The sequence below is a fragment of the Cydia fagiglandana genome, chromosome 12 (assembly GCF_963556715.1).
Source record: "Cydia fagiglandana chromosome 12, ilCydFagi1.1, whole genome shotgun sequence".
NCBI lineage: Eukaryota > Metazoa > Arthropoda > Insecta > Lepidoptera > Tortricidae > Cydia > Cydia fagiglandana.
Window position 1 is genome coordinate 4004931 of NC_085943.1, and position 72089 is coordinate 4077019.

General features: G+C 39.4%; 1 protein-coding gene and 1 pseudogene across 2 annotated transcripts; both read left to right on the forward strand.

The window, feature by feature from the left end:
• The first annotated feature begins 34915 nt into the window (after window positions 1-34915).
• Window positions 34916-42809, forward strand: LOC134669403 (uncharacterized). Of its 2 annotated transcripts, none has more exons than XM_063526929.1 (2): window positions 34916-36625; window positions 36743-42809. In XM_063526929.1, the coding sequence occupies exon 2, from the start codon at window positions 36753-36755 to the stop codon at window positions 42228-42230; it is 5478 nt and encodes a 1825-aa protein (XP_063382999.1). In that variant the 5' UTR covers window positions 34916-36625; window positions 36743-36752; the 3' UTR covers window positions 42231-42809. The 2 variants fall into 2 exon arrangements, with proteins under 2 accessions (XP_063382999.1, XP_063383000.1); XM_063526930.1 differs by lacking the exon at window positions 34916-36625 and having other exon boundaries at window positions 37665-37929; window positions 38028-42805.
• Window positions 42810-45733: 2924 nt separating this feature from the next.
• On the forward strand, window positions 45734-53415 carry LOC134669322 (uncharacterized; annotated as a pseudogene).
• The last annotated feature ends 18674 nt before the right edge of the window (window positions 53416-72089 follow it).

A 72089-nucleotide genomic window follows, 5' to 3' on the forward strand; every position in this document is an offset into this window, starting at 1 on the left:
ACATTATTATATTGAGAGTGAATTGATGGAAATGATGGAATCAGAAATGACAGAAAGAATGACGGAAGATAAAGAAGTTATTAAACTAGTTTAGTTTTGAAGTAATGACAATGACAAAATAATTGGATTATACTGACAGTGAGTGGAGTGCATAAAGCAATTTAATATCGCTACATGTAGAGAGTTGTATAGGTATTGAATGATAATCAGCGAAAGCGATGTTATTCAAAGTGGCATTTGATTGATTACAAAATATCGTTTTTTATTTCTTTTTGTTTGGGAAAGAAATTTTCGTATGATATTGTAGTGCAAGTAACAATCATGAGATGAGAAGCAAAGTACTGCTAGCTATTAAATATCAGAGGAATTAGAGTAGGATTGTTAATGTCAAGTTGGGGTAATGTTATTTTTATACATTACGGATTCAGAGACATACATGGTAGATGTGTAAATTTGAAACTGAACGTAATAGTTTTGAGCTGAACACAAAACTGGTGGTCTTGAAAATTATAACGTAGACGTCTAATTTCAGGGGTGAAATATTATCTTCTAACTATAATGATTAATACGTGAATGTAGTAAAAGGAAGTCTACATTAATTCAATATACCTAGTATAATATTGGGTCAAACAAGAAGTGAATATTAACATATGTAGAACTGGAAAACGTAGTAGTCGAACAATTTTAGAGTATAAAAAAAAAGAGTACTGAATTAAATAAAAGACACGTATACTTTAACGGACATAAGTAATGTTAAAGTTATGAGAAAACGAAACACAATATGCATAATAAAAACTGAGCTTTGTTATTTATATATATTCCATAGTTATTATACGAAAATTAACAACAGGTATTATGAAATTACATTGTCTAGTATAGATTCAATGTTACGTACACAAAAAAGAAACGAGTGTTACACCTAAGTGAAAATTTTGGACTCACAGTATATAATAGTAATGAAAAACAGATTTGGAAATTAATTAGTTATGAATAAAGATAAACAGAGCAGAGGACCGAATGTCATGATATTAATTTCAAATGGATATACATCATAATTTTATTTAATCAATTGTGATACGTTACGTTTAAAACTTTGAAATAGAAACTAATTTTTTTTTTATGATTGGCGGAACATATAAAACGGACCTACCTTTTGGTGATAAAGTTCGTGCGCCGGAGTCATGCACGAAGTTGGATGGCCGAATGTCATGATTTATTTATATTTACATTAAAGATAGCGTTGAATAATAATTTTAATGTGGCAACATTAGCATTACCCTGATTAATACAGGGGTGGTTGGGAAAATAACATTATACTACTGGCAACACGGTAGGTAGTGGGGACACGGAACGGAGCCAGTTGGAAAGGCTCGGGCAGTTCGTTCACTTGGGTTCAGGCGGTCAAGGAGAACAGACCGTGAAGGATTGCTCAGATCTGAGTAAACGCAAGTACCTCCATTCTTATATTATTAATAGCAGAGTAACCTTACTAGAAGAACCACCACAATCTTTATATTGTTTTGTCTGAAGATCTACGTATTCATTAAACTGCAATATCTTTCTGGCAAAAAACTGTACAGTGACTTAGTAGGTTTTGCATGTAACTTCATTTTAATGTTAACATGTAGTTGTACAGGCAGACCCTACCAAGTGCGCTTAATACTAGCTTGCATAGAAGCTAACTGAAAATCGACCAAAGTATAAGTGGTTTTACATGTAAAAAATATAGGAATTTCTTATTGTAAGCTCCTTGATTTTACTGAATGTTACTGATTACAGTGTTTTCACTAAAGAAAGTGGGTAGTTGTTAGCACGTAGTAATAATTTGTTGGTATTTGAAATGAATAAACTGAAATGTTATCAACAGACATAGAAGTTTTTGTGGCAAAAACGAGTGTTTGAGAAAATGTAAATCGATAAGTCATAGGTAGATTAATATTTTAAATATGTAACTTCTACATGCTAGCTGTAGGTAAGTTACCGAGAAATTCCATGCAAATTAATCACAAAGCGGTACATAATTTCTTTATAACATATATTTATGTAGTACTTTACAATTAAGACGTAAACTGTAGTACACAGTGCGAAAAGAATTCTTATTATAAAATGTAATAAATTTCTAAGATTAACGATAAGGTAACATCGATAACGGACATGTCGATATTTCATTTTTTCAATCACTTTATACTGCCACAAAAACTTCTATGTCTGTTTATCAATGTATCTTGGTTATTTAATCATAAAATAATATGCTACAAAAAAGTTAACAATCGTCTTCATCACTGCTGGATTCTGAGGCTGCAACATCCGGAACTCGGTTAATAACATCATTTTTACAGTTAAGCGAGCGAAATCAACTATGATATTCTTCAGGAATGACACCTTTATCGCAAAAACTTAGTATATCCTTTTTATTTGCTGCAGAGATCGCCGAGGGTTAATCGTACATTTTTTTCTAAATCCTGACTAAGAAATGCTTCAGAAGTCGGAGGTGGCTCCACAGAGTTGGAATTCGTTGCGTTGGGGTACCTTGTCCTGTACCGAGAGCCAGATTAGGAGGTCGCCGTCTTGGCGAGATGTTGCCGCAGCCCTGGTATCAAAGTTCCAATAATCTGCAGATGTGTCTTAGTTAAAGTACATATATGTGGGTCGGGCGAACTCAAACAACTCAAAATTACTATAAAACTTATATTTTTGGAAAAAAACACAGGAAAATCACACCGTCACATTATGCGTCCGAAATCAGTCTCTCCCCGAATGCCCGGTAACAATTCAAAAACTGCCCACGGCGTTTTGCTATCCCTTTCGCACAAATTGACACTCGGCATCATACTCTCTCATTCACACATCGTTCATTCAACAGTTCGTTCTATTACTCACTCGTTCACTCCTTACGTTCCAATCCATGCATCCTACAGATCGGCCGTCCTACTCTTTAGTCTGGCCTCAGACTATACAAACACTGTCTTTACTCTATACTCTAGTTACAACTTAATTTGAAACAATAGGAACTGTCATGATACTAATCTAGATACAACCGTGAGATCACATAGCATATCACATAGGTTTTAAGCATTAAAGTAACTGAGTAATAAAATCTTTTACTACTAAGCAGTAAGCACATCTTTAAATTTAACATATTATGGCACAAAGTCGTAGCATACACATACTAGGTACGTTATCGACATCAGTATACAGTAATAAACTAAAAGTTATAAGCTTTCTCTTAACATGATTAATCTTTCACATAACTTTGTGCGATACAGCTACACATTAGATATTTAAGTTTAAGGAACATGTTACACGTTAAACATTTAAATATAAGGTACATATTACACCTTAGATATTCAAAATCTTGGGCACATCATCAAATTATTGAAACATGGTAAGAAAACATAGTGACAGCGCCCTGCATAGGTGTGGAGTGTAGACTGTAACTTTTCGTGATGAGGGGTTCGTTGGGTGAAGCGTAGAAACTCGCCGCTGGAACGCGCTGGCCGTCGTGCTGTCTCGAAGTCCGCTATACCTCCATTTACCGGAATATGTGTTGTGTGAAATAAAAACACATATATCTGAGTTTATTTACTGGAGAGTGTTCAGGCAAGTGATAGAGTTAAGCTCTCTGAGTTCTCTGAATATGCTACAAATGGCGCGGGTTTATATAGGAATGGCCGGGCGATTTGTATCTCTGAACTAGTGGGCATTATATGCAGAGTGAGTTTTATTTATTTCTGTCAATCTCGTTAATTATAAGCACGTATGAAAGGAGCACGAATCCTAGACTTATAAATAGATACAATATTAAGCACGTATAAAAGGAGCATGAATCCTAGACTTATAACTAGATATAAAACATTCCACGCAATTCATTTGACATAATATACGAGCACAAAGTAAAACATAATATACAAAAGTAAAAATAGCAACCTAAACGTAAAGACTAATTTAACACATGCATGAACCCTAATAGCTATTTACGACAGTCTCCCCCACGTGTGTTAACGCCGTCTTCATGCGCGGAGTAAATGGGGATGAGTTTAGAAACTGGGCGGCGGACGTCACCTGCGCGTGTGCGAACAATGGCCATCCAGGCCAGGATATAGCTGGGCGATTACGCCTCTGGGCCACGTTCCTCGTTACTACGTCACCTTCATGCAGTTTCTTTACGTTTTCTTAGCGAGCAATACGGCTTTGAAAACCTCGGCGGCAACCAGACTAGCAGCGGTGACGCGAACTAACCGTACATTATCAATGAACGATCGCCACGCGGGTGCGAGTGAGACGGATATAGGCCTATCCCAATCGATCCCTGTCCGCCAAACGAAACGCAACATATCGCGATCTTGCTCTATTATTTCGATCTGTAAAAACATCTGTTTGACGTCGGCTAACACCGCGATTTTACTTTCGCGGAAGCGCATTAATACGCCAAAAAGTGACTTTAACAGGTCGGGGCCAGCCAACAGCGCGCTGTTAAGCGAACGTTCGCAAGCTGTGGCGGCCGTGTCCCAAACTAATCGCATTTTGCCGCGTTGCGGGTGAAAAGTTGGGAAATGCGCCAGAGGCCACGTCCGGGGTGCCTCGGGGGGCGGTGGCGAGTCTATTTTCTTCGCGTAACCTTTGTCAAGCAACATACACTTTGCATATTCGGCTTTAAGTTTCGCATCGTGGTCTAGCTTTCGTTCTAGACTGTACGGCCGTTGCAATGCTTGCGCTTGGTTATTGGGGAGTTTCTCGTCATTTGACCGCCAAAGTAAGCCCGAGCGATACCTTTGCTCCCCCGGTATCTTTTCGCAGGTGGCTTCTAGTAAATCTAGCGCACGTTGGTGGGGGTCGGCCCTAGGTAACTTCTGCGAAACGCCTAATGATTCTACCTCAGAATGCCGTTTCACAAGTTGTAAGGCCTCGTCGTCCGCGGTATTAGGCTTTGCGTGCCCAACCAATTGTACCGCGGGCGCGATTCTGTCCGCAGTTTCGTGTAGCGTCAAAGTCATTGTCGCGCCTTCGTCAAGTGGCGCGAGGGTTTGGACGGTACCTAACGGTTCCGACACCTCTACAGGCATGACTTTGTGACACGTCTGCGACAGTCTAACATTGAGTACTGCAGGTGCTGCCGGGACTCTATTACCGCTCGCGGACGCGGCCGCGTTTCGACCGTGTAATAGTTTATTATGTCCGGCTTCGCACTGATTTATGCCACACGCGACATATTGGCACCCATAAGGCTTAGGGTGACTCGCGCCTAAACATCTACAGCACAATTTAGCACCCTTTGCCAAGTCCCATCGCTTAGATGTAGTCGCGGCTAGAAATTTCAAACACTCACTAACTTTGTGTTCTTTGCCGTTCTTACATATGGCGCACGCATCGCGCGAGACAGAGACAGACGATGTCTGCTGCCTGGGCTGAGCTCTGGTTGACGCTGGCTTTTTCTTTAAATTACCATCGCGGTGCTTTACTTGAGCTATAGTCGATTTACTAGTACGCGATCTATTTCTCGTATCACGTGTGTATGATTCGTGGGAATCTGACTCCGAATCCGAACTATAGTCGCGAGAGGACGACGCGGGGGTGCGGGACCCAGTGAGAGCGTTGCTCGATCGACTGGGCCCGCGCACAGAGGAAACCGCGCTTCGCTCACTTCGCGATCCACTAGACGCATCACGGTAGAATGCGGGGGCGCGAGACCCAGAGAGAGCTTGGCTCGATCTTCTAGGTTCGCGCACAGAGGAAACCGCACTCCCTGAATTCCGTGATTCATCAGACGTGTCACGGTAGAACGCGGGGGCGCGAGACCCAGAGAGAGCTTGGCTCGATCTTCTCGGTTCGCGCACAGAGGAAACCGCGTTCACTGCATTCCGTGACCTGTTAGACGGCTTATGTCGGTTTATGCGCTTGGCCGCAGTGCTAATTTCGTTAAGAAACTCGGAAATCGCAACTAACCCGGGTGATTCTACGTTAGACTGCCGGTATTTGGCCCATTCAAAGCGCACTATCAGATTCAACTTATCCACGATTTTATTCACGAGCTCAGGCGCGTGCAAGTATTTCTCTTGACGCAATGATCTAATGGTGGCGACGGCATTCGCTACATGCGCGGCGAATGAGGTTATATTAGAATTGTCTTCGGATAAACGCGGCATGCGTTTAACGTTATGAATTTCCGTAAGAACAATCTCCTCAGGGTCGCCGAACTGCCGTTCCAGCGCTTCCATTATCTCGTACGGATCCTGAACCGTGTACATTATTGATTTTACGGCCGTCCGAGCTTCGCCCTTAAGTGCGCGCCTAATCCGACTGACGTTATTGACGGCACTAAACATGGGCGACGTATCTTCGAACTCTGCCCTAAATGATATCCACTCGGTGATATCTCCGCCGAATGTAGGCAATTCCGGCGGTTTATGGTACATTGGCGCGTAGGTACCGTGCGGTACCTCTACAATGCGCGGGGGTGGTCTGCTAGCCCGATCGACGGCTGCACGCGGCGGCGGTTGCGTTTGCGCGGTCTCTTTCGGCGGCGGGATTTTAACGTTTTCCTTTGCGATCTCGTGCTGTAACCTAGCTTGTCGTTCTACCCAACTTCTAGTCCGTTCTTCGACGATCGCGTCACTGCTGCCGACAGACTGCGCCTTCAGTTGCGCAACCTGCAGCCGTAAATTTGCAGTGTCGGACTTTGTCTTAGTAGCTTCGACGGTCGCGTCACTGCTGCCGACAGACTGCGCCTTCAGTTGCGCAATCTGCAGCCGTACATTTGCAGTGTCGGACTCTGTCTTAGCAACGGCTAGACGGGCTTTACGAACCTCGAGCTCGGCCATTAGCACGGCCAATTTATTATCGCGTTCCCTAACCGATTTGCGACTCCTATGCGAATCGCGATTAGACGGCGCCCGCGACGGCGATGGTGGCGCATCGATGTCTTTATTCACTAGCGTACCTAATCTACTACGATTTACTACCGTGGCATCTAACGTTTCCGAGTGTACCGACTCGTTTCCACCGGTAGTATTCGGGTTGCCACTGGTGCCCTTGCTCCACGTATTTGTCTCGCCGGACGTAGTCTTACCGGACGAGGGGGTAGGGGTGTCCATGTTGGCTGCGGGCGCAGGCGGGCCCTTGGTGCGTGGTCGTAGGCTCCTTGCTTCCTTTTCGGACATCTTTCTGGCTGGAACCACTTCACTTCACTTAACACACGCGGGGGTCCCTAACTTGACCTGCCTATATCTATGACTGACCGTTACTGAGCGTAACGTCAGGCCCTAAGCGTAGCGTGGAGCGTGGATCCCTCGTGGCACTGAATCTCCCGCAATGGCAAAGTGCTATGCCTAGAACGTTCGAAAGCAGTGTGTGGGTATCAACCATGTGACACATGCAACGAAAGTTGCCAGGACACGTGAGCGGAGGACGACCTACGACGCTGCACGGTCCGACCGGCAAGCCGGTAAATGGGTACGGAAAGGTATTGGGGTTGGGTCTAAGCCGAAGCGAACCTCTAGGCCCAGCGCGTTCTTTATTCTGTCTTGCCGTCTGAGTCAAGCAATGTCGCTTAAAACTCAGCGCGTACTTGTTTCTTTCTTGCCGTCTGAGTTAAGCAATGTCGCTTGAAACTCAGCGCGTACGTGTTTCTTTCTTGATGTCTGAGTTAAGCTATGTCGCTTGAAACTCAGCGCGTACGTTTTTCTATCTTGATTCTGAGTTAAGCTATGTCGCTTGAAACTCAGCGCGTACGTTTTTCTATCTTCATTCGGCTTCAGAAGGACCAAACTGTGGAGTGTAGACTGTAACTTTTCGTGATGAGGGGTTCGTTGGGTGAAGCGTAGAAACTCGCCGCTGGAACGCGCTGGCCGTCGTGCTGTCTCGAAGTCCGCTATACCTCCATTTACCGGAATATGTGTTGTGTGAAATAAAAACACATATATCTGAGTTTGTTTACTGGAGAGTGTTCAGGCAAGTGATAGAGTTAAGCTCTCTGAGTTCTCTGAATATGCTTTTTTTTTTTTAACATAGAATTTAGAGTCGGCCGGACTAGTCCGGCCCTATTTCTCAATACCCAAAGAGGAACAATTTTTACAGTTAGCAGCAACCTGAGAGCTAACTGTTTATACAATGTAATCTAGTCTGTATTCTAACTCTAATCTGTACATAAATTAGCTTAAAACTATATTTATAGAATTTACTAACAATTCAAAGTATATTTACAAACAAATAATCAATTAAGTTATATTTGTAGAATTTTACAAGCGTATTTACAAAACAAAGCACATATTTACATAATTAATTCAATAATTTTCAATAATTATTGAAGTTTTCTGAAGCTAATACATTTTTTGCGGTAGTAATTCATGCCTTGTTATCTTATTATTATTTAAGCAATGAATTTAGTTACTTAACGTGGTCATAACAGTCTATCTACACTTTGCTACACTTTGCGAGCGCATGGCACTGGCCACGCCCCCTACCTACTAACCACGGTGTAGGCCCCGCCTCGTGCCACGCCTCTAGCTACTTTACACAAAGAAAATATATTTACAGTATCATAACTCTCTCCTAAAGTACACAGTATATTTATCAAATATTTAAGTAGAATTGGGTAAATGCCCAATTATGGATGGAGGTCCGGTCTTGTGGGAAGCTTGGCTTCTAGTTACATTCCTACCACGTCTAGGCCTGTACCTAATGGCACAGGAGGATTGCGAAGCAGGAGTGGTCTGGACAGAGACAGGTGTGGAGTTTGGTAACTCTTCAGTAAGACTTGGCAGGTAAACCCTGCCCTCTTCGGTTTCAGAGTCAATACAAGCTGCAGATGTTGGCCCAAACTCAACATCACATTCTTTTTCCATAGTACTAGTTAGGGTGAAAATGTCGTCCTCGTCTAAAAGAACGTGTCTAGGCCTGCGTTTATCTTTCTTAACATGCGGGGCGGGCTCGTAGTCAGCAGCCTTTACTATGAGCGGGTTGGTACTGTGTACCGCCTTGTCGAAATACCTCCTGGAGATATCCTGGAAGTATTTCGACAAGGACGGCATATCTAAATCAGTATGTAGTCTAATATTCCTGATATAATAGGGGGCTCCTGCTGCGCTCCTGAGAAACTTGTTTTGCATCGTCTGTAGTGTTCTGATCTTTGCCTGTGAGGCGTGAGCAAAGGCCACACTGGCGTACGAGAACACTGGTCTGATGCAGGTTTTGTAGATGGTGAGCTTATTTCTCAGTGAAAGCTTGCTCCGGGCCCCCACTAGATATGTTAATCTTGATAAATAAAATTTGGCCTTATTTCTGACCCTTCTAATATGCTCACCGAAATTGAGCCTACGATCTAATGTCACTCCCAAGTACTTGGTGGAGTCGACCCATGGAATGTTTTGGCCAAAGAGAGTAATGTGGCCATGCCTTTGGAGTTGCTCACTGTATAGAGCTCTCCTACTGAAGAGCATGGCCGCACTCTTCTCAGGGTTAACCTCTATCCTCCACCTACGGCACCAATCCCCAAGGGAGTTTGTCGCTCGTCGAAGGAGGGAGGCCAACTTGTCTGGAATAATCGATGTGGCGAAAATCGCCGTATCATCAGCGAAAAGCGCATAATTAACTTCGGCTATCCTTGGCAGGTCATTTACGAAGATGGTAAAAAGGACCGGAGACAACACAGAACCCTGTGGGACTCCAGCACGGATGGGGTGGAGGGGAGACAAAGTCCCTTCCGCTCTATACCTAAAACCTCGGTTTGTTAGAAAGTCATTTATCAGAAGTACTAGGCGGTCCGGGAATTTGTACCTGAATAGTTTAAGGATCAACCCACTGTGCCATACCTTATCGAAGGCTTTCGCAACATCGAGAAAGACAGCACCAGTGGGGATCGACTTTTTCCATCCCGTAAGCCAGTAAGTGATATGTTCAACCATGCGATGGACCTGGTGGGTGCAGGAGTGCCCCGTCCTGAATCCAAATTGCTCCTTAATGATTAGATCTTTTTCATTAATAAAGTCCGCTATTCTTTGTTGTATTATCTTCTCATAGAGTTTACCTAAGGAGCTCAGAAGGCTTATTGGTCTATAGCTGGTCGGGTGGATCCTTGGCTTCCCTGATTTGTGTATACCTATTACGTGAGCTACTTTCCACTGATCAGGGAAGTGGGAATTTGCCAATGCCGCGTTGAATATATCAGCCAGGAAGTGGATCAGCTTCTCAGGGAAGGCACGTAGCAGCCGATTTGGCAGCTCGTCAGCCCCTGGAGCCTTTCTGATCTTTAACTTACTAATGAAAAACCCAACTTCAGTAAATGAGGTAACTCTTAACAAGGGGCTACTTGGTTGAAGCGCTAACTTAACCCTCACCTCCTCCTCCACCTCTGCCGTGTGGTCTGGGTCATGAGGCTCATTGCTCAAGGAGCATTGGGCCTCTAGGCTGGACGCCAGACATTCGGCTTTTTCAGCGTCGGAGAAGGCTGGTGGGTGATTGGGGGGGGCGTTCGGTATGATCAATGGGGGCATTTGGGTCACTGCGTCCATTTTGAAGGATCTAATTAGTTGCCAGTACGCCGTGTGGTGCGGGGTTATATCTTTGAGGAGATTATTCCATCTTTCATTCCTAAAGTCTTTTACACCTTTCTTGAAATCTTTTGTGAGCTTATTGACTACGGCCTTGTGTTGTGGTGAGGGGCATATATCATAAGCCCTTATAGCAGCGTTTTTCATTTTTTTCATTTCTTGTAGATGGAGCGGCAGCTTCCACCTGTTGTAATCCGCTTCATCTGTTACCTGCTTACTGTGACGGGTCATTAACTCTGTTAATCCTGTGGTCAGATAGGAAATTGCATTATCTGTGTCTTCTTTGGACGCAATTTTAGTCGGGAGGTTCCCAATCAGGTCTGAGTCCTCCCTCGCAAGCTCTTTGCTGACGCCATCCCAGTCCGTGACTAGTTTGGTATCAGGGGTGTCCGACGGGGTGGGACCCAGTTTAAGAATGACCGGTCTGTGATCTGAGGACATAACATGGACAACTTCTATTGAGCGAAATCTGAGGGCTATATTTTTAAGAAGGAATATATCTAAGATATCAGGAGAGTAGCTAACAACAGGCGGAAAGTGGGTGGGCTCTAATGGGGCTATAATATCTACTTTAAGGACGCTATTATCCTTTGCTTTGGATGTTATTTTGTATAACTCCCTACCATTATCATTTGTTACTCCGCAGTTCCACAGAACGTGTTTTGCGTTCAGATCACCAGCCACAATGACTGATTCACTCAACCCAAGGACACTTTCCAGGTCAGATTGTAGAACAGACTTGGTGGGGGGGAGGTATGTTGACACTAGTGTTATGGCTTGGTGGCCAGTCATAGCTAGCCGGCAAGCTGAGACTTCCAGATTTATAAGGTCGGGTACTTGAACAGGAGAGCAGTGTAGAGACTTTTTAAAATAAATTAAAGTCCCTCCACCTCTACCGTATGTGCGGTCATTTCTGATAATATTGTAGTTCGCCACTTTGGGGTCCCTGTGGGCTGGTTTTAAGAAGGTTTCCTGTATTAATAGAATATCTAAGTTTTGATCTTTAAGTAGACTGCTGATTTCGTCACGTCTATCTTTCATACTGTTGGCATTGAATATTCCTAAAGATAGGGAGCGCGGGGCTGTTCTAGCATTTGAAATGGGAAAGTTTCGAGAAGAGATGCTATCCATTATGGGTTTATAAAGCTCTCTGAATATGCTACAAATGGCGCGGGTTTATATAGGAATGGCCGGGCGATTTGTATCTCTGAACTAGTGGGCATTATATGCAGAGTGAGTTTTATTTATTTCTGTCAATCTCGTTAATTATAAGCACGTATGAAAGGAGCACGAATCCTAGACTTATAAATAGATACAATATTAAGCACGTATGAAAGGAGCATGAATCCTAGACTTATAACTAGATATAAAACATTCCACGCAATTCATTTGACATAATATACGAGCACAAAGTAAAACATAATATACAAAAGTAAAAATAGCAACCTAAACGTAAAGACTAATTTAACACATGCATGAACCCTAATAGCTATTTACGACAATAGGTATGCACACGTGTGGCGCCCTCTGTCATGGTAACATAAAACATAAAAATCTTACCTGACTTACTCCTCACCAGGCCATGGCTTCATGTTGTCGCAGGAAGTAGTGGTGTTCCCCGGACCTTCGGCTGCGCCGTCCAGTTTCTTCACCTTGTACCGATCACGTCCCATACATCCAACGACTTCATATGGACCTAGGAACTTAGGTTTGAGCTTCATGCCAACACCAAACTGGGTCCTCTTAATAGCGACTCTATCGCCCACTGTATACGGTGTACTAGGCTTCCTTCGCTTATTGTAGGTCCTTCTATTTTCGTCTTGTATTTGTAAAATTTGCTCCTTCGCCTTCTTTCTATTTTCTTCTCTAGCAGCCATAAAACTATCTCTATTCTCTTGCTCTATCAGTTCGTAGATATCGTAGTCTTCCTTTATTTTCATTTTCGTACCAATTAGCAACTCAAATGGAGTAGTGTTTATGCTGCGCTGATGGGTACTTTTGATGGCTCGCTGAACTCTACTTACATGGCGGTACCAGTGTGTCGGTTCTTCAATACACAGCTTGGTTAGAACGCTGGTCATCACTTTGTGGAGCCTTTCAAGTTGGCCATTGCTCCGAGGTACCCCAGTAGTTATCTTTACATGGTCAATACCTTCGTCTTTGCAGTATTCCTCGAACTGACAGCCAGTAAACGCGGTGCCTCTGTCAGTAATGATTCTCGTCGGATTTCCGAAACATTGCTGAAATATCATCATCTTGTCTACGGTTTCTTTGGCAGTTGTACTCTTAACTGGGAACAGCCACACAAACTTGGTAAATGCATCCACAATTGTCAAAATGTGGTTATACAGCTTCTTGCTTTCTGTCATTGGTCCAATATGGTCTATATGGAGTGTATCTAGTGGCAACTTCTTCTTATCGATCGGATGCAAGAACCCTTCTAGCTTTTCGCTCTTCTTTTCTGCCAACAGACATGGTATGCATGTGACTATAAACTCTTCTATTTTTCTTTCTAAATTCTTGATGTAATAATCCTTACTAATAAGCTCAATCATTTTCTTTTTTGAAAAATGGCCATTTTCATGTGCTCTCTTTATAATCTCGGATTCCATAGTCTTTGGTACCTACCACGAGATGCTTCTGTACGCCTTTGTAGAGCAAACCATTCTCCAAGTAATAGTCCTGATACTGTGTGTTCGTTTTGAGCACCTCTAGGATCGCTTTCAACCCATCATCATTCTCTTGTGAAGTCTTCAGCCGTTCATGAATCGGCCCGTTACATATTGCCACATATGGGTTTCGGCTGAGTGCATCTACATGCTGCATCTTACTTCCAGCTCTGTGCTCAATTTCAAAATCATACTCCTGCAGCAGTAGTATCCACCTTGCCACTCTCGTTGACATTACTAAGTCTTTCTTATTTAATGTCATTTGAAATGCTTTGCAGTCGGTGACAATCTTGAAGTGTTTTCCATACAGGTAACAGCGAAACTTCTTTACTCCTTCAATTATCGCCAAACCTTCAAGTTCATAGCTGGTATACTTGCTCTCAGCTGGTGTCGTCTTTCTGCTCATGTAATACACAGGATGCAGCTCTGCGTCTTCTCCTCTTTGTAACAGTATCGCAGAGATCGCTGCCATCGAGGCATCTGTGTGCATCTCAGTCTGCAGTCTAGGGTTAAATATGCGAAGCACTGGCTGACTCACCAGTTTCCTCTTCAGCTCTTCAAAAGCAGCTCGGCATTCATCATTAAACTCATAACTGTTTTCTCGTCTTAACAGATCCGTCAGTGGTTTCGAAATCATGGCAAAATTCTGTATATATTTTCGAAAGTAAGATGTTAGTCCTATAAAACTCTGTAATTGCTTAGTATTGGTGGGCACGGGGAATCTGGCAACAGCATCCGTTTTCTCTGGTGAAGGCCACACCTGTCCGTCTTTAATAACATGGCCCAGGTACTCAACTTGTCTTTGAACCAACTGTGACTTCTTCCAATTTATCTCCAGCCCGTACTCAGCCGCCACCTCCAATACTTCCGCCAGTCTGCTCACAGCGTCGTCTTCATTTTCTGCGGGAATGATAATATCATCAATAAAAATAAGTATAATACTCCTAGCAATCAGGTCCCTGAAAATCGCTGTGATAAATCTCGTGAACACTTTTGGACAGATCGAGAGCCCGAAAGGTGCTCGAAGGAACTCGAACTGGCCCGTCATGGTAACAAACGAAGTGTATTTGACAGATTCGTCATCCACAGGCAAATGAAAGTAGCCATTCTTTAAGTCTAAAGTGCTAAACACTTTAGCATTTGCCAGTCTGTCAATATGGTCTTCGATGACCGGGAGCGGATACTCGTCTTTAACAATCTTTTGGTTCAGTCGCCGATAGTCCACACACACCCTCGTACTACCATCTTTCTTTTTTACCAACACTAAAGGGCTTGCATAATCAGAATAACTCACCTGTACTATGCCGTCTTCAACCCACTTAGCTATCTGCTGATCTACCTCATGCTGCTCCCTTGGGGCCAACCTCCTTGGCCGCTGAGCCACAGGGATGTCGTCTTTGAGCACGATCTTGAGCTTGATCGGCGCCTCTTTCGTCTTCATAGGAACATACGACTGCACCATGTTGTTCACTTTTTCCCGTATCGTGGGGCTTACCTCGTTACCTATAACAGAAGGATCATCCACACGTATGGTATACACCCAGCGAATACGCGGTAAAATCAAAACAAACCCGTCTTCCAACACAGTCGTACAATGTTTCAGTAATTCTTGCCCGATAATCATTCTAAACAAGTGAACTGGTAGGTTATCTTTGTCAATAACAAAAAACTTCATGTCATTGTACCAAAATCCGTCAATTAACAACTTTAACTTAACTTGTCCATAACATTTTACACCACCGCCAAGTCCAGTGATATTATCATCGGGATCGCATTCAACAAGCTCCGGCGCACTTAATTCGCTGTAGCACTCGATCGTTAGAATGTTTATGTCACTACCGGAATCAATTAACGCGATTTCGTCCTTTCCGCACACGGAGATTTGCTTCAACGGCTTGTTATTAATCGTTTTCGGTCTCGTAGTCGTCATAACAGTTATTAAACACTGGTAATCATTCGTCGTTGTAGTATTTTCAGCGTCGGCGCAGCTGTCATTGTCGCCGTCCGAAGTGAAGTTCTTGACATTCGCGTGACACATGAAACTCCTTTTCCCACCGCTGGCGGCGCCACCGGCGTGACTCGGATTCGAGTGAAGTTTTTTCGTGTTGCCAACTTCACTGCTGTTCGCCGCTGCGTTTCCGTCGTCCTTACCGCGTGAATTTGAAATTGTCGCTTGTGGCGTTTTGCACTACGAAGAAATATGCCCAAAGGAGTTGCACCTGAAGCATTTTAAACCCTTTTCTTTATGCGGACACTCAGTCGATGAATGACTCATTTCTCCACAGCTAAAACATCTTGTAAACGCCTGTCGCCTGTTTGACTTCTCGTGATCTACGTACTTCGGCTTAGCTTCTTTTTCTTTGCTCGAACCAGACATATTTTCTTTAAGTTGCTCGTATATTTTAATCTTCTCTTTTAACTCACTATAGGTACTCACGCCGTACAACATGATTTTATTAACTTCTTGGTCTCTTATTCCCTCCATGATGTACTTTATTGCTACGTAGTCGGGCATCTTGCCGCGTTTTCCCAATTCTTTCATTGTAAACATGTATTCTAGACAGGACTCACTCGGTTTCTTGTACCTGGAGCTCATCAACTCGTGTATCGTCTTAATATCAATCGTATCAGGAAACTCTTTTAGAACTGCAGCTTTAAATTCATCCCAAGTCTTGAATATTCGCTCCGCCCGGAACCATAGTAATGCCGTTCCCGCCAGCGAACGTCTTGCCATCAGCAACTGCTGTAATGGTGTCCATCCGCAAAGCTCCGTACTGTCTTCAACATCCTGGACCCACCTAGCCGCTGGATAGGTCTTGTCCTGACCGGTAAACTTAGGTATGAGGCCTTCGGTGAGATGCAACATAGGGCCTGCGCCATGCCACGTATTTGCCGCGAGCTCGTCGTCGTCTTGCCTCCGCCGGTTTTTACGTGGTGTCATCGTCGTCGTCGTAAGTCTTCGTAAATCGTCTTCAAACGTAAATCGTCGTCTTCTTGGTACTCTTCGTCAAGGTCAAGTCTTCAAATCGTCATATTTTCGTCGTAATTCGTCGTCTTCTTAATCTTGAGCCGTTCCCACATCTGACACCAAAACTGTGGGTCGGGCGAACTCAAACAACTCAAAATTACTATAAAACTTATATTTTTGGAAAAAAACACAGGAAAATCACACCGTCACATTATGCGTCCGAAATCAGTCTCTCCCCGAATGCCCGGTAACAATTCAAAAACTGCCCACGGCGTTTTGCTATCCCTTTCGCACAAACTGACACTCGGCATCATACTCTCTCATTCACACATCGTTCATTCAACAGTTCGTTCTATTACTCACTCGTTCACTCCTTACGTTCCAATCCATGCATCCTACATATATTTTTGGGTAAAGTGAAGAATTTCAATACAATGAGTTTTACGGCCTCAAACGTTTTGAATGCAGTTTTGTTTCTTTTTAAAAATAAAGGAATGTCTCCTTTAAGTAAAATGAGCCAGCTTAAGAATTTAAGGTAGTTTCCCTCCAGGGCCCGAGCTATCTTTCCAGCCTGTATATAACTCCGTATAAGATAAATAAAGTCTAAGAAAAAAACGTGCCTCGGACGGCCAAGGAAAAGTCATTCTCGAATAGATGGCGCCATTACCTTTGGCCTATTCTCGGCTAGATGGCGTTAACGACACCGTTTGGTATTTAACAATTTTAACACATATCAGTGAAAGAACATGGGTCATGTTAAATTAAGAATCATTTATCCGTAAACATATTTTGATTATTTTATACATTTTCAATTTTATTTTAAGTTTTAATCGTGTGTCGATAGATGGCAGTAAATGTACGGTGACTACAAAATTGACAATGACAGGACCCCTCTATACTATCTATTATTTTTGCCTCCAACGAAACTCTTAGCAACGATCGTCGAAATTTACCTGAATTATCGCTTCCCTAATATCACGGCGAACCGACTGCCTTTTTCGATTTATTTCAATCGCTGATACACAATAATAATGCCTACACGGATGCGGAGAAGTTTAGGTATTTGCTCCTTTCAGTCAAAAACGAGCCACATAAATAATTTAATCGAACGAGCGAGCGAAGCGAAGCGAAGTTCTTACATTCAACTTGGATCACGCGGCTGGCTAGCGGCACGTCCCGGCATTTCGATGTTTTTAAGCTGAACTGTCAGAAGATAGTTTGATACTAGGGATTGCAATCCGGATTAATCGAACTTCGAAAATCCGGATTATCCGCCAATTTTTCAATCCGTTTCTAAATCCGGATTTTTAAACCCAAATCCGAATTTTCGGATTTTTTGTTAAACTATTATACAATTGCCTTTTGCACCGTTAAAATGTTCTGATTACTGCAAATACGCGTCAAGCGGGTAGAGGGGGGGTTGCCTGGCTCACTCACTGGCCTTGGGCCTTGAACAGCCTCATGACAAGCGCGGTGTCTGTGTGACTTCACGTTAAACGCGCGCGGCAGGCTCGTGCAACAAAAGCCGGGTACTGACTGAGCGAGCAACCCCGCGAGGCAGCCTCGGACGAATGCCGCACGAGGCAGCCTCGGTCAGTAGGATTTGTTGCACGAGGCTGCCGCGCGCGGAGAAGCCCTCTAGTCCTCTATTAGTATAATAGGGACATTTCGCATCCCATAAACGTCTATATTCACCATATAGTTGTATCAATTTAAGGCACTGTTCTTTATCCATGGCGCTAATATGGGGCGAACAAGCGAGGCAAAACACAACCGTCTTGAGTGAGCGCGGCAAACTTACTGAGGTGCCTTTGAGCATGGACAAAAAACCGACAACGCTCGGCTCGGGCCGAGGCGCGCTCGGCCGAGGCCGGACATGCGTTTGCCTCGGGCGAGGCACGCCCTGACTGACCGAGGATTTGCCTCACGAGGCTGCCTCGCGAGGCTGCTCGCTCAGTCAGTACCCTGCTAAAACGGCATCTACGTGTTGGCTTGTGCTCCGCGCACGCCTCCCAAAGGTCCGAGTCATCATTGTCCCGTGAAAGATATACAAATAATTTATGTTAAAAAAATTTTAAACTTTTATTGCCAAGTGCAAGATGTGGAAGAGATTCTGTAAAATCCCATATCGCAATGAATTTCAAATAGACCAGAGTCACCCAATTAGAAACAGGGTCATGCTGGTTTCTCAATTACAGAAATAATCACATAATAAAAAAAACCTTTCTGAATAAAATACCCTACGAGGCGCCAACATATTATTGCTCCATACCAGGTGCCCACGAGGAACCCGGGAGATTTTAACCACGCATTTCCGAGGCCAAAAGACGGAAAATATATTAAAAGAGATTACGTCAATTTCGCGAAAAAAAACATTTTTCGATTTATTTGTACGTATTTGTAGATAAAATATAAATGCTATTTATTTGTAATAAGGTCCCATAGTAACAACATCGCCATCAAAAAAACATTTTACACTAAGTAACAATTAAAAAGATATTTTTTTTAGTTGGCTGGTGGTACAAGGACTCTGAAACTAGGCGAATTCCAAAACAGTTTATAGGACATTTTAGTCTTTAAATATTGATCAGGAACACACTGTCAAAATCTCTCGGGTTCCTCGTGGGCATGTTGTATATTATTTCCTTAATGGCGATTGTGCAATCTACCACATTTTTTCGAATTTTTATAGATGACACTACTGATGTTCACGGTCGGGTGTCACCCCTAAATGGGTGACACCCGGGGCGGGCCGCCCCCGCCGCCCCCACCTAGCTACGCCACTGCATAAGACTATTACAGTAAATAAAAAGACTAATTTCTTATTAGAAAGTCGGTTTTTTTTATTTTTTCCTGGTACCAAGAAAACATTCCCTAAATCCGGATTTTATCCGAAGTTCGGATTTCGGCGTGAAAATTATCCGAAAATCCGGATTTTGTAAAACAGATTCGGATTTGCAATCCCTATTTGATACTAAAGAACTTAAGTAAATTTCTTCTAATTTAAATGAAATTGGGTAAACGTGTAGTTGAGGGCATTATATTTTTGTCATTAAATTTTGAGTAGGCTCGAACGAGAGGTTATTGAGCTAGATGAGCTTAAAATGCTAAAAAGCCATTTGTGAGGGGTCTTGCTATTCTGATCATTTTTATTGCAAGAAAGTATGGTCGAGTTTGGTATCAAATGAAAGTGCTCGGTTTGTTACCTACACATTTATAATATTCTTTTTAATTTTAGATTTTTTTCAAAAATGATGACTATTTTGGAATCCAAGATGGCGGCCATGTACTATGTCATAAAAGTCGCCATGGATGTCGTTTATAGGCTTTAGGGGGCGCAGATTTCGAAAATGATGACCACTTTGCATTCCAAAATGGCGGCCATGCACTATGTCATAAAAGTCGTCATGGATGTCATTTTATAGGTTTTGGGGGGCGCAGATTTCGGAAATGATTACCATTTTGGATTCCAAAATGGCGGCCATGCACTATGTCATAAAAGTCGTAATTGATGTCGTTTTATAGGTTTTAGGGGGCGCAGATTTCGAAAATGATGACCATTTTGGAATCCAACATGGCGGCCATGCATTTGGTCATAAAAGTCGTCATGGATGTCGTTTTATAGGTTTCGGGGGGGCGCAGATTTCGAAAACGATGATTATTTTGAAATCCAACATGGCGGCCATGCACTTCGGTTATAAAGCCACTATTAAAAATAAAATGGACATGGGAAATTACCGTCCCATAACCCTGATACCGATCTTATCAAACATTTTTGAGAAGTGCATGCATAAACGAATTATGGACGTCATAAAATCGGAGCAAAACGGATTTCAAAAAAACAAATCCACCGCACTTGCTGGTTTTAACTTAATTAATTATGTAACAAAAAGCGTAGATGAAAAGAAACATACAACAGCATTATTCTTAGATATGTCTAAAGCGTTCGATTTTGTAGACCACTCTTTACTTTTGCAAAAATTAGACAAATATGGCATAAGAGGACCTGCTTTAAATTGGATTCAATCGTACTTGTCCGGAAGAAAACAATATGTAGACATATCCACATTAAACGACCAAGGTGAGGAGATCCACTACCAATCACAAACTCTGCAAAATAATGTCGGTGTACCTCAAGGTAGTGTACTAGGTCCTTTAATGTTTATCATCTATGTAAACGATATTTGTGATGCAATTAAATACAAATCAATTTTATTTGCTGACGACATTTCAGTTGTTGTTACATCAAATAAAGATGAGGAATCTGTGTGCCGTTAAATGAAATCGTAGGTAAATTAGAAAAATCTATTCGGGAGATTAATTTTGAACTACCTATAATTATTGCTAACATAGTACATGGCCGCCATTTTGGAATCCAAAATGGTCATCATTTCCAAAATCGGCGCCCCCCAAAACATATAAAACGACATCCATGACGACTTTTATGACATAGTGCATGGCCGCCATTTTGGAATCGGAAATGGTCATCATTTTCGAAATCTGTGCCCCCTAAAACCTAATAAAACGATATCCATAGAATAGAATAGAATCTCTATTTGCATAGAATAAGTACATATTTTGTGTCCACAGGTTTTGACAATTTGTTGCTTATTCTGATATATGTATATAATAATACTAGCATGCAAAAGGTCATTGGGCGTTTTTGACCCGCTTTATGAATTTTCGCGTACAGAGACCAAACTAGTTTTAAAATAGAGAATTTAATCTCACTTTTCTAAATATGTAATTTATTTTTATGTATCACCCGGCAGAAAAAAGTTATTCAACGGTACGAGATAGTGTTATTAATGTTTTTACTTTCAGCATTGTGCAAAAGTGTGGTTCATGCAGCATGAGAAACGTTTTATAGCATAATGGCATATGAAATGTTGTCAATTGCAGCTGTTGCCGGGGTGGTCACCTCTGCAGTTTCTGCAGGTGGCCTTTTGGTCTAGAGGTCGCCTGCATTGGCTGGCCCAGTGTGGTTCGGCGCAGCGAACGCAGGCGAGCTGTCTGTGACATCCATGTGATGAGTGCCGGAAGCCCTGGCAGCGGTGACATTGCGCGGGCCCCTTCTTTCCGCGCCATGCCTCCACCTTGACACTCCTCATGTGGAGAAGCTCCGACATCCCGTATTAGATGCCCATGTGCAGCCCGGGCGGCCTCCTCTTGCGTCTATCCGTTTGGCGTGTTTGGGGTGGTCCAGCTTCTCCAGGGGTTCCTTGATATCTTCAATCGGTGTGAAGGAGGGGAGACCCCTGCGGTACTCCGCCTCGGAGCGGAGCTCGAAGAGTATCCCAGCCCCCAGCGGTGTGGTGAATGGTGACTCCCCCTTTATTTCGCGCCTGCTGCCTTTTTAGACGAATTAACAATTGATTTTGATCAAGCAGAATTAAAAATATTGTGTTTTTAGAACTGGATTTTATTTTTGTTTCTCTTGATATTGAACAATATAACAACAGCAACGCAATATAACAGCAGCTATTCAGAGTATTTTTGAAATAATTCCAATAGTTTTGACTTAATTCATTGCAAAAATGCTATAATGATATGAAATGATTTTTATTTCTTTCTCAATTCTCCGTTGGGTTGCAAGAATGCGACTCATACCACTGAGAAGTAGATACATTTACCTACATACCTAGCCCTATTTCGTTTGTGTACGCTGTGGGTCATATGTCCGAACAAAACGCCCAATGACCTTTTACACAAATTCAAAGTTAAATACTTAATAACAATTTCATATTTTTAACAATTTTGTTCATGAATAGTTTCATAGAGAAAGTCCTTCAGACAGTAATATTTTTTATCTAATAAATAACTGACAAGCCTTCTTTTAAATTTATTTAAAGGTAGCTCCTTCATGCAATTCGGTAGCTTATTAAACAATTTAATGCACATTGCAAAACACTGTTTGTTATATAATGAAGTCCTGGGAATACATTTATTTACAAGACGGCCTTCATTTCTCGTGCCCCTCGGAAATACAGTTTTGGCCGTTGTGAAAAGGTTCATATGATTTTTGACGAAAATACACTACTCCAGAATATACAAAGATGAAAGCGTAAGGATCTTTAAACATTTGAACATTTCTCTACATGACTTATACGGGCGTGAATTAAAGATGGCACGAATACATTTTTTTCTGTGCAATAAATGCTCTATCTAGATTTGAACAGGCCCCCCAAAGGATAAGGCCGTACCTTAAATTTGAAGAAATGTAGCCATGATAAGCGGTTAAAGAGGCTTGTAAACCAAACGTGCGTCGTAGTCTCCTCAAAACATAAACAAACCTATTTATTTTTGAACAAACTTTCTCAATTTGTTCATTCCAGTCCTGATATTTAACAAATTTTAAACCTAAGAAAGTTACATTGTCCACTTCAGCAATAGTTTAATTTTTATAATGTATATTCAGCTCTTGACTTTTTCCGACTTTTGAATTAAATTGTACATAGTTGGTTTTCTCTAAATTTATTTGTAAATTATGTTTGCTGTGGCTAGCCATTCGATTTTAAAAAATGTGGCTAGTCATTCGATTATTAAATTCAACATTTCATTTATTTTTTCTTCATGCTTCTTGATACTCTCATCTTTATTTGATGTATATGAATAGCATACCACCGATCAAGTTTGAGGATGTCGTGATACCGCTGTCACCTAAAGTGAAAAATCTGGGTTTGGTTATAGATAGTGGCCTTACGTGGGAGCCCCAGGTGTCTGATGTATGTCGCAGAGTGACGAACACGCTGAGAGCGCTTTACAGGAATAAAAACTTCCTGCCAATAAGCACAAAGATCCTTCTCGTTCAAGCTCTTATCCTTCCCGTGATCGACTATGCTGATGTGTGCTACTCCAATGTCGTTCAATCCTCCCTTAGCAAACTGGATAGACTGCTCAACAACGGTATTAGGTTCGGAAGTACGATCACATATCAGCTTATCGTAAGCAACTTGATTGGCTTCCCATTCGTGAGCGTAGCTCTCTGAGACTTTACCTACTCTTTATTCTCTTCTTTTTGACCCTGCTACACCTGAATATCTCAGATCCAAATTTAAATTTGTTACTGCTCGCCCAGGTTGTGTTCTCCGTACCTCCCGCAGCCTTAAGCTTCTTATTCCCCCTCATCGTTCCGGTTTTCTGACCAACTCTTTCACTGTTCAAGCGATGCGCCTGTGGAATAACCTTCCTCTCAACATCCGGAAAGCCCAGAGTAAATTGACTTTCAAGCGCATGCTGCGTAAGCATTTATCTGCGAAATGTAAGTAATTTTTCAGAGTAGGTACATGTATAATGTATGTATATATGTAGATATTTATGTAAGTGTATCATACAAAGTATATGTGTAAGTTTATTATTTCATCATATGTTAATTAGTATTTATTTTGTAAATTGTAGAAGTAGTTTTGTGATTATCATTTTAATTTTTCTATTTTAAAACCTGCACCTAACAACCGTCTCTTTTTGGCCCAGTGGTTGACTGGTAGGAAATGCCATTTGTACTTATAATTTTTTTTTTTTTTTTATAATAAACTGATCGGCGATTGGCTCTAGTCACACCTGATGGAAAGTGAAGACAGAGCCTAAGATTTTATGTGCAATAAAGTTTAATTAAATAATAAATAAAAATTCCTTATTCTTTTCAAGTTAAAAATTTAGGCTTAATTATGGACCGTACTTTATCTTGGATTCCCCAGATCAATGAGGTTAGTAGGAAAATGTTTGCTGCTGTAGGATCCCTACGGCGGCTTCGTAACTTTCTACCGCTCGCTACCAAAATTGCGCTTGCTCATGCTCTGCTTCTCCCCATTTTAGATTATGCGGATATCAGCTATCCCGATATTTCTGTAGAGCAACTAAACAAACTCGAACGTCTTCAAAATCTATGCATCCTGTTCATTTATGGCTTGCGAAAATATGACCACGTCTCCTATTACCGTTCGGACACAAAACAGATAAGTACAGAAGTCAGTCACATGTATGTACTTTACTTTTCATACCTACGCTCGGCGGTCGCTCTAGGGTTGCGATTGTTGCGAACTATGACTTATGCACAAAAAACTATTGTCGTAGTGGCACTCGTATCCATCGTATCGTATCTCGTATCTAGTTGTTTGATTTATTGTTGAGGATGAAATGGGAAGAATGGAAATATAAAATAATAATAACATTAATAACTAAAATAGGTATTTTCATTTTAATGTAATGTAATTATATTACAAATTTGCCACAGAAAATATCTTGCGATGATTTCGAGATTGGCGAAATGCACGATTATTATATTTTAAAGTGTAATAAATTCGCATTCTCGTGTACAATGTAATAAATTCGCATACGCATTCTCTCTGAAACCACTGGTAGCTTAAAAAACGACAATTCACCGGGTAATGTTGAATTTAAACTGTACAGTTATAATAACTTTTTGTTTTGTTTCTCCATTATTGCACAAAAAAGTTCACAGACGCGTGTCTCAAGCGGATGGCACTCGCGCTCGCACTGGTCCCAACCCAACCAAAGAGCATATAATCACTACGTTTTAAGAGTCGGCACTCTCGAACAATCCTTGAACCGAATTATGAACGTACAGTCAGCGTCAGAGAAACGTGACCCCCCTGGTTTTAAAACTATAGCTCACACGGCAACGTCGAAACATTAGTTCAACATCGCCACAGCCGTATCAAGCATCATATTATTTCAAAAAGTCATTTTTCCCTTTTGTCTCCCAACCGCCGTTGTTGGGAATCGATCCTCGGACCTCGCGGCTGTTATTAAGATTACATGTTCTTACATTAGTCCGTCACTTATACCATTGAGCCACGGAACACATATTATTACTTGCGAAAATATGAATCACTATCGTCAAATCGTAAAGGTGGAAGTTACTTACTCGTATGTCGATGCGTCCTTGTCTTAGGCATAGATACTTAATATAGTCTTGTCTTTGTTTATTATTATTTCTCTACCCTCATATCCGAATCCGAAAGTGAGTAACAACATCTTTAACTAAATATGTCGCCGTGTGCCTGCTACACTGCCACATCTCAAAAAACCGTTTTTTCGAGAAATCGCGGCTCAAAGTTGTGAGAGTATAGTTCAGGGTGTTTAATAGGATCTTACTCCTTTAGTTTTAGGTCTATGAACTTAAAATTTAGCTTTTTTTACTCGGAATGATATAACCCTCCTTATGACCATGCCACTTTTTAAAAGAAATGTATATTTCTTAAGACACAAGGCCCGAAAGACAGGTATTTAGAGTTGTGGCCGTATTGCAGAAACGTTTTTTAAAGATTTTGAGATGCGGCCAAATTTAAACACAAAATTATTGGATAAAGGTTACCATGCAAATATAAATAATAACACCAAAATAGTTAAAATCCCTTTATTTTTACCCGACTACGGCAACGCAAAAGGAGGGTTATGATTTTGACCGGTATGTATGTGGGTATGTATGTATGTATGTTCATTTGTTCCCTCATAACTTCTAAAGTACACATTATAATTTGACAAACGATATGTCATTCGAATTATCTTAATCGTCCGCTGGTTATAGGCTATATGAAGTCACAAAAAAATGAACAAGGCGTCCTCTAGAGGTCATAAAGTCACGAACGAAAAAAATAAAAATAAGTAATGATTACGTGATGTATATCATTTGAAAGAGCTCAATTAGCACATTTCAAATATATTAATATTGTTAGCTTTTGCACCCGGCTTTGCTTGCATGCACCCGATGAAACATTAATTTATCGGGTAGGTAATTCGAACTACGAATCTACAAGCGCTCTGGATTCTATCCGCGTATTACCCGACTACGGCGATACAAAAAGGTATTTGCAAAATAAATTTGTTTGGCCGCTATAAACATAGTGTTTTTTTAATAACCTGCATTTTATAACGTGAATAGGTATAGAAGTCCAGATCAGCCAAAATGTATGAAACAGCCGTACAAGAGACGTACGAAGCTCGCTGTACGCGTTCCAAAGCCGGGCGCCTTCGGCGCCCTCATACTGAAGAGTCGGGCGTAGCCCGACGTACGTGGCGCGCTGCAAGCAGTCCAAAGCCAGGCGACTTCGAGTTTCTCATACTAAAAGTGTCGACATACGTGACACGCTGGACGCTTACCAAATCCAGGCAAATGCATGAAACAGCCGTACAAAAGACGTACCGGCACGCTGTACGTGTTCCAAAGCCGGGCGCCTTCGGCGCCCCCATACTCAACGCGTCGGGCGTAGCCCGTCGTCGTACGAGGCGCACTGTATGCGTTCAAAGCCTATTCTTTATACTAAAAGAGTCGGGCACAGCCCGACGTACGAAGCTCGCTGTACGCGTTCCAAAGCCGGGTGCCGAAGGCGCCCTCATACTAAAAGAGTCGGGCGTAGCCCGACGTACGAAGCTCGCTCTACGCGTTCCAAAGCCGGGCGCCTTTGGCGCCCTCATACTAAAAGAGTCAGGCGTAGCCCGACGTACAAGACACGCTCTACGCGTTCCAAAGCGCCGAAGGCGCCCTCATAGTAATAGAGTCGGGCGTAGCCCGACGTAGGAGGCGCACTGTACACGTTCCAAAGCTGGGCGCCGAAAGCGCCTCCATGCCAAAGGATGGCGCAGCCCGATATATGTGGCGCTCTGCGTGCATTTCTGTACTGGGGATGCCCTCGAAAAAGTAATATAAAGTGACTTCGAATAGTTAGTAACGAAGTCATGACCCCAAAATTAATTAAATAAAAAATAAGTCGAAAAACTAAAACCCGACTACTGCAAATCGCGCTCTAAAAGTATGAAATAAGATAGAATTCTTATCTGAAGTTATCAAACAGGAAATATTATAAATGTTATAATTTTTTAAATAAAAAAAATACAACGTAATATGTATAATTTACTACATTATTTATATTTTTACAGAGATTCAGAGGATAGCTGCTGTGGTCGTATGCCACTTTACCTTAAAGTTTATAATCGTGGCATACGACCGCACGCATACACGGCGATCCTTTGAATATCTCTGTAAATATATCAAAAATGTAGTAAATTTTATTACGTTATTTTTTTTTATTTAAAAAATTATAACATTTATAATATTTCCTGTTTGATAACTTCAGATAAGAATTCTATCTTGTTTCATACTTTTTAGAGCGCGATTTGCAGTAGTCGGGTTTTAGTTTTTGAACTTATATCAACTTTGATAGGAACAAGATCACTGTACGCGATAATAGTAATATGTGTAACTCAGCTAATTATTATTTTCTAGGACGCAACTCAAAAGCTTCATTTAAAACGTGTGCTATATAGCCACAACTCAAAAGTGGCTGTATTGCAGGGAATTGTCTGACAATTTATGGTCAAATCCATAAGGCCACTTGTGAGAAAAAGGCTCTTAAAGACCTTTTTTGCTATGGCTCTCGAAATAAGGTCGTAAATTGAACAATTTTGAATACGAATCTGCAATAATCCAGAAAATCAAAAATTTTGAATTGTGGCAGTGTAGCAGGCACACGGCGATGTGTTTAGGTTGAATTTGGTATGATTATCCCGTTTCGTATTTTTTAAATTACAATTGAGTTTTAGGGTAACTTTGTAATAATTCGCATCCGCCGCAAATCATTACCGTCATCGTTACGTCTATTCTAGGTGTACCGAAGTAGTAACGTTGTTTTATACATGTTATTCTCGACTTGACAAACATCTAAGTACCGACGCGCGCTAACCAAAGCTCTCGCGACGCGTTCTTACTTACCTAATTCCAAATTTCAACCTTTCGTGACAGGACAGTGTTTATAAGTTTATACATATATCAGTGAAACCCGGTCATATAATTTTTCCGCCTACCAGTGCGTCAAACTAAGTGAGTGCGAGCCGTGTCCACGCCAACCGCGACGAGCGCATGATCTTGATCGCGGCTGCAACAGTGATTCAAGCGACCTCCATCCGTATCCGTAGTATCCGTACTACATCACAGTCAAATTTGGTGAGACCGTTCCTACTCTGTTATTCTTAAGCACTAGGTTCATAAAGGCTAGACGTGCTCAAGCCCTAAGCCTAAGTACCTACGCGACATATGTAGGCAACCTAAGTATCTGAATAGGTATACAGCACAAACTTAACGAACCTTATTACTTTTAATTACTATTATTCAAGCACTAATTAAGTTCCTAACTCACCCCACTAAACGTATCTTGCAATCACACGTAGGAAGACTAGAATTTTTAGAATAAAACAAATTAGCGACTAAGCAGCTGAATACAGCGTGACCTCAAGGTAACTCATAAGTTAATAACTCAATAAGTTACGGAGTCATATATTGAACGTAGATATCTAGCCCGCAATCACAAAAAGGTAAACAGTATAGAACCTTAGATTAGGCCAAGTAACGACTATGTTCCTAGCTGAATACAACACGACCCCAACCTCATAAAACCACTTAGTTACTAAGACACTAATTTATAATCTGAACATATCTAGCGACTAGGTTTACTAGGCACACATAGGAAAACCCTAGAGTAAGCCAAATACAGCACACTGGTCCCCACCAGATTACACAATTAAGGTAGAATATATTTATCAGCCGGCTACAAGTCATGTCTATCCTTGAAAACCTCCAGGATAGGTATATTCAGAATAAGGCCAAAAAGCGAGTATAAGTAGCTGAGTCTAGATTCACGCTTTACTATTCACGTTACCACCTATAATAAACTGAACCTATCTGAAAATAACACTTATGAAAACGCTAGAATATTTAGAATAAGGAAAATAGCGAATAAGCAGTCAATAATTCGTATACATATTTAACTTAATTATAAGGAAGACGATAGAATATTTGCAATGCTTGGGGCCAAAAAGCCAATAAGTAGCTGAACAATACATGCAGTGGGACCTTCATTTACCTTACTTAGCTAGGTAATACATACCTAATAGTTGGTAATTAATATACCTACTCACATTACACTAAGTTACATTTACTGTTTCACTAGTTTTCTAGAATACACGAAATAGGGACATTATTAGGGAGTAAGAAGTATGTAGGTAATTATAGGGTCCATGTGTTGTTTGGTGTCCGCATGGTCATTGGCGAGGAGGATTGCTCATAGTTTTTTACTCACTCGCAACATTAGGCATAACTATATTAGTCCATTACTTAAGTACTCCTAGAAATAAATACCATGGGAAAGAAACCGGTCACATAAAAGCAAGATGCCGTTCTGTTGGGGTAATCTCAACAATTCCGATAACACAAAAGTATTGTTCATTTATTTCATTGAGCAATAACAAATTTCTTTCTAAAAAGAAAACGGACAAAGTAACAAGTTACTTTAAAAAAAAAATCGTAACGTAATTGTTTTAATGGTTACACGCATCTGGCAAACACTCTGTCAAAAATACGGAAACCATAAACCATTGTTCATTACGCACGGCTCTATGGATGCAAGGGTTCTCTTCTTTGTCCGCCCCGCCCGGCTGCGCTATTGTCTTTATCTACAGGACCTTTATCGACTTGGCTGAAACTTTTAAATAGGCAGTCATTAAACGAGCAAATACCTACGTTAGACAAATAAAATAATTATTACCTAACTAGCGGACCCAATGACCCGAGAACCACGACTCTGCCACTTTGAAGATTGTTTAAAAGACTAAATGGACAAAGATTGCACAGGTTTGCTGAAGCTTCTCACGATTTTACGAGGGTCGGTAGGGAGGTGCGGCCCGCGGAGAAGAGAACAGCTGGATAGACAGCCGATCAGAAAGCCGAACGAACAACTGAGCAGATCTACAAAGGCATTTTTGCAAGCTAGCCAATTGAAAATAGGTACAGTAGGTATGCTGTAAAATGATCTTGTGTGGTGTGTGATAGTGAAACAACAGAATTACAGTGCGTGCTAAGTGACTTGAGTCTGGTTGGTGTAAAGGTGACAGTCCATTTCCAACGACAGCTGCACTACTGTTCATTTTACTATGGAAATGGACAATGACAGCGACGCGTTCAGTACCGGTAGTGCAGCTGCGGAAATGCTACAAATGGAATGTTACCATTAATAATGTTAAATATACGTACTTATAAGTGCAAGGACATACCCGTTAATACATATATTATCTACTTATTGTGTAGTTAAAGCCTTCCGCGAAATAGTCAGATATTTATAGGGCATAGCTATTAGCTAATTTAGTGAAGTGATATTTAGTTTTGTGTTTTATTCTGAAATTTAATGAATGAGTGTTTGTTTATTGAAGTGAGCAGTGTGCAGTCTTCTGGTGCTCGAAGCGTGCCTCTATTTTGATAGAATTAAATATTTTTAAGTAGATTGAGTTACAAGTGAAGGCCAAGGCACTGGATGCAAAGTAAAGCCGTCTCCACAGATAACAAACATCAAACCATTATACCAACAGATTCTTCAACAAAATTCTTCGTCCACCTTACTAAAGCTCACCATACGCTACGCTACGTCTGTAATAGTCTGTATACTTGGTCGTCAATCAAGAAACTAGTGACTTCTACCTTCGTTCTTCATTCTCGCAAGAAAACAGGGAATATACATAGACTCAATAACTACGGGTGAATGTTATGGCGCGGCGGTAGTCGACCTAGATTGACAACGCACCTCGGGACTGTTTGTGTCAGTCTTGAGAAAGAGAGACAACAAATCAATTAATCAGAACCAGAAGAAAATCGAATCTACAGCAGTAGTAATACGGAATCCCCCAGTACTTCGCAGGAAGAAACACTAAGGCGAGAGCGCAGCTAATGATTTGATTTACTATCCAAGATAACGTAATAACGACGGGGCTATCCAGGTTTCTACAAAGGAGGGGAAAAGGGGAGGGTCATAATGCAGTCACACATCCTCACACCTAATATTTATTACACACCAAGTATAGTATCTATCTACCCCATGCTGACTTTACGATGCCTTGTATTCGGGTCGGCTGAAAATCTCCCGTCTCTCCTACTATCCTGACTGCAAACCCTACACTCCTGTCCTATCTACTGGGTGCTCCGGTGTCTCGGGCAGGCTGCGGGCGCCTACGGAGGGGTGGCAGGGGTTGTTGCGTAATAAGCTGGTTTGCGCGCGTACTTTGTTTGATTTCGCGTTTGAGGCTTAGCCGGTGTGAGGTGACGCTGACACCTCCACTGACTCGATGCCGCTTAGGTTGAATCAGCAGAGTCATGCGAGCTTACAGGACTATTTGCCTCAATTTCGCCTACCCCCTGTAGTCTCCACTTCCTAGTCCTTGCTGCAGGATCTGCTGGCTGGAGTTGCCCCTAGTATCAGTATCAGTATCAGTATCAGTTTATACATGTTATTCTCGACTTGTCCGAAACCGTGCCAACTGAGTTTTAAAATGGTTCGATTAAACCCTTTTATGTGATCGAAAATTGTAGTGCTTTGGGAACAAAACCAGAGTATTAAAAAAATTGCACGAGAAATGAATATAGCGGTGAGTTACTTAGAGTTTCCTCCATTTCATTGGCCATGTTTTGTTAGTAGACCTATTAAGTTTAAATTGTGTTTTTTTTATTTGCAGAGGAGCACGGTTCGTAAATGGCTAAGGCGGTATGAAAGAACGGGTGACGTAAAGAAGATCGGCAAGGCCCTCGTCCTTCTGCCTACACAGAGGAATCTCAGCGGCACCGTAGTATTGTGCAAATGCATACCGACGCTCCATTTACTACAACTCGCTCAACAGCTGAACGATACCTGGAAATATTACGGGACGTGATGCTACCATCAGTTCGTGTCGCATATCCTGAAGGGCAATTTTTTTTGTGCAAGACAATAGTGCAGTGCATCGCTCACGGATAGTCCAACAGTGGTTAGAATCTCAACCAGACATTACAGTTTTCGACTGGCCATCTAAGAGCCCTGACCTGAACCCAATTGAAAATTTATGGGGTCAAATGTTGCTCAACTGGGACCCCGATCAGGTCAAATCAAAACGAAACCTTGATGAAGAAGTCTATAGAACGTGGGAACTTATGATATGAGGAATACTGGCATATGCTCAAACTTGGTAGCTAGCATGAAAAGTAGGCTAAAACAAATAGAAGAGAATAACGGTTACCCTCTCCAGTATTAGAAAAAAAATACAGCTAGTGAAATATAGTGTAATATTTTAATATATTGTTCTTTGATGGGCATGCTAAAGTTTTACTGATATTGTTCCAGATTATACCTTGTGTTTTTAGCATTACAAGGAAGCTTAACGTGTCTTTACATTTAAAACACTTTTGAAAAATAAGTCATAGTAAATACGTTACAGATATGTAGCAAGGACATATAGGTTTTACATTATTTTGGTTTCATAAGTAATAGTTACTTTTTGTTAGAAGCGTTATTACATAACAAGATTTGTCAAGATTGTTAACCCTTTTTCTAATGCTAAAAGCAAGGTATAGGTAGTAAGTGTTGTGTTTCCTAAAACTGTGGTAACGTGACAGGAGATGAATATTGTTATCGCTGGCCGATAACATGATGTTTCTCTCTGAAACGTAGTTCATGGCTCGCAAGGTTAGAATATCTTCGCGTTTTATACATAACCATTATTTATCAAACCCAATATTTACATATAGTTATCTGTTATGCAACTGCATTACTTGCTATTACTTATTAAGACAGCTATACTTAATCGCAGCCCATGTAACATACCACAATTTTGATTAACTTACACTATAATATTGTTGTTTATTTACTATTAAAAGACAATTATGCTTACAATGCAGTTGTTACGCAAAGTTATTGATAGTTAGGCAACATAAATGTTCAATTTATATAATGGAAAATAGAAGTATCAAACATATATCTGCCAAACTAAACGCATATCGGTATAGTATAATAGGGATGTTGATTGTTTTTAAAATAAATTATTACACAACCATGTATGAAATAAAGCACCAGAACAATAATTAAATAATTATGAAGCGTAGACTTAAGTTATTTTTAGCCACACTTTCTATTTTATAAAACTTATAGAACTATAAAATAAAGAGTAGGTTTTATAATGTTTCATATAAATTCCACAGCGGCAAATCGTTTTGACAGTTCGAAAAAAGAAACTGGTGTAATGGCTTGTGCTTAACGTTAATAAAATACCAATAAAATACAGTGATTTTAAGATTGTTTTTATTTTATTTTTTCCTATTTCTACTATAATATTTGATATTACCCGTATTCAGTTTTCAATAGTTCTGAACTTAATAACACAGGTATGCTAACAAAGAAAAAACCAAAAAGATTCTAAAACTTTGATCGGTCTCGAACCCGGTTTCTCGGGATCTTTAGTCCGCTTATGAAACCACACAGCTACGCAAACATTACGTGGGATGACGAAATTATTGTACAGTTTGTATGCTGCTATTAGGGGGGTCACGTCTCTCTGACGCTGACTGTACATATGCTAACACACCAAATACAGGCTTAAAGATCTCGCATCCAGTCCATAATTGTTAAAAAAAAAACCACACACAATACTATAGATGGTCAAGCAAATCTTGTCAGTAGAAAAAGGCGCGAAATTCAAATTTTCTATGAGACGATATCCCTTCGTGCCTACATTTTTCAAAATTGCCGCCTTTTTCTACTGAAAAGATTTGCTTGACGAAGTATACCAACACAAAAAAAAACAACGCTAGGGCTCGACACTTCCAGTACCTAATACTGTTTATCGATATCGATAAATGTGCGATACGTGCTGCTGTATTTACCTACTGTACTACTGTAACAGTACACTTTGAGAATCACGTGGATTAATAAAATAAAAGAACATTATATAAACAATTTTATTTTGCATGATAAAAATAACATAGTTTATTATTCAAGTAGGCATATTACAATATCCTGAATTCGCGCGCATTCTTTTTTATTCTGGTCCCGTTTTATTGAAGGCACTGGTTGGAGAATGATTTCCACAAATGAACTTGTTTCCATTCAGCTTTTGAATAGGTAAATAACTCAGCTTTGCCCATAATCGACATCTGAAATAAAGAGATTATCGATAAATTGGTCGTACACTATTCGTGTCATAGGTTACTTAGTTTTTTACTTAAAAAGACTTTATTCACAAAATATTTTCCTTTTAATCATGGATTGTACACGACTAAAACTAATTCAAACTAATTAAATTAGTAACTGTTAACGACTCGAGGTAAAAAATGAAAATATTGCATACAAACATCAGTTTACCGACCTGTTCGGATCAAGTGGAAATCTGGCCAAAAATACGTCAGTAGTTAGTCTTCTTACACACCCACTACAAACTTCACATTTCCTTAAAGATTTGGTCCCCATTTAAATAACAGCTAAAGTTATTTTACCAAAATAACAATAAAAAATAACCACGTATTTCCACGTTCACGACAATTCAAATGACGTTTGACGTTTTACTACCAATCATACCAACCTAAAGAAAGGTAAGTATAATACGTCTGTGTTAAAAGCAAGTATGGTATGTGCCACCAAAATGCAACAGCAGTCATTTTAATTCGATAAGATTATTTCTATGCCTCAATGTTGGTAACAAGTACGTTCTTAATTTATCAAAGTATGGGGTGTCGATGGGCTGGTCCCAACTGGTCCGAGATATCGTGTCCGTGAGCAGTGTCTGTCTATGTGTGCGTTGCTCAAGCGCGCTTTGTATGTAGATTGATTTCTGTAATATCTCTTTTGTGGTTCGGAGCTCAAGTGGATCCCCATACGTTTGTGACGCAATTCTCACATTCTTGCTCACCTGTCGCGACGTACGCGATCCTCAACAAAATAGCAGGTAAGTGTATGCCTTGGACAGTTTTAATTGTTTATACTGGCAGCACTGACAGAATGTTTTTAAAACGGTTAACGAATCTTTGACAGTAGGAGGAAGAAGAGATTTTTTCCCAACGGAACAATGTTCGCGTGGCGGGAAGTAAGTTGAATAGAAAGAAAGAAGACCTGCGGGTTTAAATCGGTGAGTGTTAGAAATATAATCTCATCTGTGATTGTATTAGAGAGATGAAGGGATAATTAAGAATGAAGAATGAGAATTAGAATAGAAACAGCCAAGAATAAGCCAAATGGTTGTGAGTGGACAGGGTCGGGCTATAAGGGGAGTTGTGGAGGCCCGCGGCGGAGAAAGAATCTCCGCCAAACAATCAGAATAGAATTTACGTTGTATCAGAATCTGAAATGAGTATAAATTTGGAAATCACTTCATCTCTCACTCTGTAGTATTATGTTGTATATTTTCAGATATATATCTTGTCGTTATGTCTCGTTAGAACTCAGGCATGGTTGATACTTTGGTTGTCAACCTTGCATATGTATAGACGTCACGACAAATTGGAGGAGATGCTGTGCGAGCATATTATTAGTAAGCGAAGCATGTACAGTAGAACTTATACCTTTTCGTTTGGCTCGGGAGGCTCCGAGGTAGAACGGAAAGGTGTTAGAACAGAACGGTGGAGACCAAGAAACTCACAGAACGGTGGAGACCTAGAAACTCACAGAATGGTGGAGACCTAGAAACTCACAGGACGGTGGAGACCTAGAAACTCATAGGACGGTGGAGACCTAGAAACTCACAGCACGGTGGAGACCTAGAAACTCATAGGACGGTGGAGACCTAGAAACTCATAGAAAGACTCAGAAGTTAGATGTACGTTTCACAGTTAGACATACATGAGGTACAGAGTCCATAGCCTAGGAATCCTAGTTTGGTCTCACATTAATAGAACGTATATATTTTTGTTGTCATTTAGAAGAACCCTATGCTAGGAATCCTAGCTCGGGCTCATTAATATAATATACAAAAGAAAACAATAAATACAAAAGGAAAATGTGTGTTTTATTTAATTGTGAATTTATTTGATGTATTTACCAGCTAATTATTGTATTTTGAAATGATGCGATATACGTAACGATGTATAAGTGTAAAGTAAAATGTCACAGGTGTTGGAGAGTGTGAAGTCGATATAAAAATCGATAAGAGTTGTAGGCGAAAAAACGCCTCATGTTCGTTAGGTTGGCAGCAGTGTGATGGTTTGTTCTTGTTACCATAAATTTATCCTAACAAGATCTAAGCGTTTCTTATTGGCCAATTTAGAAATTAAGGTTATGTTATTGGTTATTAAGGCCTATGATTACCAGATGACATATGGATTTGTAAATGGAAACGTACTTGTCAGCTTTGGCGCTCTTTTAATCTAAGGATAACTTCAGACGGATGTTTTGTATGAAAATGTTTGGTCTGAAGTCAGGGTATGAATGTTCGCAATCGTGATAAAAGTATAGAAAAAGAAAAAAGAAAAAACATGGCTTGGCTAAGATTGTTATTGTTTGCAAGCGTTATTTAGATTAGTGGTTATTGTATTGTAAGTAATCTTATCGTGAAAGCGTAATAAGTATAGTTAACCACGGAAGATACACTGGGCCATTATTGTGCTATAGGCATATTTGTGGATAATCAAAGGAAGCAAGGATATAAACGTAAGTTTTCTCTAAGTTTCTTATAAGAATCCAGTACCACGCTAGTTTGGCAAACGTTATACAAATGAAACAAGAATTACAATAGGCGTAGGATTGTAAGGTATTATTTACTTTCAGTACGTTCAAAATGGATGACGCCATGCTAGTTCGTCTGGAGCTCATCCATGAGCGGCTAGCCAACTTGTTGAAGCAAAGCGCCGCCATGGAAACTGTCACTGAAGATGATCTCAATAAGCAGATCCAAAAGGTTGAGGAGTGCAATTCCAAACTGACGGATGAAATTCATTTTTATTTGGAGAAAAGTAGTCGAACATCAAGCGAAAGTTTGAAAATGTTCACCCAGACGCAGTTTCAAGCAGAAGAATGGAAAGTAGAGATGAAAGGTCTTATAAAAGGTCACTCTTCGGTCACAAAGAGCACAGCCAAACTGCCGAAACTCACGTTACCAACTTTTAAAGGAGATACTCTTAGGTGGGCCGAATTTTGGGATAGATATAAGAGTAATGTACATGACAAGGACTTACCAGATTCTGAAAAGATGGCATATCTTCTCGGCTGCCTGGAAGGGGAGGCTCTTCAGACAGTGGAGGGCCTCGGTATAACAGCAAGGAATTATGACGTAACATTAGGAATTCTAAAAGAAAGATTTGGGAACCAGCAAAAGGTAATTGATGCGCACTACGATGCCATCAACAACCTTCAAAGAGCAGCGCATAATGCCACAGACTGTAGAACGAATTTCAACATAGTAGAGAGGCATTTGAGAATTCTCCAAAGCTTAGGGGAAGTCATAAATGGTAACCATTTAAGATCGGCTATATTGTCCAAATTCCCAGAGAAGGTAGTTTATGAGTTGCACCTATTAACATTGACAGACAACATAGATAACATACGAAGCGGTCTCCAAAAAATAATTACAGCAATGGAGATTGCGAAAGAAAGCGTTCCAAGTAGTAGTGAAAAAATCTCCACAGCTGCACTACATATTTCTGCCTACCAGCGGAAAGGGAGGCCGGATAGCAGGAGGATATCACACAAAAAAGGAACCCTTAAAAGAAAACTACCTGACACGGAAAAGACGTCGAAAAATAAGAAAGCTAAGATGGCTTGCATTTTTTGCCAAGGCGAGCACTACAATGCATCCTGCACAGTGGTTAAGGATATAAATGATAGGAAAAAGAAGCTCGGCAAAAGATGTTACACTTGCTTCAAGGAAGGGCATAGAGCAACAACATGCCACAATAGGAAGCCGTGCTACTTCTGCAAAGGAAGTCATAATCAAGCTTTATGTCCACAAAAGCCAGGTAGGAGTAATAATAATATAGAATTATCTATGGCATCTGTGTCATCATCTAAAAATAATGACATCAATATTAAACATAATAATTGTTCTTACCCACAGACGGCAATAGTGGAGGTGGGGCAGAAGAACTCAAAAAAGACTAAGACACGAAGACTGATTCTTGACAATGGCAGTGGTCGCAGCTATATTACCAGGAAGCTTGCACAAGAACTTGACTTAGCAGCAGATCAGGAAGATGAATTGATGGTATTTGTCTTCGGTGCTGACGACCCCGTTAACATTTCCAGCCCATCCGCTGACATCCAAATCAGAACAAGAAGAGGTATCAGAAGAGATATTCGAGTAAACATTGTGCGCCGTATAGCGAATTATCTTGGTCCTCCCATGAGTATGGATGGAATTCATGGAGTAGATGTTATAGCTGATGACGGGTCTGCTAGTGAAGAACCACAACTTTTGATAGGTGGTGACTATTGTTATTCATTTTACAGAAAAGAAATGATATTGCTGAAGGATCACTTATATTTAATTAACACAGATTTTGGCTGGACAATTGCCGGCAAGGTCCTACAAGAAGAGAATAACAATACACTATCTGTCATCATGTACTGCCAATGCCAAGATTCAGTAATACCCTATTTTGTAACACCAGACTTGCCACTCCGGGAACCAGACATCAGGTTTCTTTGGGCCTTAGAAAGTATTGGGATTGTAGACTCTCTTAAAATAACTAGAGAGGAAGAAGCAATCAAACATTTTAACGAAACGGTCAAATATGAGGATAAGAGATATCAGGTGAAGTGGCCCTGGATAATATACCCACCTGACTTGCCCACTAATTATGGTCTTGCTTATGGGAGACTGTCGAGCTTAATTAGAAGATTAGAACAAGATGCCATGGAAGAGTATGAAAGCATTCTGAAAGAACAACTGGCCGCAGGGGTTATAGAAGTTATAGATCCTTCGGAAATTGATTCTAAGACACATCCTGTTCACTATCTTGCCCATCATATTATCCTTCCGAAGGGAAAGAAAGGGCGTGTGGTGTACGATGGTTCAGCTAAACTTAAGAATAGTAAGAGCCTCAATGAATGCATGTACAGAGGACCTTCGATGCTTGAAGACTTGACCGCTCTCCTTTTGAGATTCAGAGTCAACAAAATTGGAATAACAGCAGATGTTGAAAAAGCCTTTCTTCAAGTAGGGTTACAACAGGAGGATAGAGACGTGACCAGGTTTTTATGGCTTAAGGACCCCAAACAAGGAGTGACTGAGAAGAACCTTCTCCATCTGCGCTTCTGTCGTGTCCCGTTTGGGGTAATATCTAGCCCATTTTTGTTGACGGCTACGATTCGACATCATTTGTCAAAGGGGGACCAGAACCTTATGTCGAAAATAGCAGAAAGAACCTACGTGGACAACCTAGTCACTGGAACAGACACGTTAGAGGAAGCTCGTGATCTTGTAAACAAGGCTAGGGCGACGTTCACAGAATTGTCGATGAATATAAGAGAATGGACATCCAACAACAAACTATTGTTGAAAAGTATACCAAAACAGTTTCGATCAAAAGACACTGAATCAACAAAGGTATTAGGACTCAACTGGCACATGGGAAAGGATACACTGAAGCTAAGGGTAGGTGATGTGCTCTCAGACACAAAGCAAGACAAAACAACTACAACAAAACGAGGAATATTGCGAACTCTTGCTTCATTATATGATCCTTGCGGATTAGCGGCACCCTTAATTTTGCCTGCGAAGCTCCTCCTTCAAGAATTATGGAAAAGGAAAGAAAAATGGGATTCTCAATTGCCAGAGGACTTAGAGGAAGAATGGCAGAAGGCAGTAAGTGCTATAAAGACTGCGGCTGAAATAGAAATTCCTAGACATGTTGGCCTGTCACCAAATGAAGACACAGAATGTGAACTTCATTGCTTCACTGACGCATCTAAAAGAGCCTACTCAGCTGTAGTATATCTGAGGTTAGTAAATGAGAAAGAAAAGAGCACTAAAGTGATGTTCATCATGGCTAAATCTCGGGTTACCCCGATAAACCACACAGAAGACCTCAAAATACCAAAATTAGAATTACTTGGATTTGTCATCGGAAAGCGACTCTTAACTTATGTAAAGAGCACCCTTAGAATAGAGTTGAAACGACTATGCCTTTGGTCCGACAGTGAGATAGTTTTATACTGGATGAAATCAGAAAAGTTATTGCCGCCATTCGTCTGCAGAAGAATAAACGAAATTAAACAAAATAAAGATATAGAGCCTAGATATGTCAATACAGAATTGAACCCTGCAGATCTAGCAACACGACCGGAACTTTGGCACACGAAGAAGGAATTGTGGTTCAATGGACCTCAATTTCTTTCGCTGAGTGAGGAGGGCTGGCCGAAGTTGCAAGAACACAGCCAGTCAGCTCTTTTCGCAGGAACCGATTCGACAACGGATACCATGGAGATGGACCTATCATCTCAAGCAGAAGAATCAATCGGAGGAACCATAGAACAGGAAAATACGGAAGGAATGACAATAGATATAGAGAATATAGAAGACAATGGCCAGATGCAGGTTTCGGCTACCGGGGTTGATACAAATTGCACAGAGATAAAGAATTTACAAAAATTATACTTTCCACAAGAGGCAGCAGGAAAGAAAACAAGCCTATCAAGGAATTTAGGACTATTTGTGGATATGGATGGATTATTAAGATGTAAAGGTCGGCTTATGAACACAATGTGTTCATATGACACCAAATATCCGATACTGATACCTAAGAACTCAGAATTTACAGACAGACTGATCCTGGAGACTCATCAGAAGTACTACCATGTGGGAGCCCCACATACACTAAGCATTATTCGCCAGAAATACTGGATTCCTCAAGGAAGAGCTAAGGTCCAGCGAATAATTAGAAAATGCCAGCAGTGTATTAAACACGGAGGTGGTCCCTACAAACTTCCGCCCACACCAGCACTGCCAGCAGAACGTGCTAATTATAGTGCTCCTTTCACATATACCGGAATCGACTATTTCGGGCCAATCTTTGTCACGGAGGACGGACACATGAGAAAAAGATGGATTTGTCTGTATACATGTCTGGCTGTACGCGCAATTCACATGGAAGTAGTTAAGGATTTAACTGCAGAGGAATGTTTACTTGCAATGAGAAGATTCATATCTACACGAGGAAAACCAGAACTCATAGTCTCGGACAATGCATTACAGTTTAAATTAACTGCAGAATTATTGGCGAACACATACTTCGTGGACAATAAGATAAGGTGGAAATTTATCCCTCAGCTCAGTCCATGGCATGGAGGGTTTTACGAAAGGCTGGTCGGCGTTGTGAAGAATTGCATGAAGAGAACCTTAGAGAAGAGAGTTCTAAATGACTCACAGCTAGGTACAGTTGTGAAAGAAATCGAAGCTGTGGCGAACTCACGTCCACTTACTTGTGTTGGGTCTGATATAGAATATGTTTTAGGGCCGGCAGACTTTCTAACCTACGGGAAATGTATAGCGATTGAACCTTCTATACAAAATCCGCATCCAGGTGGTACAGTCACAAAAGAAAATCTAATTGAAGGATGGAAGAAGGGTAGAGTGATCCTAGAAGAATTTAAAAGAATGTTTCTGGGACAATACCTTTGCAGTCTACGTGAAAGGTACCAACATTCACACAAGGAACCCCGAGTTAAAACTAACCAAAGCCCTCATATTGGTGACATAGTCCAGATTAAAGGTGACTCTAAAAATAGAGAGAACTGGAAGGTGGGAAAGATCATCAGTTTAGAACGAGGTGCCGACGGAGAGTGCAGAGTTGCAAAGGTCAATGTTGAAGGAAAGGAATTTATAAGGTCGATAGGTCACTTATATCCACTAGAGGTGGAAGAAGATACACTAGAAGATCCAAGAACCGAAGAAAGAATCCTAGAAAATCCAGATGTAAGGGAGACAGAGGAATCTTCACTACAGGAAATCCCAGAGATATCTGAAAGAGAAACCAGATGTCCTGAAAGGGAATCAACAGAACAGATGCCACAAGAAATTGCAGTAGAGGATGATGTTAGATTGGAAACCAATGGTTCAGACGAAATGCTCACTCCCGTAGAACGTGTGCAGAGAAATGGCAGTGTTGAGCGTGCTAACGTGGTGACTGAAGGTGACGAAGAGGTAGAGAGAGTAGAAACTGTGTCAAATGCGAATGAAGAAAGAATTAGGAGAGCAGCTGCTGTCCGGGCGAGAGAAAGGATTGCCCAATGGACTAGCCAGCTGATAGCCCTGCTATAGAAACTCGCGCCGCTGGGGAATGTCGCGACGTACGCGATCCTCAACAAAATAGCAGGTAAGTGTATGCCTTGGACAGTTTTAATTGTTTATACTGGCAGCACTGACAGAATGTTTTTAAAACGGTTAACGAATCTTTGACAGTAGGAGGAAGAAGAGATTTTTTCCCAACGGAACAATGTTCGCGTGGCGGGAAGTAAGTTGAATAGAAAGAAAGAAGACCTGCGGGTTTAAATCGGTGAGTGTTAGAAATATAGTCTCATCTGTGATTGTATTAGAGAGATGAAGGGATAATTAAGAATGAAGAATGACAATTAGAATAGAAACAGCCAAGAATAAGCCAAATGGTTGTGAGTGGACAGGGTCGGGCTATAAGGGGAGTTGTGGAGGCCCGCGGCGGAGAAAGAATCTCCGCCAAACAATCAGAATAGAATTTACGTTGTATCAGAATCTGAAATGAGTATAAATTTGGAAATCACTTCATCTCTCACTCTGTAGTATTATGTTGTATATTTTCAGATATATATCTTGTCGTTATGTCTCGTTAGAACTCAGGCATGGTTGATACTTTGGTTGTCAACCTTGCATATGTATAGACGTCACGACATCACCTGTACGGTTTGAAATGACAAATTTACTTAATTTGATTTGAAACTAGCTTTTGCCCGAGACTCCGTCAGCGTGAAATTTTTAATTTAGGCAGGTAGCTATTACTATTACCTATTTTATTTAATCTGCGTTGTTGATTCCCCATACAAACTTCAACCCCCCTTGTCACCCCCTTAAAGGGTGATTTCTTGAATGAAAACTACCCTAAATAAGAAAATAATTGTTATTGTAACTTACCTTAGATACTACTATGATGCTACTTATGTTGCCTATACTACTTATATTCTTATAAAGTTACAAAAAAATATGTTACCTATTAGTTGCTAAGATATCATATATTTCTTGTTGTATCCAGTATCAGATTAAGTGAACTAAGTTTCGTAATTATATTTAAAGTAGTTCAGTAAGCTACCATATATTGTAGGAGCGTATGGCTAGTAATAAAGATTGAGGTGTTGCATATGTAGGGTAACTTAATAATAACCCATATGTGGGTAGCTAGCTAGGTATCCATTGTCGCAGAATAAATGGTGCGCGTTCAATAGGTACGACTTTTATTAATAATCTTGTAATGCTTCCTTTTTGCTTCCTATTTTTTCCTTCTGCTCTTTATCATGAAAAGCAAACTCCTTTTGGGCGGTGGTAGTTGTGGGCTTCTCTGGACAAATCCCTAAGTACATTATATGAATCATCCGGTATATCCCATCCCAAAATTTGGTCTGATGTCGCCTGCTGTATTCCACGAAGTCCTTGCTTCTATTGTAGAGTCTGTTCATGACGATGCTGGTTGCCGTTGCGGGAGGACGCCAGAAGTTGTACCAGGGCTGGATACAAAAAAAAATACAATAATGTTCTTTGACGTGCATTGAGGTTAATTCGAAAGTGTCTTTATGTTAAAAAGGCAAATGAATGAATGAAAATGAATGAAAACATTTATTTTCAGGCAACTATTGGCCCATAGATAAATACCTTAAAACTAGCATACATATTATCACAAAATATATCTCAAAACTAAAAACTCAATTATGGCTGCGATGCAGTTCGCAACCCCGCAGTGTCAGGGAGCCGGCCGCGGAAACGCCGGAACTTGACACCCTTCGGCCAAAACTCCTCCTTGGTGAAGGTCGCTAGATGTTCAGTCAGTCAGTCAAATAACAATGAAACCAGAAGCACTTTATACTTTACACAGCTCCTGCAATGCTTGCCAAGGCATCTTGTTACCTACTGTTGCTAAAGTTGAAAGTGCTCCTAGTTTAGTAGATATCTGCCATTATCAAAATTACCCCTTTCGAAGTTAACCCAATGCACCACTTTACAAATTTTTACAAATCTAAATGAAGGGTAAAGAAAGGACGCCTAGCGTGTGGAATTTCGTACATTAATAATTAGAGTTTAAACTTCTATGAAATTATGACGTATTATACAGGGTGATTCATGAGACGTGAGCAGGACTAATCCTGCACACTCAGTAACTGATAATTGACCGATCACCGTCGTATTTAATAGGTGAAACAACCACACTTTTTCCTATTTACAACTTTTTGGTGAGGGCAAATTTAATCTCTACGATCATGGTCACCCTACAAAACTTAATTAATAAACATAAAACCTCTTTAAGAAAATAAACTGTCAAACTTGAGTGAGATACGAGTTTTCAAAAGTAACCAGACCATGATGAAAATGGTGACAATCAATTTGACACAGAATATTCGTAGTTTAGTATTCTAATTTTAGGGTGACCATGCATGTCGTAAATAAATCAGTAACTTTTTTTTCAACACGACTAGAAAATTAACGTTAACCTCACTAATACTGATACGAAACAGTTGCTTATAATTTACGAAATGCGCAGTGTTAGTCCTGCTCACGTCTCCAGAATCATCCTTTATATCACTTGCACTGCGTGTGCTATCAAAATCGTTGCAGCCCCAGCTCAATCACGTGGCCTACCGTGTGAAACACGACAATCGAAACTTCGGTTTCTGCCTCTCTATCACTCTTGCCTATTCGATTGATAGAGACAGATAACAAAATTTCGATTTTCGCGTTTCGCGGTAGGCCACCTGTAAACAAACCGCCTTGATGCATCAATGTCATAGTGGCCTAGTATGTATAAGTTACTCTAGATATAGTTTAGTATGTGCACTAGTGCTGCACTCTGGCGGCAGAACATTGCAGTAATACTCCCTATAGAGAAGAATTTTTTTTTTAATATTAAGCCATACAAAAGAGACTTGAAGAAATTGACAACGCAAGAGGTATGTATAGGTACTTACTTAGTTAAAGTAAAAAGAAAAATTAATGTTTATTACTTAGATATTAATATAATTTTCACCACACCACGTCGTAAAGGCTCTCTTGTTTGTTTAAAAACTGATGAGAAAGTTGCATTTTATCCACATGTGTGGTAAAGTAATTAGATGCAAATTTTGAGGTGTTTTCTTAATGTTGGCTGGTAAAATTGTCTTTGAAATGACTTGATGATTTTGAATGATAAATATTTAATAAAGTTCATTTGGATTTGATTTTGTTTGATATTTTCCTCGCGTTGGTGTGGTGTGGTGAAAAATTTTGTTTTTCACTCGGTGGCAAAATTTGTTTAATCCTCGTACCTTGAAACCCTCTCAACGCTCAATATTTTAGAATCTTTGTATCAATATTTTTTGCCAGGGAGGTTTTGAAATCATACTATGCAATTTTTACAAAAAAATTACACTCCCATAAGTAGAAAATGGACCAGCCAAAATATGTGAAACAGCCAAATTTGTTTTTCGGGATTTCGGGGTTGGTCCTATAGTAGAAGTTGCTCTGTACCCATAATCCCACAACCTCCCTGGCCTGGCAGGTTATTTTTTAGCCACCGTATATACATACTTTGTTCTTCGGCATTAGCCACCATGGGAATACGCCGTTAGAGACCTGCAATAAAAGATATTTATTACTAATAATAAACAGGTACCGTGAAAGTCACGTTTCATCTCCCACTACTTTTATGCGACAATAACTTTTTTACATAAATATTTGGGACTACCTGCCATGCTAAAAGTTTTACAAACAGATGTAGTGCATTAATTGTTTTCCATCGTATTTTTTCGGAAACGTTCGTATTTGTCATGCTCAGTACTTTATGTCAAGGATCAGATACGGGTATTTTTTGTGTGGGAACGAAAACGGTATTTTTCCTTTTTTTGCTTTCCCACCCTCCTGTTGGCGATTTTACGTTACAGTATATATGACCCTTTAAATCTTCGACATAGTCACGTATGGTACTAATTACCGCACTAGGGCGGTAAAGTAGCGCCATATGTTCTGTTATAGTACATTACGATACAAGTGCGAAAAGTAGGAAATTCGCAACGAGTGGCGATAAATTAAAACACGACCGAACGGAGTGTTTTATATTAACACGAGTTGCAAATTGCCTATTTGCACATGTATCGTACAAAGTTTTACAGTAGGTACAGTCACCTGCAATAATATGTTACACTTCGAAGGCCGCAAAAATATGTGACACGCTCTTATAGCTCTACAAATAAGATAGTGTCCGATATTTTTGCGGCCTTCGTTGTGTAACATATTATTGCAGGTGACTGTACATATGGCTCTTTAACATTTCGACATAGTTGCGTAATGTGCTAATTATCGCACGGGTACGATAAAGTGGTCCCATATGTATTGTCTACTGTAAAATAAAATAAAAACTTACGTTTAGTAGTAATGCAATCATCAGCATAATAATAAATAATTTCATATTTTATAATTATATTTATTTCTATGACAGTAGGTAATGTAGTCTGAACACAGTTCAACTACACAAGCTCTATCACACGAATGAAGATTAAATCGTCAGCCTTTGCTATTTATTTGAAAATTGAAACAAAACAATTATTGTTACATTGTACCTGAAATGTAATCTGTTTTCTAATAGCAGGATGGTTTTTGTTTTGGAATACAATAGGTTAATACTAATATTCGTCGATTGTTAGAGAAAATGCGTGATAAATGTTTGTAAACAACTTCCACCCGAATAAATAAGTATGCGCTAAACTCAATAAACCGGACAAGTGCGAGTCGGACTCGCCCACAGAGGGTTCCGTACTTTTTAGTATTTCTTGTTATAGAGCGGCAGCAGAAATACATCATCTGTAAATTTTCAACTATCTAGCTGATAGCTAGCCGGTTCATGAGATACAGCCTGGTGCCAGCCAGACAGACGGACGGAAGAACAGACAGACAGACGGACAGAGGAGTCTTATTAAATAATAGGGTCCCGTTTTTACCCTTAGAATACGGAAACCTACACAGCGCCTTTCGAAATAAAAAAAAAAATATTGAAATTATCGCCGACTTACATCTGAAATTTCCATAGAATGATCCTTCCGGCCGAAGGAATAGAATAGAAGGAATTTCCATAGAATAGAATGGAAAAGAAATACTTTATTGGCTAAACATGTACAAAAGATAACATTTTTACAAGAACATTGTCCTAACAGTTACATGCTATGAATGGTATGGTATGAACATTAGTATGAAAAATGTGGTTATGAAGAACATAAGTTATTATTTTATTGTGTTTTTGTTTGTGTAGAATTTTTTTGTGATGTTTATTATGCTGTCGATATAATATCGATATAATGCTGTCGATATAGGCGACCAACAGTCCCAGGGAGGTGTGGGGTTCATCGTCCACAAGTCTCTCGTGAACAACGTAGTGAAGATCGAGAGTGTGTCGGCTAGGGTGGCGTACCTTATACGCAGAGTATCCAAGAGGTACTCGTTGAAGGTCATACAGGTGTATGCGCCGACTTCGACACACTCCGACGACGAGGTGGAGGCTATGTATGAGGATATTTCGAAAGCCGTGCATAGCTTCAAAACAATCAAAACCTACTTCACCGTTGTCATGGGGGACTTCAACGCGAAACTGGGTAAGAGAGATGGTGAAGAGCTGAGAGTGGGGCAATTTGGAGTTGGAATTCGGAACCATCGGGGCCACCTACTGCAACTCCAAAACCGTTTCGATTGCCTAGGCGGCGATGTGGACGAATTCAACGACGGCTTTGTGGAAGCTGTCCATAGCACTGGGTCTAAGTTCTTTAAGGCCCAGCAGACAAAAAGAACCAAAAGGCTTTCTGACTCAGCTCGGGGACTCTTGGAGGAAAGGAGAAGAATGGTTCTACAATCTTCAGCCGATGCGACATTATATCGGCAGCTCAATAGACGGATCTCTAAGTCCCATACCCGTGATCTGCGACAATTTAATACAAGTCGTATTGAAGAGGCTATCGAGCGGAATAAGGGCTCTAAAGTTTTCGCACGAGATCTGTCTATTGGGTAGAGCCAGCTCGCCAAATTAAAAACTGAGGATGGTAGAATCGTTTCATCCCGACCCGAGCTCCTGGGTGAGATTGAGAGCTTTTATGGACAGCTATACACATCGACTAAAAGCCCCGAAGTTGGTCTGGCGGAAGACTCTAGAGCTAGACTGACCCGACATTATACCGAAGACATCCCCTACATCAGCCTGTACGAGATTAGAATGGCTCTCAAACAGCTCAAAAACAACAAGGCAGGTGAAGACGGAATCATATCCGAACTTCTGAAGGCGGGTGGTAAACCGGTCCTTATGGCCCTTCAGACTGTTCGACTCCATCTTACTCGAAAGGAGAACGCCTAAGGCATGGAACAGAAATGTGGTGGTGTTGTTCTTCAAAAAGGGTGCACCGAAGCCAGGCAACTGTTTGTAATGCAAAAAAAGTATATACGCGTCCTTACAGTTGTGCATCTTCCAACTAGTTGTAACCCATATTTTATTTATTGAGTATGGTTTATTGAAATTGCCCTGTATTTATATACTGCACTCTGCTCTCTTTGTTCGTGAAAATCCCCACTTATTTGAAGTAAAGCAAGATAAGCAGAGAACTAGAGAGCAGTACCGAAATAAACTATTGGCACCAAAATGTAATCTAGAAATGTATACAAATAGCCCACACTACAACTGTATAGTAATTACTAATTAAATTCCGAATTTCATTAAACAAGAACCTCGATATGCAGTATTTAAAAAGGTGTATTTAGAGTATAATTTGACTTTGAAAATTATTAGATTTTTTTTGTTTTGATTGTATGAAATTATATTTATTTTAACTTAATTGTAACAACCACGGCAGACTACCCACATCATAAGTAATAATTTCTGATTTATAGTAACAGCACCAGTCATGGGACATTTAAGAGGAAATTTGGAGTATTTATGATATTTCCCTTATACATGTAAATGGTCTACCGCTTAGCGTGTTAAAAGATGAAAGTCCTATCCGTCTTTCATATTTTAGGCGTGTTGTATCAAAGATACTGCAATTAGTTTCCACATATTTAACAAATTAAAACTATGCTTTTTTTCTCCAGTCATGGACACCAAAGCTCCAGTAATGGGCCCCCGGTAATGGACGTGGATCCAGTAATGGGCCCCCTATAATGGACATTGCTCTATCAGTATAAAATATTGAAATGGGGAATAAGTTACGGCAAAAAAATCAATTTTTGGTATAAGCTGAATGTATTTTTCTTTCCACAGCCAATTATTATTGTATTAGATCCATCGAGACAATTCTAATATACCCAAACACAATTAGTTAGGGTTTATTGCGATAAAGTTCCCATGGCCACCTCCTGTCTCCATCATCAGATCAGGTCCATGTTATCGTAATATTGCATTATCATCCGATTTGCATACTTAATTACGTACTTACACAAAATTTCAACTGAATCGGAAATCGAAAAGTGGCTCAAATTCAGCTACCAAGATTGGACCCACACGAACTTATAGGGCAAGTTAAATAAAAGTTTGGAAAAACGATATTAATTTATCTGAAGTCCGAGAATACCTCCTGATTGACATATTTCGTAACTACATTTGGACGTAGTTACAGGTAAAAGATCCAATCCACAAAAAGTTGATCGAAAGTTATGGCAGTTTAAAGTTTGAATCGGTATTCCTCTATACTGGTAGATATTTTTTATACTATGTGTAGGGATGAAAAACGAGCCAAATCGCCTTTTATATATTTATACACACATTGTTCAGTTTCATGCAACATTTGTCGAGATATTTGACCAAATATAGGGTTGGATCCTTTTCGTAAAAGTACACTTTTCATGGACACTCGTTTTTTTTTAATTATGCAATAAGGATCCATTTCAATAAAATTGGATTTAAATCATAAATATATTACTATTTAAAACAAATGAATTAATTATTATGTATTATTTAACCATAAAAAATTAAATTAGTTTTGCTAAACAGTATTAAACCTACTAATGATCACAAAATTTCTTAAATTTCTTAAAAATGACCTGTTACCGTTTTAAATTTAGATTTCAAAATTAAAAAAAAGACATAATTCCTGTCTCACGATTAAATTTGTCAATGCGCAGCAACACTATGACACGAACAATGTTGCAAGTTACCAAAAAGAGAACAAATTACCAAAGTTTGTGACTTTTGTAGCCATTTCCGTCAGTAGCAATAAGCGGCAAATTTAAAAAACGTAGGCACGGGGCGTTATCGTCCCCTAGAAAATTTGAATTTCGCGCTTTTTTTTACTGAGAAAGTTGTTCGAAATACTTTGTATAACTTGCTAAAAACTTAGGAGACGAATTCAAAATATATTTAATTATTTTTGCGTGTTTTATTATTATTTATATATGATCAAAATCCTATTTTATTATTTTAGTGATAATTTAACAGTTATAGCTGGTCAAACAAATCTTGTCAGTAGAAAAAGGCGCGAAATTTAAATTTTCTATGGGACGATAACCCTTCGCGCCTACATTTTTTTTAATTGGCGCTTTTATACTGACAAGATTTGCTTGACCAACTATAATACCGCGTTGGGTCGTTTTTATGTTTACCGTTAGATAAAAATTGTAAGTAGTGTCAATAAAAAAAATGGTTTGGGTTGTTGCACATTTTGACAATTATTGCATATTGGTTCAATAAGCCAATACTTACAGTAAAAAATTAGCAGTGAGGACTTGATCATAATAGTTAAAAATAACGCCATTAGAATTTAGAAAGGAATCTTAAAAATATAGCTGGTCAAGCAAATCTTATCAGTAGAAAAATCCGGCAAATAAAAAAATGTGATGTCAGACCGTGAAAAGTCTGCAGTGCTTTTGATAGCCCACACGCAGTGCAAGTGTCATTTTAAACGTCAAACTTCTATGAAATTAAATTTATGACGTATAAATAACACTTACACTGCGTGGGCTATCAAATCCGCTGCAGACTTTTCTTGGTACAACCTATAGATGCGAAGGGTAATCGTCTCATAGAAAATTTGAAATTCGCGTCTTTTTCTACTGACAAGATTTGCTTGATCAAGTATACCTACATGGATTGGCTTAAAGGGCTCGTATCCAGGCCATAATTGTTAAAAAAAATACCTACATGGATCGTTTGTGCTGATTATTATCACACCAAAGTAGAATTTACAACAGCTCTTAACAAAGTGGTCCAAGTGAGATGAATTCTTTTTGCTGTTTATCTGAAGGATTTTAGTTTAGTAAATTTTGTTTCTCAAAAGGATCTAAATGAATTGGATCATTTTCGTTAATAATATTAAGGATAAAAAGTGTGAATTACATTTTCTTAAAAATGATCCAAGCAGGTTGGGTTTCTTTCGATAAAATAAATGTGAAGCAGTTCCGTAATTGATCGAATATAACTAAAGGTTCCAAGAGAAATGGATACTTATAAGCGAATATATATTTTAACCCGTCCTACATGTGGGATGGTATCCCATGTTGATTAAAATATGAAAACGCAGTGTAAACTGGGCCTCTTTTTGCTGAATGAAAATAGACGCCATAAAGACCTCTCTGGTATACTTAACTCATGTTTTGGTAATTATGTGGATTGGATCTTTTACCTGAAACTACGTCCATTTTACTTCTGTATTGTTTAAACATGAAATTATGGCATGGCAAGCATCATTCTGTCAATTGTCCTATCATAGGAGGTACGCAGTTTTACAGCTCCTATAATGGGATTGGGCCAAATACCACTGTTATTTTACATCTGTGGAGTCACAACATAATGTGTTGTATACCTTATCTCATGGTAAATGCAATTAACAAAACACATTCTAGTTTTCATCAAGTATTAATTAATTAAAATTTTATAAATTAACTCACCTCTCTAAGCGAAGTTGTTAAGAATTCGTAGTGGTATTTTTTTTCAGTGACACGACAACTTTTGGGTTGACGCCAATTTCTTAAGAAACAACCAAATTTAATGAAACTTCAAACTGAAACAGCTCTAGGACTCTTATGTATGATAATATACAGCCGGTGTTTATAAACTAGTTTTAGATACATATTTTAGAGGAATTATGTTTTTTTGTCCCATTACTGGTTCCACGTCCATTATAGGGTATACTACTATATTTCATTTTTATTAAATTTTGTGGGTACTGCAACATTGCCAGAATCAGGTATAAAACGCGGCCCTCCTACCCGGAGCAGTCAGTCGTCACCGTCGATTGAAACTGTAAACACCTCAAGTGAAGTTGAAGTTAGAATAAATCGTATTATTCGAAGTGAGAATAAACTCAAGCGCTATATTATAAAGTTGTTTTTGTGTTTATCCCTGTGGAGGTTTCATAATTGACTCGAATTTAATTGATTTTATTATTTTTATTAGCATTATTTGTAATTTAATCCAATTTATTTTATTTTGTTTTGTTTTAATTTAAATTATTAGTCTTAATTAAATCGAATTTGTCTTAGTCTTAATTAAAGCTAATTTAATTAGTTTTAAGCATATTAGTTTTAAGTACCTATGGTGTGTGCCCTAGCAGGACGTCATGGACTGACTTGATTTAATTATTTGCACCAGTTTAATTTTATGTACATGATTATACAATGAATAAATGAAATGAAATTAAAAGGTAATACAGAAGTGAAGAGTATAACCTGCCTCTCTGTTTAGCGTTTGTGGACGTAAGTAATCTTGGCTGAGACTACGGAGGATTTGAGTATGATGCTCGACGACCTCAGTAAAGCTTCCGAGCGAGTTGGTCTGAGGATGAACATGGACAAGACGAAGATCATGTCAAATGCCCGTGTAGGACCAACTCCTGTTACAATCGGAGACTTTACACTTGAAGTTGTAGACGATTATATATATCTAGGACAGACTGTCCAGTTAGGTAGGTCCAACTTCGAGAAAGAGGTTAATCGACGAATCCGACTCGGTTGGGCAGCGTTTGGGAAGCTACGGCACATCTTTTTGTCAAATATTCCGCAATGTCTCAAGACAAAAGTCTTCGACCGGTGTGTGTTGCCAGTGATGACATATGGAACTGAAACGTAGCCGCTTACCGTGTGCCTAATAAGAAGGCTCAAAGTCACCCAAAGGGCAATGGAGAGGGCTATGCTTGGGGTGTCTCTGCGTGATTGCATCAGAAATGAGGCCATCCGCAGCAGAACCAAAGTAACCGATGTAGCCCTCCGAATCGCTAAACTTAAGTGGCAGTGGGCGGGGCACATTGCCCGTAGAACCGATGGCCGATAAAAAGTTATACTTTGATCTTATTCGGAAGTTCATTGTTACTTCTACGGAGAGTGAACAGGATCATTTTAAATCCCATCAATACCTAACCTAACCTAACCTACTTTAAGATCTCACATTTTTTTAAATAACAGCAATTGTTCTAGGTATCCAATAAAGCAAAGAAATAGAGTTTAATACTTGTTTATAATGTTATTTTGTTCCTATAAATAGATATTTGGATTTTGCATAGAACTTGGCACTCATTTAGATCTCCATTCTTTTTGCGGCGAACCCCACAGCCAAGCATAATTTTTGTATTGAACTTGGCTCTCCTTTTTTACATTTATGTTTTTGATGGGATATCAATACTTTTTGTAAAGAAAACTAGGCAGGTATTGAGATTTAATGTTTTTTCTTGTGTTTCCGCTGTATGGTTTTTACTTCTCTTCTTTGTATAATTATGTGGTGCCGCGCGCCGCCGACGACACACCGTTGGCCGGTTTTTTAGAGTGTATTACAAGTTTTTTGTATGGGAACCCCCCCTATTTTTTTAACTTTTTTTATTTTTAGATTTTTTTCCTACGCTAACACACAATTACCGAGCTGGATTCCAAATTTCATCCTTCTAGGTCATCTGGAAGTAGGTTAGGTTTAGGTACTATATGTCAGTCACAATAAAAAAGAAATTTGTATGGGGACCCCCCCTATTTATTAACTTTTTTTGTTTTTAGATTTTTTCCTACGCTTACACACAATAACCGAGCTGGATTCCAAATTTCATCCTTCTAGGTCACCTGGAAGTAGGTTAGGTTTAGGTACTTATATGTCAGTCACAATAAAAAATGTTTTTTTTTGTATGGGGACCCCCCCCCCTATTTTATAACTTTTTTTTATTTTTAGATTTTTTCCTACGCTTTCACACAATAACTGAGCTGGATTCCAAATTTCATCCTTCTAGGTAATCTGGAAGTAGGTTAGGTTTAGGTACTTATGTCAGTCACAATAAAAAATGGTTTTTTTGTATGGGGACCCCCCCTATTTTATAACTTTTTTATTTTTAGATTTTTTCCTACCATTTACACAATAACTGAGCTGGATTCCAAATTTCATCCTTCTAGGTTATCTGGAAGTAGGTTAGGTTTAGGTACTATAAGTCTGTCAGTCAGTCTTAAAATTTACGACTTTTTGACCTTCATATCTTTATAACCGTTTGAGCTAGCTTCATGAAATTTGGGCTTCTAGATGTCCTTATGGATATAATTAAAGACACGTAGTTTTATGTGTTTACGTTAAAGATGTTTTGAGTTATAGAAGGGTCAAAAGTGGCACCAAGTGGTTCGTGTAATATTACACTTGGCGCTGGCTAGCCAGTTCCTTTGCTTGAACTTGGCTTGACACGCTGCCGCGTGTCTAGATCTTCTTTCAATGAATTAAGGATTATTTAAGGTTGGCGATACTTGAAAATATTTGACAGATTGATAAAAATGATTGCGTTTAGTTAAATAAAAGTAGCATGATATCGTCGTATTCTGAACTCGTTTAAATCTCCAAACTATGTAACTAAATAAAAAGTCAAATTACTGTATTTCTTAACGTTATTTTAGGCATTTTTACAGTTGATTTGGAATTTAAAAGTAGATATATTATATTAAATAAATAATGAACGACACTAATGATATTTTGAATAGTATCGAAACGCACTTATGTCAACTATGCACCCAGCAAACATTTTTGGTCGATATTCCGAAAAAGGCACCTATTTTAGGTCGCACAATTTAGGAGACCATAATGAGGCACGTGGAATCGACGTCGTGGGCACGTCGAGTCGACATAAATGGGGAAAAACGCACGTGCCGGCGACGTATTTATTGACGGTAAATTAGTGATTACAACCATTAGGTCAACACTAGGTCATGTTTCCGACGTGGATTCGACGTCGCCACGACGTGCGGCGTAGTGAAAATGTACTAATTTGGTATTCTTTACCACCTTTAGACGTGATGGCGACATATTTTTATCCATATAATTACTCTGCGAGGCAATATTTAGATGAGTCGCGATGAAGAGAAAAAGAGACACAAACATTACGCTTATATATTCTTTTCACTCAGAAACAAAATGTCTAACAAGAAAACAACTTTAAGTTGTGCAATGATAATGGCGGCCACTAAGTCATGTAAAATAATTTAGGCCGATTACGCTGATGAAGAACGATGAAATCTAGTGCACAGAAAATTTTTTCGTGCAGTATGTTAGGTTTACATACAAAACTATTGATGGGCTTTTGAAATATTTAAGTTTTCAACATTTTATAAAATCAAAATGCATATATTTGCTTGTAATTGAGTGTTGTAATTGAATATTTGTGTGTGTGTGAGTGTATTGACTTGATCAAAAATATTGTTTTATTTTGAATATTAGCACAATGAAGTACCGTGCGATGGCACCATTCAAGATATAACAACTTAAATTATGCAATTTCATATTTAGCATCTCGTTATAATGAAAGAAAATGGCGGCACAACCTTATGGTATTGATAGTACTTTACAAGTGATTTTAACTATATGGTCGCAATTTGGTATCTATTTTAAGTAACATTTACCTAAAATTAGTAGCTAAATCGACATAAAATCGACGACCTAAAGGTCTCCGTATAAGAAATAATTACGTCGCAAATACACCTAAAATGTCTTATTAGTACATTTGACCTATTGGTCAGACTTTGCAGTTAATTTTACCTAATATTTTAGACTTATTTTCAACCATTAAGTCCCTGACTTCATGGTCCCCGTATAAGAAATAATTACGTCGCATATACACCTAAAATGCCTTATTAGTACATTTGACCTATTGGTCATGGTTCGAAGTTAATATTACCTAATATTTCGACAGATTTTCAACCATTAAGTCCCTGACTTCATAGTCCCCGTATAAGTAATAATTACGTCGCAAATACACCTAAAATACCTTATTAGTAGATTTGACCTATTGGTCAGGGTTTAAGGTTAATTTTACCTAATATTTTGCCTTATTTTCAACCCCTAAGTCCCTGACTTCATGGTGTATTTATGAAGTGAAATTTACGTTTCATTATCCCTATATTTTGACTTGGAAGTAAAAGTGTACAATACGTAAAATAATTGGTGACTTAGGACGTCATTTTCACTTAAATTGGTAAAATCTTCTTCGAGCCTAGGAAAAAATACTTAAAATGTTTGCTGGGTGACTTATGTGGCTACCTACCTTGTGCGTGAGATCTTAGAAGAACCTTCGTAATTTATACTTGGTCAAGCAGATCTTGTCAGTAGAAAAAGGCGGCAAATTTGAAAAATGTAGGCGCGATGGGATATCGTCCCATAGAAAATTTGAATTTCGCTTTTTTACTGACAAGATTTGCTTGACCAGCTATAGAAAAAGACTTCGGTTATCGGTGGTAACGTACGAAGGTGATACTGCTGTTCTGCTTTCTTAATATGTTACGTTTCAAACGTAGCAAAGGCAATTACCTTCTTTAAGTTTGATACTCACAACGACAGCGGCATTGTAGTAAAACAGGTCGTACAGGATTGTTTTCAGCGCCATCTGTCCGCATCAAGAGGTGCTCGATCACCTAGTCGCGAGCTGTCATTCTATGATACTTTATAGATTTATGGTCATTATTTAACATTAAATATTTTCTTTAATGGTTGAAATATTTAGGTTTAATTCTTATAAAATATTTCTACTCAATATCGTTACAGCCGTATTCATAAAAAATCCTTAAATGAGGAATGGTTAGCTTATTAACTAATTCGCTGTTTAGGCTTAATAAGCCGTTGATAAGAACGATGATTTATAAACGCTTATTAGGGGTTTCTTAACTAATAAATAAGCAGATTAGACCCGTTATGTTGGCATCTTGGCACATCATAGACAAAAATATGGCTGAACATTAATTGAAAAAAAAAATTGACAGTAGCACTAGCGGTAAATCGTAAAATTCTGAACAATACGATGTACAATTATGACCAATTTTCTGGGCTATTATACAGTGTGGAAAGATAAGTCGGGCCCTGGAGGGAAACTACCTTAAATCCTTAAGATGGCTCATTTTACTTAAAGGAGACATTCCTTTATTTTTAAAAAGAAACAAAACTGCATTTAAAGATTTTTCTTTTTTTTTTCAATTTGGCTTGTCTAAATAAATCTTGAGTACTAAATATTAGATTTTATGGATATTTTGTACGACAGGCGAGTGTAAGACCTACTGTTTCTTGGAGAAATGTTATCATTAACATTAACTGTATCGACTAGTAGAATAAAATTGCGAGTACTTATTTTTTGGAATTTTTAGTCGGTTCGAGTCCCGGGCGAGGCAAGCGAGTTTTAGAAAATTTTTGAATGCAGATTTGTTTCTTTATAAAAATAAAGGAATGTCTCTTTTAAGTAAAATGAGCCAGCTTAAGGATTTAAGGTAGTTTCCCTCCAGGGCCCGACTTATCTTTCCACACTATATATTAAAATAGCCTCTGTTGGAATTAGGTAGGATTCAACGTACGCTAACCTGCTTACTTTATTCTGGTTAGTTACCATGGTTGTTTTTATAAATATATATGTCAGTATGAAAATAAACATACAACTGAAGTTACGTGTTTTTTATTTAACAGTTATGGGCTTACACTAAAGATGGATAAAGAATTAATAACGGGCATTGGCATGCTGCAGAAATTCAGTGCGGAAAACTACCTACAATGGAAGTTCCAGTTAAGGTGCGCTTTAAAAGCGAAAGGTCTAGGGCAGTTTATAGAAAGTGAAGAAAACGAATCCACTGGTACGAGTGCGAGCACGGGCGGCACTGGGGAGTCCCTGGCGGCCGGAGCCCTGCGAGAGCGGCAAGATGTTCATAATTACATCGTCTTTGACATATGAACAGATGGTAATTATTGAAAACTGTACATCAGCGAGGCAGATGATAGAAAAAATTGACGCAGTTTATGCTCAAAAATCTGAATTTAATAAAATGTCTCTTCATGAACGATTCTACGCATATAAGATGAAAGAGAAAGATGGAATTGCACAACACATTGCAAAAGTTGAATCACTGGCAAAGCAAATAAAAGAGGCCGGCGACACCGTAAGCGACGCAGCAATTATCACAAAAATTATTGGCAGTCTTCCAACCAAATACAGAAATGTTAGACAAGCATGGCTATCGATGGATGCTTCAAAACAAACAATAGCTAACTTAACTGCAAGGCTTCTGGATGAAGAAGCGAGCCTTAGCAATGATGACATCGCCGATCCTATTGCCTTAGCTACTGTTACTAAGAGCTCATATCCTGAGAGAAGATCTTTTGTAAGGCCTCCCATTTGTTACTATTGTCAAAAACAAGGACATATAGCAAAAGATTGCTATTCGCGAAAACGAAGCCTTAACAAATCGAACTCAGGAGCAAATATGACGTACTCGGCATTCATGGTCAAAACCTATACAGAAAACTTACAAGCTGGAGACAACGACATCTGGTATCTAGACAGTGGAGCTTCAGGTCATATGACCAGCAGATTAGATTTTTTTAATAAAATTGATGAATGCCCAACAAAAACAGTGAAACTCGGTGACAACTTTGAACTGAACGTTGAAGGGGCAGGAACAGTCTATATTAAGAAGTTGCTTAATAACGAGTGGTACGACTCTGAAATTAATAACGTACTGTATATTCCACAACTTAAGAAAAACCTAATATCTGAAGGTGTTTTAACCGAAAAAGGCTATACAATTATCAAAGAAAAGTGGCATGTACATATATTAGATGCCGAAAAAAGGTTGGTGGCTTATGCACACAAACAACCAAATAATTAATATCGGTTACTATTTAAAACCGCTTTACATGAAACTCTGAGTGGGGATGTCAATGCTGTGACAGCTGACAATAATTTAAAACTCTGGCATGACAGGCTCTGCCATATAAACATTAACTATTTGAAAATTTTGATAAACAATGGAACTTTACAAGGAATTTCTCAAAATGATTTTAAAGATTTTTTCTGTGAGGCATGCGCTTATGGAAAGCAACACCGACTTCCATTTCCTGCAAAACCAGACACTGAGAAGAGGGTCTGCCGCCCTGGCGAAATTATTTATTCAGATGTATGCGGGCCTATGTCAACACCTTCGATATCTGGTTTTAAATATTTCGTTCTATTTAAAGATGCATGTACCGGCTATAGAATCGCATTCTTCATAAAATACAAGAGTGATGTCTTTGAAAATTTCAAGGAGTTTCTACGGCTTATTCAAAATAAATTTGGACGTCCTCTCAGAGTACTACATACAGATTGTGGCGGTGAATATTGCAATAATGAATTTAAAGCATTTCTAAATAACTTTGGGATAACTTTGGAAACAACAGCACCTTACACGCCTGAACAAAACCCGCGTGCCGAACGCGATATGCGCACGATTATGGAATCAGCGCGAACCATGCTCCAGAATTCTAAGCGCCCCAAGCATCTCTGGGCCGAAGCTGTCAATTGTGCCATATATGTTCTGAACAGAACTCCTACTAAACAGACGCCGAACTCAACCCCTTATCAGGAGTGGACTGGACAAAAGCCCTATGTAAATCATACAAAAATATTTGGCTGCGACGCATACATGCATATACCAAACCAATTGAGACGAAAACTTGACTCGAAGAGTAAAAAATTATTCTTTGTTGGCTATGACGGGAACTCTAACAATTACCGTCTTTATGATCCTATTACAAAGAAGATACACATTTCACATAATGTACTTTTCAATGAATCGTCATTTTCCGGTGAGCAAGGAGACCACGACCAACTACTGCAGTTTGTAATAGAAGACAACGTTGAGCAGAATGTTTTGACTGAACCCCGCAGCCCGGTTCTGATAGAAGACGTTATTGGCACTGGTCATCAACCTTCGATGGAGGATAATCGTAATCTGATAGATAGTTTCTTTGATACTAACGAAACATCAACTGCAGAAGACTTAAATGAGACAAGAATGTTGAGGCCGAGAGAAAATCTCAAAGCTCCAAGCCGATATGAGGCCAATATTATTTTTGAAGAACCAAACACTTATGAAGAAGCAATGAAAAGCCCTGATGTAGATGAATGGAAAGGTGCCATAGACGAGGAACTAAAGTCATTAAAAGAAAATAAAACCTGGGAAATTACTGAATTACCAGACGGAAAGAAACCAATAACATCTAAGTGGGTATTCAAAAAGAAAATAAATCCAGATGGCACAGTTTTACGCTATAAAGCACGACTCGTGGCAAGAGGATTTGATCAGAAACCTGGAATAGACTACTTTGAGACCTTTTCTCCAACAACCAGGTACGATTCAATAAGAATTCTACTTGCAGTTTGTGCGGATAAAAAGTATGAAATGACTCAATTTGACGTGAAGACAGCATTTTTATACGGGAATCTAGATGAAGAAATATACATGCTGCCACCGCAAGGACTTGACGTAGATGCGAAGAAAGTATGTAAATTGAAACGTTCTCTCTATGGACTCAAACAGGCTCCACGATGCTGGAATAGAAAACTCGATGAATTTCTAAGGCAAATTGGCTTTCAAAGCATACAAGCAGACACATGTGTCTATGTGGGACTACTAGATAATGAAAGAGTGATACTCATAATTTATGTCGATGATGGACTATTGTTCTCTAAGAAGAAATCTACACTTACAACGTTCCTTAATCTATTTAGAAAGCAGTTTGAAATAACAGTCGAGGAAAACCCGAAATATTTTGTTGGTTTAGAAATGGAAAAGAATAAAGAAAACGGCACTATTCTTATTCATCAATCAAACTACGTGAAGAATATGTTAAGAAGGTTTAACATGATAGATGCCAAGTCGGTGACCATTCCAATTGAAACCAACACCGTTGCTATATGCGATGACATTGACAAGAATGCACCATACAGAGAAGTTGTCGGGTGTCTGATTTATCTCGCAACTACAACTAGACCAGACATTTCCTATGCAGTGGGAGTTGCGAGTAGATACTTTGTTAAACCTTTTTATTACCTTTTTTGTAATAAGAACATCCATGGTTTTTTGATTTGTATTTTTATATTCATATGTTTTTTATAAGTGTCATTCTTTCCAATATTCTCTTTGTGTGAACGTGTTTTCTATTTATTAAATTATTTCAATAAGTATATTCCACGGATTTTACTCCTATATTAATAGGTTATGAGTGCCCGTACTACGCTGCGAAATAAGTTTAATAAGTACGAGAAATATGGATTCTCCATCGACGTCTACACATACTCATCATATAACGTTCTCGAAGCTACACGGAAGCAAGAACTTCAATAACTGGTTATTCAGTATTCAGTGTTTGCTCACCGATCAAGGACTCTGGGAGGTCTGTACAAAAAAAAGACGAATTGACAGACCCCGCAGAAAAGCAAAAAGACGCTCGTGCTCGAGCAAAGATATGCCTGTCCTGCAACGAAAACGTGTATCCGGTAATAAGGTCAGCTAAAACTGCGTATGAAACACTGCAATGCCTAAAAAAGGCTTATGCAGATAGCGGCCTGACAAGAAGACTGGCTTTGATGAGGAAGTTACTATCCAATAAATATGATGGTAACATGGAAGAATATGTGAACAAATCGTTGGCTACGCAACAGGAACTCCAAAGCATTGGCGCGTCAGTCGAGGACGAGTTTCTGGCTATCGTGATGCTCGCCGGCCTGCCAGAAGAGTTTAAGCCATTAGTGATGACCCTGGAACACGCTAACATCGCTAAGATAACATCGGAACACGTCGTGACGGCTCTACTAAAGGAAGATTCTCGTGCCGTCAGCGCTGCATCCGGCAGTACCCAGCCTGCACCTGTCAAACAAGGACCAGCAAACGTGCTGCAAGCCCGCTCGTCAAAGACGAAATCTAAATTATTTTGTAAATATTGCAAAAAGTTAGGGCATGTAGTTTCTGAGTGTAGGAAGAATAAGAACAAGAATGATTCGACGACCAAATCATTTAATACATCTGAATTCACGCTTTCATCTTGTTTCCCTTTCATTCCCCCTACAGCCACAGGTTCTCAGGACTGGTATATTGATTCTGGAGCGACTTCCCACATGAGCAACCGGAGAGATTGGTTCTCCGCCATGTCACCCCACATGATGCCCATCACCGTCGCAAACAATGACCAGATTTCAAGCCATGGAAAAGGTACTGTAAATATGTATATGTCGGAGCCTGACACCAGAAAGACGTATTGCAGCGTTATAGTCCATTATTTTAGAGGCCTGTACCAGACTGTATATGGCTAATCGATTTTAATTAGCAATGTTGAGCTACGTATTATTTGGTTGTAACAAAATAAATGAAGTTGTGTTGAGTAACGCCGTCTATTGGCCCATTGTTGATATAAAGTTGCGTAGAGTAACGCCATCTATTGGCGTGTTGTTGAACTAAGATGACAGGTAGAAGGCTTTGAACGTCGAGAGGTATCTCTCGAGTGAGCGTAGGCACGAGTGGCATTTTTGTCGGTATGTTGGTAGACTGGTCGAGCAGGTTTGCCAACTTGACTTGAGGCGGGAGCAGTGTGGCTCCGCCGCTGGTAGTTCTTCTTGATCGGACCGCGCTAGAGATCGGACGTTCTCGTTAGCCAACCTCGTGCCTAACTCGCTACGTTCCTGAAGGCTTATACCTGAAGGATTATTCTGATAGCTTATAGAATCTAGCGATCTTTAACCATTTAGTTAAGTGTTTTATTTCAAGTGTTATTTTGATTTCTTATGTTTCATTAGAAGCTTACTTTTGTGAAATAAAGAAAGGATGTGTTGTGTTGTTTTAACTTGTTTTGAAAAGATTTGTCCCTCTGAGTTTGTTGTCGGTCCCATATAGGGCTAAATCTTCTCAGGTCAGATATGTAGGGTTGGAGCTGGCCTAGTTTGACTTGAATAAAGATTTTAACGGTTTCATGTGATCTTTTTATTTTGAAAGTAATCCGTTAACATCCTTAAAGAAATTAGTTCTTTTTATTATTTAGTACTGAAATATAGTAGGCACTAGTATGGTTAACGAGTCCGAATGTTTATTTCATGCACTGTTAGCAATGGTAGGTATTGGTTTAGCTGTGGAGTAATACATGGAGATTCTACCCCCACGCGCCCACCGCCTTTAAGACTGTCGGTATTCGACATATATATCTGACAATGTAAATAGTATTAGTGACGTGTTGTACATCCCTGGCCTAGCCACTAATCTTCTATCGGTTTACAAATTAACCGATAAAGGTTACGAAGTTTTGTTTACATCAAAAGGCGCGAGTATCATTCCCGAGAATGGCTGTCAAGTGACGAAACCTGTCATTGCCACAGGCTCTATACATAAAGGTATGTTTAGACTTGATGTCAGTTCAAATAATACTCCTCACGCACTTTGCACTGGCACCAAGGAGTCCGCAATGCTTTGGCATAGACGCCTTTCTCATATAAATGCCAAAACTTTAAACATTCTCAAAAATAAGCACGTTGGCGTTGACTTTCAAAAAGGTTTTCATGAACCATGTGTTCCGTGCCTACAAGGCAAACTTTCTAAGAAACCTTTTTACAAGTCTACGAGTAGGTCAAATTGCGTATTGGAACTCATTCATTCCGACCTATGCGGTCCAATGAGTACGCAATCATTTGGCGGAGCTCTATACTTACTAACCTTTACGGATGACTTTAGTCGAAAAACCTTCGGCTATCTTTTGAAAAGAAAAGATGAGGTCTTCGGTAAGTTCGTAGAGTTTAAGCATCTAGTAGAGAACCAAACGGGGCAGAAGATCAAGGTCCTGAGATCAGACAATGGAGGCGAGTATGTCAACCATGATCTGTCTACGTTCCTGAAGGAGAACGGGATTGTCCATCAGACCACAGTTCCGTACAACCCTGAGATGAACGGGATCTCGGAACGCGCAAATCGCACGATCATTGAAAAGGCGAGATGCATGCTCCAGGACTCGCAGCTGCCGAAAGCATATTGGGGAGAAGCGGTAAACACGGCGATTTACATCAAAAATCACGTGCCAACGCAAGCCCTGAAGAACCGTATTCCGGAGGAGATTTGGTCCGGTAAAAAGGTAAACCTGTCACACCTCAAAGTCTTTGGCTGTGAAGCTCATGTTCTTGTACCAAAAGAAAAACGTACAAAGCTTGACGCCAAGACTCAGAAATGCATCTTCGTAGGCTACGCGACGGAAAGCAAAGCTTACCGTCTCGTCAATCCCCAAAACCCCCGAACGATTATTATCGCTAGAGACGTAGTCTTCATAGAAGACAAGCTCAAGGCAGATCCCACCCCAAATCCCATCACCACCGAGTTGGAACCTCCGTCTCAACCAACACAACAAGTCCTAGTCCCAATTTCTGATCCTGATCCAACATCACAGTACCCTATACAGCTTGATGTCCAGCCTGAATCTTTAGTTCCAGACCAACTTGAACCTGCGCTCGCCGAACCTGAGATGGAATGTCGTGAGAACCCTGAACCAGCAGAAGCAGTACCCGTTCCCGAAGAAGAACCGGAGCGCAGATACCCTGCTAGGGACAGACGACCTCCTGAGCGATACATACAGGTTTGCGCAGTCAACATGACGTCTGATCTGGAACCTGAGACATTTAAGGAAGTTTCTGTTTTCTATTTATTAAATTATTTCAATAAGTATATTCCACGGATTTTACTCCTATATTAATATACTTAACTAATTATACTGCGTCCCACTGGCATCTTGTAAAGAGAATCATGCGCTATCTTGCAGGCACTTCACAGCTTGGTTTATTGTACAGTGGCAGTGGTGATCCACATCTTATTGGATTTTCTGATACTGATTATGCTACAGATTCAGAGTCTAGAAGGTCGACGACAGGGTATCTGTTTTTAATGAATGGCGGACCAATCACTTGGAGCAGCCGTCGACAGCCTTCAGTGGCTCTCTCAACGACAGAATCAGAATATATGGCTTTGTGTGATGCAGCAAAGGAAGCTATGTGGATTCGCCAATTCCTGAACCAAATCGATGAGAGTTTGAACTGCAAACCATTAAACATATATGTCGACAACCAGAGCGCTATAAAATTGGTTAAAATCCAGAATTTCACAAGCGCTCAAAACATATAGACGTCCGATATCATTACGTACGTGAACGGTACGAGGCTGGAGACATAACCGTCACATATGTCAATACAGAAGACCAACTTGCAGACAGTTTGACCAAGCCCCTCCCGAAAGACAAATTTATAAGATTTAAAAACAAAATACTGATCTGAACATTTTCATTTAGTGGGAGTTATTATGACCATTCCTTTTATTTAAAGTGAAACAACCGTTAATGTTACAGTGGAGTGACTAGTGCAGAAGCTATCTCTTGTTTTTGTTATATTATGTTTTTTTTGTTATATCCTACCTAAGTGGAAGTGTTGGAATTAGGTAGGATTCAACGTACGCTAACCTGCTTACTTTATTCTGGTTAGTTACCATGGTTGTTTTTATAAATATATATGTCAGTATGAAAATAAACATACAACTGAAGTTACGTGTTTTTTATTTAACAGCCTCTGCATCACAAAAACAAATAAATAATATTGCACGGCCGGGAATTTTACAAAACTCTGTAAGTAACCACCAATATCATAGTCTGATAATCAGTTTCCTTTAAAGTAACAAGTACCTAATTATGAGTTCATTGCAAGATTTGCAAGCAATATTGATAAAACTATGTGTTATTGCTTATAGTTTCAATATATTGTGGAATGAGAGAAACACAGCTCAATTCAAGAATTCTGCCTACGCGCCATCGCCAGTATCGCCACCGTGATACCACGGATTCCAACACATTTTGTTCTGGTGGTGAAACACGAACGATATTGACACTATTCATATCAAATGATCGGTAAAGATAAATCAGGTGAGCAAGATTTAGTTATTCCGTGACCGTTTTCTTTTTGCATTTTTTTTCCGTTTTTTTTTTCTTTATGGTACGGAACCCTTCGTGCGCGAGTCCGACTCGCACTTGCCCGGTTTAAATTTGACGTACTATCGGTGTTTTATAGAAGAGCAGAGCTAACTAAGCTAGTTAGGAGCTGTTTATAATTAGAATTAGTGAATAACATACCTACTTAACCAACCACACGACGGAACCAATTTATCAGAATATTCCCAGAAAGCCTCAAAATCTCACTAATAAAACCGATATTTAAAAAGGGAGACCTTTCAGACACCCAAAATTATCGACCAATTGCTTTGCTCAATACTTTTTCGAAGATCTTTGAATCCATTATGACAAACCGACTTACATCCTTTTGCAACAAATTTAATGTGTTTGATGAACGACAATACGGATTTAGGAAACAAAGATCTACCACACTAACAGTATATAAATTTGTTCAAGAAGCCTTAAAATTAATTGATAATAAGAAATACGCGTTCGGGCTACTCCTGGACATGGGTAAAGCATACGATCGAGTTCGACATGACATACTCCTAAATAAACTATACGGAATTGGTATTCGTGGCACCGCGCATAAATGGTTTACCTCTCTTACCTAATGAACCGCCAACAAATAGTCGAAATAGAATTCTATAATGACAATACTAAAACATTATCTAAAGTTCGGTCTTCCACAATAAACACAACTTGTTCTATCCCACAAGGTAGCGTGTTGGGCTGCATCTTATTTATACTATATATTAATGACTTACCAAAATTACTTAATACTAATATCAAATCCCTACTCTATGCAGATGATATTTCTATCATATTTCCCAGCGCGAACACCACTGAAGTTACGAACACCTTAGACACAATATTTAATACAATTTTACCTTGGCTTGAAGATCATAATCTAATTATAAATCTGCAGAAAACGAACTTAATACAATTTAGACCCTATCAAAGATTGGCCCTACAAATAAATTATTCATACCTATCACAAAATCTAGAACTTACCAGCACTTGCCCACTACTTGGCTTGAGCATTGACGAAAACTTTAACTGGAAAGCCCACATTGATAAAATCTCTGTCAAATTATCCAGATTTGCTTATGCTCTCAAACAAATATTAATAAATACCAACTTAAAAACTGCTGTATGTGCTTATCATGCTTTTGCCCAGTCATGGCTGCAATATGGTATCATTTTGTGGGGCAATAGTGTAAACGCTAAAGACCTATTTTTAATACAAAAAAGATGCATATGAGTTCTAACCAAGATAAGTAATGAGGAAAGTTGTAGACCACATTTTACGAAATTAAATATTCTCACCCTTACATCCTTATACATCATAGAAACCTGCAAATTTGTGCGAAAACACGAGAGCTTATTTGTAAAACCCCAAATTCCCATGCCACAACTACATAACTTACGTATCCGCTATAAACTTGTACAAGCAGTTCCCGCTAACTTACATTTCTTTAACAAAGGCCCTTACTCAATGTCCATTCGAATATATAACCACATCCCTCAGTATATAAAAAATGAAAATAAATATAATAGCTTTGTAAATAAGCTCAAGACTTACCTTTTAACCAAATGCCCATACACTTTGCAAGAGTTTATGGACAATTAAATAGATAAGTAAGTCATGTGTAATAACATGGACTATAGCATATTGAGACCTAGTTTAATTAGTTTAATTAAGTACCCAAAATAATAAATATAGACAGTCAAACAAGTTTGTCAGTATAAAAGCTAGAAATTTAAACCTTTTTTGGGATGCGAACTCCTCGCGCCTACATTTTTACTCTCCTCTACTGACGGAAATAGCTTGACAATAGTTATTTAATGTATGGATGTTTAAATATCTTACTTTTTTTACGTATAATATGATGATGCCACGCCCTTGTAGGGTCCATGCTGTACCTACTTAATGAAACTTAAACACCTGTATAAACACCATGGATTGCCTCGAATACGGAGTCCATTCGACCAGACTCCTTCTTTCCGGGGTGCATCTGTACCTATTGCCGACAGCCTGGAACTCCTCGGCATGGAGCTGAGTTCAGTCCTCAGCTTCGGCAGCTTCATTGAGTCTAAAGCACAAACTGCGGCCAGAAAGCTGGGCGTCCTAAATAAGGTGAAGCGATACTTCACACCTGGACAGCTTCTAACACTTTACAAAGCTCAAGTCCGGTCGTGTATGGAGTATTGCAGCCACCTGTGGGATGGCTCAGCTAAATACCAACTCGCCGCTTTGGACTCAGTGGAGCGCAGAGCCAGGAGGATGATTGGCGACAAGAAGCTAACGGCTAAGCTTCAGTCTTTGGCCCATCGGCGGAAAGTCGCCAGCCTGTCGGTATTCTACAGGCTGCACTTCGGGGAGTGTGCCCAAGAGCTACACGAGCTTATTCCACCGTCCCCATTCTACCATCGGACTTTTAGACGCACGGCCGGTTTCCATCCTTACATGGTAGATATTCCACCAATTCGCACGAAGCGCTTTGCTTCTACTTTCCTTATGCGCACTGCCAAGGAATGGAATTCCCTGCCGGCGTCTATATTTCCGTGTTCTTATAACCCGGCAACCTTCAAATCAAGAGTGAACAGGCACCTTCTGGGCGAGCTCGCTCCATCGTAGGCCACGTCTACGCCTCGGCTAGTCTGTGGCCATGAGTAAGCCCATTCATAATAATAATAATAAAAAAAAAATGATAATGATTATGATTATGATCAGTGAAGTGGCGATTTATCTTAAAAACCTTTTTTGTTTGCCTAGGGCGCAGAGTTAAGCGCTTATACATGTAACTTGACAATGACAATGTTTGCAGGGAAACATCTCGGCCAATAGCCGCATTAAAAGGCATACTGTACAATTCATAATGAGGCAGAAATGTTCATTATTCACAGGAGTGTCGCTGTTGGTAGGTTATATAATTTAAAATCAACAAAGATATCAATATGATCTTTACATAATGTACTTATCAATCATAACACACCTGTGTAGGTTAATTATTTGTTTAAAAGTATATTAGCGTTTCAATTCATAACTTTGTTATTAGATTAGATTATTTATTTCATGAAATAAATTACAGTACAACTTTGCCTAAGCCAAAATTATAAGAATTTACATCACAATCGTCAAAAACTAAAAACTAACATGCAAGAATTCCATAAACAATTATATAATTTAATATTTTATCTCCCAAAAAGGATCGTCAGGGTAGAATTCACAAGAAATATATGTAAATTTTTCGTTATGATGAGTGATTAGCATAAAAATATTTAATAACAGAAATATGTCAGTTGTAATAAAGCAATAAAATTTAAAATTATGCAAAAGTAAAATCGAAAAATTCCTTAACGGAGTACATAGGGTTATTCAATAAAAGGTTTCTGAGTTTGCGCCTAAATGTTTCGAATTTTAAATCAGCATTATTATTGTATAATTTCATTTTATCAAACTACAATTACCGGTAAGAAACAGTGTAGGTAAGCTAGGTAGAAGGATGTAACTATGAACAAAACAGACATGTATGTAATTCTTTAGTTTTGCTGTGAGATAGCTATGGTATTGACAAACAACAACAGAATCTCTGCCTGGATGGAGATCCTTTATTCCACATACAGTACCGGTCAAAAGTTTAAGTTCACTCTGTAAATTCGGTTAAATGAAGCTATAACACAATGTACTAATAAAAGTATTTAATAATCTTTTATTACATAATAAATTAAAGGTAATTCTCTAATTTAAAACCACAATTAAATAAAAAAGATCAGTTTTTGCCAACTTTAGACTCTTCAAAATATCCGCCTTTTGCTTTCAATGCTGCCATACACACTTTCGGCATTCGCGTAATTAGTTTTTGCAGTGTTGATGTCGAAATTTTATTCCAACAAATGTATAGGTATTCCCAAAGCTGTTCTTTATTAGTTGGCCGCATTTTTCTCACACTCCTGTCCAATTCATCCCATAACAACTCAATCGGATTGAGGTCGGGCGATTGAGGAGGCCAATCCATATATTTTAATTCTTTTTGGTTCTCTTTGGATGAAATGTAGTTTTTGCACAACTTCGACGTATGCTTGGGATCGTTGTCTTGTTGGAAAACAAAACCTCTGCCTACAATCCGTTTTCCAGATGGAAAAGCGTGACGTTGCAAAATGTTATGATACATTTTCTTATCCATTATGCCATTGACTCTCACGAGATCACCAACTTTATCACCCGCAAAGCATCCCCAGACCATAACTGATCCTCCACCGTGCTTCACTGTTGGCATCACGCATTGCTTTATCATTCGTTCGCCTACTTGTCGTCGAACATATTGACGACGTCTCCCTCCAAAAATGTCAAACTTCGATTCGTCAGAAAATAAAACTTTAGACCACTGTTTTTGTGTTTCTGGGCCCATTTCAACCTCTTAACTTTATTCTGACTACGTAACAAGGGTTTTTTGGCAGCAATACGACCTTTTAGACCATAGTTTCGCAGACGCCGTTGCACTGTCGAAACCGATACTCGCTGTTCTCGGGTGGCGTTGAGTTCTTCACAAATTTCTGGAGCAGTTAGAGTACGTTGGCGTTTGCTCTGCACGCAAATAAATTGGTCTTCGCTTTTAGACGTGACTTTTGGCCTACCTGATCGAGATCGACTGCAATTAAGACCGGTTTTTTGTTTTCGTTTCAAAGTACTCACGACAGCGGTTTGAGAAACCTTCATTTTTTCAGCGATTTTCCGCGTCGTGTAGCCCTCATTTGACAGAGTTACAATAACAGCACGAGTTTCGACACTAAAATCGGCTTTGCGACCCATTTTAAATGATTTCTAACTTCACGAAATCTCATAGGAAATACGGAACAAAAATATTAAATGGATCAAATTTTCCGAATAACATAAAACGATTCCTCCAAGAGGTATTTTTATTGTTATTTGGTAGTCGTGGAAACAATTAAACGTTTGAAATTCAAAACATATTCTATATTTGAACATAATTAAATATGATAACCTTATTTCGCAGAGTGAACTTAAACTTTTGACCGGTACTGTAGTTACCACAACAATATGGAAATTATTCCATATTGCCATATCTATTAGGATTTTATACTTAAGCTTAAAATAAAAGATGATATATATATAGGTTGATTTAATGAATATATTAATTGAAAGTGTGTTCTTTTCAGGTTGTGAGTATTCCATCATCAGCTATTGTCCGGAGCTGGCTACACAATCCGGAGGCCACACTGTTCTGGCATCTAACCGGCCTGCACAGTGCACACCGCAAGCAAATGAAATTGGTTGTACTGAAATAAAGAAAAAATATTAACTAGTTTGATAATTGTCAAATGTAATAAAATTGTTTTATTTAAGTGGGTTGTTTGATTTCCCTAAATTAACACATGAAATATGTTGATATGGGGCTATTCATAAATTACGTCATTTCAAATTAGGGGGGGGGGATCTGGACCGGATGACGGTAGCATGAAGTAGGAGGAAATGGGGTCATTTGAAGCATGATTTTTGGATGATTATAGGGGGGGGGGGGTCAAAAATCGTTAAAAATCGATGACGTAATTTATGGACAGCCCCTATGTTATAATAAAGATCTCAGTTTAAAACACATGAACTTGTTTTATTTATCTATCACAATGTAAAAAATTAACTCTGCTCAGTGTGGACTTCAACACAGAATTCAAGTATGCTAGCATTAATAGCAATTAAGTACCCAAGTACACCA

What these genes read in the sequence shown, in the direction of transcription:
- LOC134669403 (XM_063526929.1), top strand. Translation starts at nt 36,753, where the DNA reads ATGGATGACGCCATGCTAGTTCGTCTGGAGCTCATCCATGAGCGGCTA.